We start from the raw sequence: 71,105 nt of genomic DNA on the forward strand, positions 1-71,105 counted from the left end.
CATGGTGCATGTAATATTGCCTCGTTATGATCAGCTTTACAACATTTAAAATGGTCAAAATGAGTGAGTTTGTTGGCCGTTTTTACACTATTATTTGCTATATGGAGTCTGGCAGAACAGATAGTTGTTACCTTGCAGTTTTGGTGGCTCACAGTGAAGTAAATGAATAATTATATTTTTATATACTGAATTTGAACTTTAGGTAAAAGGTTTATGAGAAAGATAAAAAGTTTTTCATCAACAGGTAATTCTGCTATAAAGTAAAACAGAACTGACTTCTGTCTCTGTTCTCCACAGTTGTGCTCAGTTCTCCTGTAGCTTCAAAACATAACATCTTTATTTGGATAATCCGACCAAGATTTACTTCATAGTGACTCAGATGTGTACAGTGTCAGTTTAATCGTTTCATTTTCATTACTTGAGAAGTGGAAGCTCTGCTTTACATTCCGCTGACCCCCCCCCCCCCCCCCCCCCCCCCCCCCCCCCCCCCCGCCCCGCCTCCTAGAAGGCTGAGAGTGGAGTCGACTTCCTGTCGGCATGCAGTGAAATTAAAACTTAGATGTCAGTAATAATCTAATAATGTGAATCAGCTGTTTGATACAGAGCAGACCGACACAAACGTCTTTATAACACATTTTATTTGGAGCATATAGAACATCTGGACATAGATAATTTTAAATAATGTTTGTGTGGACTTATCAAAGATAGTTAATACATTCTATGACAGTGATAGAGGAATGGGGGTTAAGTGTGTATGTGCCATCGGCGGCCGGCGATGCTGAGCGTCGCTACGCGCGGGCGGAGATCGGGTGGCTCAGGCCGCTGAAGTAAGACTTTTCCCGCTCGCTCATCACCTCGAAGTGCAGCGGCTGCTGGCAGAAGGTGCACTCTGCGGACGAGTGGGGCTTCAGAGGGAGGCCCACCTCCTTCCAGGTGTGCACCAGCCTCTCTGGGGAGGGCGAACGGAGAGAAGGAGGGTCACTTTCATACCGGCGCAAGAACAACGTCAAGACTGTTCCAACACGATGCCCATTAAGCACTATCATCATCATCATCATCATCATCAACGCTCGCTTACCAACAAAGTATTTCATCATCTCGGGGGTGTGGTGAGGGGTGGGAGCGATCCGCAGCAGCTCCTCTCCTCTCGCTACAGTGGGGTAGTTGATGGCCTGCACGTAGATGTTGTGGCGGCTCATCATGAGGTCGCACACCTCCGTGTTTTTCTCGGCGTTCGACACCTAAAAATAACCAAACACAGACGTGATGAGAGCTGGAGGAAGAGGAAGAAGCGCCGGTTTGAATGAAACCATGCGACCGAGACGTGCTCTCACCCGGACGGGGATGATGTGGCTGGGGCAGTGAACGACCGGCAGGCCCGAGTCCATCAGCATCTGCCGCAGCAGCTTGACGTTGCGCTGGTGTTTCCGCCTCAGCGCCCGGCCCTCCTCGTCCTTCAGGACCTGGATGGACTGCCGGGCTCCGGCCAGCAGCATCGGAGGCAGCGAGGTGGTGAAGATGAAGCCGGCGGCGTAGGAGCGCACCGTGTCCACCAGGTATGAGGTACTGGCGATGTAGCCGCCGACACACCCAAAGGCCTTGCCTGGGGGGGAAAAAACAAACAAACAAAAAAACCTGTTATCTACTGGGAAACATCCGAACACTGTCAACAGAAGACCAAACAGGTCTGACTGAAATGGCCGCTGTACGGGAGCTGCAGAGCTGCGAGTCAGAAATAATTGTTCGCTCAGCTTGACAGCGACAAGAGTAATTCAATAAGAGCGCTGCGAGAGCCTACGGTCGCCTAGCAACAGCAGAGCTGCTCCAGCTTCTTTCAGCCCTCCGGCGTATTGGGTGACACAGCTGAGGCCTGATCCTCAGCGCAACAGCAAAACATGGTCTAAAAGAGTCACGACACCTGGAAGGATTTGTCTGAAATGGAAAATACGGCAATGTGGCGCGTCTCGCCGCAGCCGGCCGCCCGTCTTCACGTTTTCACATGAGCCAACAGTCCCAGCATGCCGCCAGAGATTCGTTTCTTACCTAGAGTCCCTGAGATGATGTCCATCTTGTGCATGATGCCGTCCCGGTCTCCGATGCCCCCGCCTCTGGCGCCGTACAGACCCACGGCGTGCACCTCGTCCACGAAGGTGATGGCACCGAACTCGTGGGCCACGTCGCACATCTCCTCCAGTGGACACACGGCACCTGTTTCAGCACAGCTGCTGTTTAATTCACTGCAAACTGGAAGAAGACGAGTCCAAATCTGCATTAAAGACAGAGTTCAAACCGACCGTCCATGGAGTGAACCGTCTCGAAGGCCACGATCTTAGGCTTTGTGGGGTCTCCCTTTCCCAGCAGCTCTCGGAGGTGAGCCACGTCATTGTGACGGAAAATAAACTTCTTGGCGCCGCTGTTCCTGATCCCCTGGATCATTGAGGCGTGGTTGCCAGCGTCGGAGTAGATCTCACAACCTGGAATCAGTCAGCGGAGAAAGGAGGCAGGTGAGATCGAGGAAACTTCTGCAGTGGAGCCGCTTGTCTTGCTTAGTTCGGTACGTTTTGTTTACCTGGCAGCATCTTGGCCAGAGTGAAGAGGGTGGAGTCATTAGCGACGAAGCAGGAGCTGAACAGCAGCGCCGCGTCCTTCTTGTGCAGGTCGGCCAGTTCGTGCTCCAGCTCCACGTGGAACTTGCTGGTTCCAGAGATGTTCCTGGTGCCTCCGGCTCCTGAACCGTGCTTTTTAATGTTGTCTCTGGAAACACAAGGGCAGATCGAGTTAATAATATTGAACAATATGATGAGAGTATGAAAAAGAGGCGATACCACAAAATAAAAGAATAAAATCAGGAATGTTTGAGGAAGCTGAGGGCGGTGTTACAGCTGAGGGACGAGTGTGGGCAAGCTCAAACAGGCTGAGTAAAAAAATACATAAAGGAAACACACCTTCCAGAGACAAATGAGCTTAGGTGTTAACTAGGGCTTGGTAACCCTGCACTCCCACACAAACAATCACCTGGATCACCCATGGGTGTCAGGTTATGCTCAGCTCTTGCTGAGTTAAAGGTCAAAAACAATCAGTGAAGTGAGCAGATGGGGAAAAGAATATACTGAACCCAGAATGCCCCGACAGAGAATGAATGTAGTAAACACCTCCTGTCACTCACATTATGGACTGCACGACCCGAGGGTGTCGGCTCATGCCCAGGTAGTCGTTGCTGCACCAAACGGAGACCTCCCTCTTCTCATCCAGAGAGCCGGTGAAGTCGTCGGCCATCGGAAAGTCGCTGGCGAGCCGATTCACCGTTTTAAACACGCGGTATGTGTGGTCGCTCTTCTTCTCTTCGATCTTCTTCTCGAAAAACTTATCGTACTGGAAGTGGGACACTGTTGCAGAACAGGAAGACGACACTTGCTTAACGCGACTCACCGTTGTGGCAGTTATGTAATGAATGGAGCAACTTTTCAACGGAACAGACTCAGTCCATTTCTGAGGTCTAAACTAACTCAGATACCTAGTTTACATTTAAAAAACAAACACACACACACACACACACACACGACACTGCTAATGAAGACCTACTTCTTCCGTGCAGGTTGTCCTGCAGCAAGTGAGTGACTCTCTTCGGCTGCTGCTTCAGGAGCGTCTTGATCAAACTAGGTTTCTCCTCTGCTTTGGGGGCGCTGGCCATGGGTGGCTGTTTCAGCACTTCTGTAAACGGTCAGGCAAAAACACATTAGTATGAAAATATAAAAACAATGTGGAAAACTGTGGCAGATATTTAATGAATCCCACCTTTCTGGACAGTGCGGACCTCCTGCACGTCCTCCTGGAACTCCATGCCAACCTGACGGACCACGCCGCTGTTCTTCTGGCCCATTTCTGCAGCCAGGAAGGGGCATTTGGAGGCCACTGCTTGGCCCTGAGGAGGCAGAGGGTGCCCAACTGGCAGCTTGGACTCCACCTTCTGGTTAGGAGCTACAGGAGGACAAAAACAATATTATCAGTTGTTTCAACATGTCAAATGCACTGGAATTCATTTATAGGATTTATTCCAACTTTTATGTTAAAAAAAAAATTTACAAACGTGTTGAGTCTCACCTTCAGTGGGGGACATGATGTCCTCGGTTGTCTGGTGAGAGGACGAAGAGGAGGAGGAGGAGGAGCAGAGTGCCCGTGCCATTGATGGGGCCATGGGCTTGGCTGCCAGCTCCATCATGATGGGGCATCGCTGCGCGTACGCCACCAGAGACTTTTTGGGCTGCTGCAAGAAGGCCTGAGGCACACGGGCCAGGAAAGGACAGCGACGCACTATCACATCCATAGTCAGCAGTGGTAATGATGATTGTCCAAACTTCTGTTGGAAAAAAAAAATAAAAAATTTCAGTTAAACACACAGTGGTCAGATAAGGCTTTTTCTGTGTTACCAAAAACCTACAGTGCCGACTGGACAACTAGAGAGTAATAAAAAGACATTTGCTGATTAAGTTGTACCTTTAATGTTGTTGCAAACAAAAAAAATCTTAATATTAATCTATTACAAATATTTAATGGATTTAAAGAAGAGGAACAGTGAGTGACAATAGAAGACATGTGGCAGTAATAGTGGCTTGAGGTGATGTTTTAAAGACATTATCGTCTAAAAAAACCTCTTCATATCTTTCAATTTGATTTTTTTTTATTCAATTGAACTGTTCTGGGCACATTTAAACAATCCACATGTGGGCATGAAAGCATATTATTGGGAATTTTACTTAAAATAAAATGTAACACCTATTATAAAATGGTTTCAAAAGTTGGTTACTCGGATATTTTCATCAATCTACAAGGCAATCACGTCTCTGATTAAACTTTTATTTTGTAGGTGTGGTCAACCACATTCACCAAATTTCCGTGACATGATCTGCCCACGCTTGTATCACGTTCATGAATTCCTCGATAAAGTAAATACTCTCAACCTCTCACCTAATTAAAAAAAAAGCCATGTTGCACATGACCAAGTCCATATTTACTAATGTTATATAAGGATTATGGTCGCGTGGTGATCAAGGCGCGTTACTTAATAGTAAATGTTATCAAAATCAGAATTTACTCCACTAAAATATCTAGAGGAAGCAGAATTAACGTAAACAAAACCATGTGTAGAATAAATATAGAAGCACGTTGACTTGAGCCTTTTTGACAGCTTGCGGTTAAAAGCTCAACATTTTAAGCTGCTTTCAGCCGCTTCATCTCCGAGCTGTTAGCTCAGTTTGACAAGAGGTCACGACTTGACTGCATTCACTGTTAATTATAACGTTACTATTACAAAATAATAACCTATTCCAATAAATCTAAATATTTATCTTTTTTTTTTACCTTCCCAGGCCACTTTTTTGCCGGCCCTAGCATTAGCATCCGTGCTAACAGGAGTGGAAGATGCTCGGTGAAGATGACACTCACCGATTTGAAAATAATGTCTTTCCGAAGGCGAAAGGGTCTGGATGAGTCGCGGAGACGAAAACCTGAGATGAGTTTTGATGGTGAAATCCCTCTTTTCGGGTGTTGTGTGCGGAGACGAGCAGCGCGTCGCGTCGTTATCCTGCACTGAGGACGAACGGAGAGGACGAGGACGAGCCCGGCGCTTATATGACACACGGCACGCTGAACTCTCGCGAGACTTCACGAGATGACGTCAAGGGTCAGCTCAGTCCGCGCGAGTCCGCGTCTTCATGAGCTGTCACGCGATGTGAAGTCAGTCCGCGGCACATGCGATATCCGGTCAGTGCGATAACGACTAATAGACACGAAATAAGATGTGCCCCCACCTTGGCCAAAAGGCAAAGGCAAATTCATAGCATGGCTCAGAAGCAAAAGGTGATAAAGACATAAAAGGAAAGTAAATACAGTGAAAAGTTAGACAAACCTTCAAGACACATTTCACTGATATTTCCACTTATCACCAGATATTCATTCCTACCCAATCCTAAAGACTTTCATTTACCACTTTTCCCACCTCCAAAGCAGCAAGCATAAACTTTTCATCAACTCTGGGATTCTATGGGCAAGTTATTTAAATTAATTTCCTTATGCACAGCTCCATTACTTCCTGAAGTTCAGACAACACATTTATTTCCTGTGTTTCATGATAGGATGAACTGATTAATCCAGGTGTGTCTGGCCATTTAATGAGGTCAGAAACACCTGGATTAATCAGTTCATCCTATCATGAAACACAGGAAATAAAGGTGCTGTGTGAACTTCAGGAAGTAATGGAGCTGTACATGTGTAGCACATTGACCTTTTGGACAAAATGATTGAGTTATCTTTAGTCAACAAATCCACTCTAAGCTGCCGTGTTGTGATTGCTTTTTTTTTTTTATTAACTCCTTCTCCTCTTGTTATTGCTTGATCCTTTTTTATCTTCATATTCATTTTAGTAATGTGTCTTGATGAGTAACCTCCCTTGGGTTTCTTTTCTGTCCCTCACATTTAGGCTTAATTTCTTTCAATTCTGTATAATATTCTCATTTTTTACATATAAAATAATAATTATAATAATATATAATATAATATAATATAATAATTAGTCTGAATCTGAGTGTTATCATTTTTAACTGATGTATACTCTTAAATTTGTTGGTTTTCAAATAAAACCAGCTGGTGGAAGTTGGTGTTATGAACCTCTTGGCCAGGTTACCCTTGTAAAAGAGCTCTCGATCTCAGTCAGTTTTCTTTTTCTGGTTAAATGAAGGATAAATAAATACAATTAAATTATTATTGCAGTGTTATCTTTGCCATTGTTATTATGATGATAAATGTTTTTGTTTTCATTTTCTGACCTTTTTTATTGTTGGTCCTGTTTGGTTTCCTACTTCCTGAATCTTTGTATGTTCTTCAGTTGTTGACAATGCTTGTTTAAACTATGAATCATCAAACACTCATCCTCCTCCAGTAACCTGTTTCTCTAGTGTACATTCCCAAAGGTTATTCATATATTATTACGCACCCACTAATGTTCCTTATACCTCAACTACTGTGTTGAAATATGGGAAAATACAAATTCTCCATTCTCCAAAAGCATGCCATGAGAAACAAAACTGAATATACAGTCACAGAGCCAAGATATTCACTGATCATCCAATTAAATGCTTGAAATTTAACTCACAAAACTATAATATCCTATATGGTGATACTGAAAGATTCTACTGGCTGTTCCTGCATTGATTGAAAAAAAAAACAATACAAAACAATTAATTAAATATTAAAAACTTTAAGCAAATTAAGACACAGTTATAAGCTCATCAACACATTTGGAGATTTAAAGCAATCACAGGATCAGGGAAGCACTGATTCAGATATGTGGAATATATTTTCTGTATACTTCCCAAGAAGGTTGAGAAATCCTGTAATTCCTTTTAATATCTTTATGTAATTCACACATCATTCTGACGACGAGAAACAGTAATCCTGCTCAGTCTGAGATGAACGAGGAAAGAAAAGAGGATTGTTTGTAAGCTTCAAACTTCTGATGAGAAGCGCTTTGTAACGTGATCCAAAACTTGTGAAAAGAAAACTCTCTGTTTATGCACTTTCTTTGAGAATATGGGTGTTGAACTGGACCAGGATGGATGAGTTTAAACAGAGCAGAGGAGCTGATGAGGGTCCATCCTCAGGTCTGGTGTGCTGAGGAAAAGAGAAAAGAGGTGAGGAAGACATCAGAGAAGAGCAATGGAAGTAGTGAAGGAGGCAGAGAAAAGAGTGAGAGGAGGCCAGAGGAGCCCTGGAGGTGGAACCAGTACTGAGGCTGTGCAGTGAAGCCTTACTGCTGCTGTAAAATGTAATACTGGTAAATCATAAACAGTTGATTCTTCCTGCTGCGATTTAGACATTTTGAATTAAAGTTTTTCTAGATGAGTGGGTGTAAACTTGGAAGGAGATTATTTTGTGTATATGTATTTCACCTGGCTTATACATGTGTGTATGTGTGTACAAATAGATAGATTGTTAGATAGACAGAAACAGAAAACTACTTCAACTATTACTGACCTCTAAGCCACATTATTCAATAGTAGACATAAGACTGATTTAACATTAGTAAAATGTCTGTTTCTGAAACACATTTTGAAGACAAAGAAGAAATTGTAATTGGTTAAACTACAGTAATCTGTTTAATGAATAGCTATAGATTTGCATTGTTAGGAATAAACAAAATGACAAAATGATCACACAAATCAGAATGATTAATATTGTGGGCATAGTCACATTTGTAAATTATATTACACTGTGTAGATACGAGTACAATTACATACTTAAATAAAAATTCATAAAGTTTACCTACAGTGGTGTGTTTGGTATTCCTTACTTTATTAACTATCATTTTTAACTTTGTATGGTGTTGAAATAAAGGCCTTCACTGGCTATTTATACTTTACAAAACGTAGCTGACATTGTTCTGATTACGGAACCTTTCTAACTCAAGGAGACGATCAAGGGCATGAAACCAGAGACCTGACCTGACATGACTGAAAACATGACACAGAGCGATTAACCATTTCTGTAAGAACACAACTCTCCCAGTTCTTTTCAATCAATCCTGCCCCATTATTAACTTATTACTTTTCTTTTGTGTTGTGATTACAAACTCTTCAGGTCTTATTACTGTCTGGCCAAGAAACAAGTCTTTCCTCGGGAATATTACTTGTAACCTCGACTGACACTCTTGAGCAGAAAGACATAGAAGGTCCCACCATCTCTTCTGCAGCATGTCTCTGTCAGGGTTATGCTTTAAGATGATATTTATGGATGAAAGTACTGACATAAAGAACTCTTCAGCTTGTTTGGACTTCAAGCTTTGATGAAATTTTGTGTGTTCAAGTGACCCCTGGTGTTAAAAAAGAGGCACATACAGAAAATCTGTCCATGAAGAAGTCAACTTTGTACACATATTTGTACTGTAGAGAAGTCCAAAAATAGGCATTTATATAACTTAACTGGGTCTGAAGGTGAACATGATTACGAAGGATTAAAACCCATAACACACACTAATCCCAATCAATGATACTCCTTATTTGAAGAAAATTAATTTTCTGTATAACTTCCAAAATAAATTTGTTGATTTTACCAGCCAAGAAACAACAGCTCTAGTTTGTCACATTAAAAGTGTACTAAATTAGCTCCTGGATGAAGGACTTGTCCTCAGTGAGGACACCTTATGTCATGTCTATCATGATTTGCAGGTCACTCATGCTTCTGTAGGGCAAATGTTTTGCAGTGTGTTTATGTGAGAGGTTAAAAAATCTCATTCATTATCAAAATGAAATAACTTCTCTTCAACCCAGGCTGCCCCAAAGAGGCCCGTAATGTGTGAATGATGAAATAATGTGCTGCAGATATTCACGGTTGATCTTTTTCTAACTGAAAGCATTGAATCTGATGCATTAATTGTTAGTAGGATAAACAGGCTGGGAGAGGGGTGGTGGTGGGGAAATGGCTTTCACAGCTTGGGGGTAGAAGCTGTTTCTGAGTCTGTTTGTGTGGCACTTAATAGTCTGGTATCTTTTTCTTGAGGGGAGAGGGGAGAACAGGAGGTGGCCTGGGTGTGTGGGTTCCCCTGCAATGTTGGAGGCATTGGGGGAGGGGGGTAGTGCGGTCCCGATGGTCTTCTCGGCTGCCCTGACTGAAGGTTCCTTCTGCTTCTGTCCACCGCTGTACAGATGCTGTGCAGCAGTACGACAGGAGGCTCTCGATGGTGGCTCTGTAGAAGTGGATGAGCAGTTGTTGGTCAGGCGAGCCTGCTTCAGCTTCTTGAGGAAGTCAAGTCTCTGTTGTGCCTTCCCCACCTGGCAGGAAGTGTTAACAGCCCAGGTGAGGTCAGCCGTGATGTGCTAACCAGGGAATCTGAAGCTCTGCACCGTCTCTACTTCCTCTCCATTGATGCAGAGGGCTGAGTGCTCCATAGTTCTCCTAAAATCCACAATCAGTTCCTTGGTTCTGCTGGTGTTCAGGTCTAGATTGTTATTGTGACACCACAGTACCAGAAGCTGGATCTCCTCCCTGGAGGCCGTCTCGTCGCTGTCTGCAATGAGTCCCACAACAATGGTGTCATCGGCGAACTTGACGATGGTGTTGGTGGAGAGGATGGGAATGCAGTCGTGGGTGAAGAGGGAGTACAGGAGGGGGCTGAGGACACATCCCTGTGGTATCCCTTTGTTCAGGATGAAGGTGGAGGATGTGCGGCCTCCCATCCTGACAAGCTGCAGTCTGTTACTGAGAAAGTCCCTATCCATGCACACAGTGAGCTGAGATGTCAGTGATGCTGCTGGAGAAGAATAGCTTCCTTACTGCTGGAACAACCAGCCTCAAAGACACACTGCCAGGGCGAGTTTCAAAAAACATGCACAATTCAACAGCCGCAGAAGAAGATTTTTGGACATTTCACTGTATATTGCAATTTGTATTTTGGTTTTCAGGAAAAATTGACACTTTAATTAGTCTTTCTTTAGTTATTATTTATTTATTATTATTATGTATTTATTTAGTCATTAGTCTCACTTTCATTATTTTCTGCAAAGTTTAAGTTTAAAGGTTATGACCCCTAAGCTAAAATGTGCTTGTTTGCTTTTCTTGTGTTCTGCTGCCCTCTGCTGACTTCTTGAACAAAGTCTGCTGGAAGTCAGACATTAATCGTTGATTTTCATTGTGTTACCATGAATATTTAAACCTTATAAGATTAAAATTATGCCCACTGTAAGAAAGCTGATCGTTCTTTTTGGTGATTATCCAGGTGGGGAGACTGGGTTGTGTGAGGATCATCGGGTATCATGTGAACACTTCTGCTCTCCACACCAGCAACACCCACTACCATCTCAACAAACAACGCTTTTCTTTGACCGCCATCACTACCAAGGCAAAATGAAAAGTAAACTCTTCAGACAGATAGACGCCTGGCTGCTGTGACATTAACACAGCTGTGTGAGATCGGATGCCCTGGATGATGTGGACCCAGTGAAACTCGTCCATTTCTCCTCAGAGCCCCCCGGCAGTGGATTAGGGCCTCTGCATGTACCTATAAAGTCAGAATTCTGAGAAAAAAAAGTCAGAACTGAGTTTGTATGTGTGTGTGTGTGTGTGTGTGTGTGTGTGTGTGTGTGTGTTCTTGTATTTCTATCCTTGTCGGGGCCAAATGTCCCCACAAGGATAGCAAAACGTGGAACGACGTGCCTTGTGGGGACCTTTTTCCGGTCCTAAGTAGGAGAAACAGTGTTTTCTTGACCATGTTGTTGTTACTGAAAAAAGTAAAAGTGCAAAAACATTTCTTTAGGGTTAGGCTTTGTTGTGGTGTGGGTTAGGGTTAGGGTAAGGGTCAGGGTTAGGGGCTAGACATGAATGGGAGTCAATGGACGGTCCCCACAAGGATAGAAATACAAGACTGTGTGTGTGTGTGTGTGTGTGTGTGTGTGTGTGTGTGTGTGTGTGTGTGTGTGTGTGTGTGTGTGTGTGTGTGTGTGGTCTTTTTGTACCTACAACAGTCCAAACCACAGCTGAAACAACCTCCCCCTTTAAAACATGAGACTTAAGACAAAATGAGGAAAGAAAACTATTTAAAGTACAACGAAAATGAAATGAAAAACAGAGAAAAGCAGAAAAACAGTGAAATGAATTAAAATCAGATCAATGTGTCCTGCTAGGTTGAAAGATAGTTAAAAGTAGCTTTTAAGATGAGTTTTAAAAGCTGTATGAGTAGGTCAGGGTTTAGCATTTTGGATGCATATATAACTCATCAGAAAACATTTAGAATGTGGTTTTGGTCAGGCTTTGAATTTTTAAACATGTCATTGAATATTTGCATGTATGTCTGTCCTTGCTTTTAAAAACAGGTTACAAAATAGTTTTGAAGTAGATGTCAATGGCATCATTTTATGTTCTGTACTGCTTTTCCTCTGCAGGGTTGCAGGATGCTGGAACAAATCCCAGTTTACTATGGGCGAGGGCAGGATACATCCTGGACAGGTCTCCACTGCATGACAGTGCAAACAGGCAAAGACTCACAACTGACACTCACAACTGGGTGCAATTTAGACTGATACATTAACCTCACATGTATGTTTTGAGACTGGAGGAGGAAGCCGGGGTGGTATTTGAACCCATGACAACCCACAATCACTCGTTCAGCCTGGCAACCCCTGTGGCAACCCTCTTTTCAAACCTGGCAATCCGTGTGGCAATCCTCTCTTCAGACCTGGCAAACCCTGTGGCAACCTTCTCTTCCGACCTGGCAATCCTTGTGGCACCATTCTTTTAAAACCTGGCAACCCCTGACGCAAACCCTGTCTCCAGGCCCGGCAACCCCGGTCGTCATCACCCGGAGCAGAACTGACGCTCCTCACTCCGCCCCTGATTCCTGGACTGGAAGAAGCCATGTCGTCGGGCCTCTCCGGTGTTGTCGTCTTGGCTTTATGTCTAATTTTCTGCTCGTACGCGTCAGGTAAGTCACGATTAATTTATTTTACCTGTCTCTTTCTCGTGTCCTCGATTTTCTTTTAAATTAAATAGTTTTTAGTTATAGCTCGGCGGCTGGCGTTAGCCTGAAAAAAGGGCGAAAGCAGTGACGTCAAGCGACCAACAACAAGCTACACACAGTCAGAAAACACATTTAAATAGCTCCAAATAAACAAATTAACCGAACATAACTAGTTTTTCAACACTTTAAAGATATCTCCATTTCAAATTGGGTTGATTTCAGGCTTCGCTTGCTTCTAACAGCCTGGTTTAGAATGAAACGTTTCGGTTTTTATGAGTCATTTATGTCAATCTAATGACTTTCAGCAGAAATAATGTGGGAAAGCAAGACAGCATTGTATTGTTTAGACATTAGATGCTGTAAGGTGGAACAAGTATTGACAAAACCTCTGAGGTTATTTCTGTTTGGGGGAACTGTGGTGGGTCCAAACTGGTGATTCATTGTTGCACGATTTGAGATGGCCCGTTTGTTTCTACTCACATGTCCCAAACTTTCCCAAATTCACTTTAATCCGTGTACTTACTATCATCAGTTCATTCCCATTTTATTGCAGGCTAAAGGGAAAAGAAATTAATATGTAAAATAGTATAGTAATGAGTACTTCGATAATCCCGGAGAGAAATGCTTGTAAATGGAATTGAAATTGAGGCGTTGAATTTCTCTGAATGTGTTTACAAAGATGCAAGATAAGAGAGATTATTATTGCAAAAACTGTAAAAATAACTAATAATAATTAAGAAATACAACACTGGTGAGATTAGCAGTTAAAAACGTATACTCTCTGCTGTAATTATTGTTATTATTAATATTACCAATGTACGATCGGTTTTTAGGTTAATGTTTCATTTTTTGTGAAGCACTAGACTTTGATTCTTTAACTTCTCAGACATTGAAACCACAGCCGCGGTCTGGTATTATATTCACTCAATACAGCAAAATGACAATGTGGGAAAAGTATTGGAATTTAATGAGAACCTACAAATCACATGTACATAACTATTCACAACTAATTTGAGCTCAGGTTCTTCATGCTTCCGCTGATGGTCTTCAAGCCGTTTCTACAGCTTCTTTGGAGGCCAGCTGTGATATTTCTAAATGTTTTGGACAGACACACACCTGTGTTGGATCTCACAGTGGATCACAGTACATGTCATGAAGTCAGGGACTGTCTGTAGACCTACAAGACAGGATTGTCCTCAGCCACAAATCTGGAGGAGGATTCAGAAAAGTTTGTGCTCTTTTTAAGTTCTGACTGAGCCTAGTAGGCTGAGCCTCCATCATGTGGAAGTAGAGGAAATTCAGAACCAGCAGGACTCCTCTTAGAGGTGGTTGGGATAGGTGCTGGTCAGGATAGTGGCATCATATTCAAAAAGACAAAACAAAATGTGGAAAAATTGAGGCCTTGTGAATTCTTTCCGGGTGCCCTGTATTGTCTTTGTCTCCTGAAGAGTCAGACTGATGTTTTCCTGTGCTGTCTCTGTTCTTTCCCAGCCGATGACAAGGACTGCCAGGCATACAGAGACCTCTCCAGCACCTACCATTACTCCAGACGATGCTACATAGGCTTCTGCTGTGGCACCTGCAATAATCGATACTGCTGCACCGACTCAGCCTGGCGACTTTCAGAGGATCGGCAAGACGAATGGTATGGTTTTTTCTTTTCTTTTTCTTAAATCTGATAATGGAACACTTTCAGTCACCCCTGCGGATTATTTCCATATCGAGAGCAACAGAGTCTCATTACAACAGAACCATGTGGTTTCGGCAGTCTGCACAGTGATTATGCAGTCAGACAGGAAGCAGTGTCTTCCTGTGCACGACCATCAGCGTCAAACTATCGCATGAGAAACCATGATCCCCAGGTTTTTGTTTTCATAGATTTATTCCTAAAAATCCTTTTCATCAACCTTGATCAGACGTTTTTGCATTTTTACAAACCACCCAGACAATATCGGTATAAATGAAGTTCCTTTTTGTTTCTCGTTCTCTCTTTCAGCGAATCCCTGTCAGACATGGGTGAAACGTTGCCTATGATCTTTGGAGTGGCGTTTGTTATTGTGCTTTTGCTCATCTTCATCTGCTGCTGCGTCTGTCCCTGCTGCTGCCTCTACAAGATTTGCCACAAGCCACGACGTGAGTACAATAACACTTCAGGCTCCATGTGGATGAGAGGAAGAGATTAACGTCTGTGAAAACTGTCATGAAGCAGCTTATCAGCCAATAATAGAATCGTCTAGTGAAGTTTTTTAACATGAAAATGCAGACGTCACTGAAGCTGCCTGATATGGATTAAGACATCGTGCATTCTGCGGACTTCCCCGCGACTAATGAGTTCCTCATAATTGTTTGACATTTCAGCTTATTGTTTCATGTTCTTTCCCCTCAATATTGTATCAGGAAGGATTTTCCGTCCTCACCATCATATCTGCAATGTTTTATTTTCATGTCTTCTCTTTGAAAAATACAGAAAATAACACATTCTTTCATTCAAAGATGCAACACTTAGTTCAGTTGTTTATAGGAAATAATTTCTCTGGTTTGTGAGAGTGGGTGCCTTCTCATGAGTTTTTGAGAAGAAATCATGAAAAAAGATGCAAGTAAAGGGTAAATCAATTTATCATTGAACTATTTATTAAAATTGAACTGGTTTGAAGTGAAATGGAGACATTTACTATAACATTTTTTAAAATTAGATTAGAGCAAATTGAGACAAATTCAGACGAAGTGTCAAGCTAACACAGATATGAACAGTAGTTCTGTTTTAGTCACATTTGGATGAATGATTTATTTCTGGTCAGAGTTCAAAAAATACAAAATAATAAAACATCAAAACACTGTTTACTTTAACTGACCAAGAGAAAGAATAGACTGAAGCCAGTGGATTATTCATGCCTGTCCAATAAATTCTATGGAATTATCTAGAATAGGGGTGTCAAACATAAAGACCGTGGGTCCAAAACTGACCCACCAAAGACTCCAGAATGGCCCGTCAAACCACCAAGCAAGCAGTGAAAATTTCAATGAAAACACTTGATTTTTTTTTTTTGTTTGGACTTTGGATTTAAGTTCATCCCTGAGAGTTGAACTGGCAGAAGAGAAACATCTGGATTATAGATTAGTTTTAACTTTATGCAACTCAAAAAGCAGCAGCCCTCCTAAATCATGAATCTGGATTCTCTTGGCTTATAATACTCGAATACATAAGTCTGAATGTAGAAGCCCCGTCTCCATACACGTAGATGGATATTCCATCTGATTGTTGACGGCGTTGTGGATTTCTTTGAAACATTTGTGAACTGAGCAGCGTTCTCCCAGCACGGACAGCCAGTCTGATTTTTGACGGACTCCTCCGAGGAGTGTCGGCCCACCCACCACATGACTTTCATTACTGAAGTGGTTTTGCTAATAACACAGACAAAGCTCCGGCTGATGTAATGTTCCCTGATCGCTGTAACGTTTCACCAGCGCTCTCCAGACCTGAGCAGTTCTTCTCATGACTTTGGTGTTTGTGCAGAGTTTCCTCTCTTCACTGATCCTCTGTGGCGAGCCGTGCCGCCCGCAGCCTGATGACTCCCTCAAATCAGCACACATAATTGGCCGTTTGGCGTTTTTGTCAAACCTAAATGCTATTGTGCGTCCTTTATTGAGAAGAACATGCTCTAACTTGTTTCCTGTTTTCACGACACAATTCTGCCATTTTTAGGATTGCAAACCTGATCGAAAGATAGAGACTTTATTATTCTAAGTATTCAGCAGCCTCACACATAACGGTGAAGGAACAAAAAGACAGAGACCAGCAGGCGCAGTACGCTATAAACACACAATGGGAGTGCACGGACATTCGTATGGACGGAGGACCGAGATGGTTTACTGTTCCAGGTGCCTGTCAACCCTAAAACTACCAAGTCCAGGAAGTTATGGACTGGGAGAAGTTAATTTTCCATGTAATGAGCATGTGCGGAAGAAAGATTTATGTCGATGATGCAGCATTTTTGCTTTCGACACGCAGTCGGAGCTGGAGCGTTTTCAGAAAATCGACTTTTTTGCTACATTTTAATGAACATTTTAAACTATTTGAAACAAAGTAAACCCGTTGAGAACCATTTCCCATTTGCGAATCAGAGCTGAGATCCAGCTGTAACAATGCAAATCTTCATTTAAGTGAACATTATGTGTTGCAGAGGTTCTCTGTGAATACGTCATATGTCGGAACCAAATCAGTCCCACAAGAGAAAAACCACCTCTGCTTCCCTTTTGTTTCGCTGCTTCCTCTTTTGAAATGCTGTTTCTGCCAAGCTGCGGACGACATGCATCTGCAGATGTGCGTCTGAGCAGCAGAGTTGATGGAGCGGTGGGGGTTGTTACCCTGCCTGTCATCCGTCACACCTCGCAACATTTCCTGTGAGGGTCTCACATTAAATCTCCGACCTCTGACCGAGACATTTTATTCAGTACTGGGAGTGACAACTGGGTTCTGATTATCCGGGGGGGGGAGCGAGAGAGAGAGAGAGATGCAGGCAGTGTTTACACAACAAGTGAGAACGGTAAACTGCCGTTAGTTGTGTTTCCACACATTAGTGGTGTAACAGAATCAAATGATTACTTTGGGAAATGACAGATTTAACCATTCAATCTGGTGCAAAATACAGTGAAATGTCCATAAAGCTTTAACTATAGCTGTTGTTTTATGCATGTTTTTATAAACTCACCCTGGCAGCCTGACTTTGAGGCTAATGTGAGCATCTTTGTGGCTCTGTTGTTTCCGCTACGCTTAAGAAATGTATTGTTGGTTTCGCCAACATTTTTTTTTTTTTTTTTTAGAATGTGGCTTGGTGACTGAATTGATACCTTTTGCGGACCAGTTTTGGCCCACAGGCCTCACGTTTGACACCCAGCTGGCCCTTCTGGTTTATATTAGAAAACCACCAGTAGCTGGTGGCCTCCTGGCCTCGATGCCAGTCTGCCGGTTCACCGTGAGGCTGAGACGCCGGCGCGTTGCGTAATGCGACTTCTCCAGTTGGGCCGCCGCTCGCTAGGATCACATCCAGGAATGTGGGAGCTCCACCTCGCATGACTCACTGTTTCAACCACGCAGGGGGAAAACCAGAGGCGCTCCCACATGACTGACAGGAAGTGGTGGGCCGCCATCACGTCCAGTCAGATAATGACTGACACACATCTGAGGGCTTTTAAAACTGTCGCCTCCACATCCTGTCATTCAGTTTGGCTAATTTCCATAAGAGACAGTGTTATTGTGGTAAAATGTGAAGATTTTTGTGTTGTTGCTACACTAAATGAAGTTGATCCAAACAGTTGAACACACACGCACGCACGCAGAGTCACCACTTGACCCTGAAATGTTTCAGACTGAAGGAGGAAACTGGAAAGTTCCTGTTCCCATCACAGTTACTTTAAATAAACTTTATTGGAGCATTTCTCTGCTGCGTCTCACATTCAAATCCTCCTGCTGGATAAATTCAGGTTTGTTGCTGGTGGTGAAAACTCTGTGTCTGTGTGATGTTCCATTTCCTTTCACACGTTGTGGTTGTGGTCATGCTGGTGAAATTGTTGACGTGCTGCTCTCATTATTTGGTACAGATTTATTCTCCTGCCTCCCTCAAGGAAGTCTTTTAACACATTAACCTTTCTCACTTCAAACAACACAAACACGTTAGTTGTCAAACACATTTGAATTCAGGAGCCCCATACAGCTTGATTTCATGCGAATTGGACCAGAGCAGTTCGATGGTGCCAAAATAACTTTTAAATTTGAACATTTTCTTTGTTGTGGTGCAGAGCACTCATGAGGAAAATGTTGAACTTTTCACATACCCAAACAGTTACAGTAGAAAATGACGAGAATCTCAAGATGAGGCAAATTTTAATGAAACCTTGTGATGCTGGAGGTCTTGGTGTTGTGTCCACTATTGTTAAGAAACTTGTTCAAAAATCAAAATTTCCTGTGAAAGTTCGATAATTGGCTCGGTGGTGAGGCCACACTGGAGCCCCCTGCTGGAACTCCCTGTCGAGTTGTTGTGTTGAAACTTTTCCTGCTCTCAGCTTGTCAAAATTAAAACTGAGTCATTTCGTGAGAACAGATATTTCCTCTTCCTCAAAAATGAAAGTGAACACCTTCTTTTCATCTCGTTCTTCCTTCCAGCTGTGATTGCCACCACCACCCACACCACAGTGGTGACCTCCACCCCTCAGCAGTACCCCCAGCAGCCTGTGGCGGTGCACGCGCCCCCCCAGCAGTACCCGGGGGGGCAGTACCAGCCTCCCTACCAGTCCATCCCGGTGCAGCCTGGCTACCCAGCCCAGCCTTCAGCCTACCACGGCCAGCCGTACGGAGCAGGACCTCCACCAACGTACCAGGAAGCCAGTGAGTGTGGAGCTTCACTGCTCCGTTCTCCACAATTAGTTGTGTTGTGTTTCCTTCATGTCCCAGTGAAACCCTCTGAGACCTTTGACCCCGGATGTTGTCTGTCTCTTGGCAGTCGGTCCTATGTACCCCTCCCATCCGGCGCCTTACAGCCAGGCGGCGTTCGGCCCCGGGCAGCCTCCCTACCCCTTACAGCCCGCCGCCAAGCCGCAGGCCAACGCTCCCCCCGCCGGCCCAGACTTCCTGGCTCAGCCCGCCTACAACCCGGACTACGTGGCTCCGCCACACCAGACCGGATAGAGGACGGAGGAGCTGCTCTCCGCTTCAGACGTGCTGCCGCATTTTTCAACTTGGCAAAACTGGAAATCTGCTTTTGGACTCAAGATGAGAAATTCCAGATTGTCTCGATCAATAGTTTGTTTTTGCTTTTGAGGTAAAACATGATGTTCCTGCAGCAGCAGCACACCTGAAGCTGAGTGGAAACATGTCGACACCTTCCAGCCTGTATTGCATGGACAGATCATTTCCACAGACCAGCTGATGTGGTCTTCTTTCTGTCATCTGGAGCTTCTTATTGACTTTATTTCAGTCATGAAAAGTGCTCTGTCATTTCTCAGCCTTCTAAACGCGCCATGAAGCCAACTTGTATGCCTTTAATATCCTCCTCTCAACCTTCCAGACCTCTTTATTCCCATAAAGTGACTGAAACTGGCCTCAGTGGTCCAGCTGCCTTTCCAGTCCACCAAGTGCTTCTTTTTATTATCTTCTAATGTTTGATTGTTTAGTCCCTCTATGCCACTTTGTAAAACGTAGACGTGTTTTCAGGAGGATTCATGCTGGAAAGGAGTTGAGTTAGTGTCTTCGAGTCAGCAGCCAACAAAAGGGAAAACCAACATGTCAAAGGTCACGAAACTTCATGTAGATCAGGTTTACATTTCTGTGTTCATCAGGTAATTTTAAACCAAAGGAAATACTTTGTTTTTCTCCAAGAACCAAACTTTCAAAGACAAACGTACAACATATGAAATGCAAGATTCAGTTGTGCCTTTTTCGTCTTTTACTCCGTGTGCTCATGTGTAGAGTACAAGAGCCTCTTCAGTGTTTTCAGCAGAAATAGTTTTCTTTTCAGATCTCAGTCTTCATCAAGTCATCGCAGCCTTTTCTCCTGTCAAATCAGAAACTGCATGTTGTGAATGGTTGAAGTAGCTTTTTTCATCCTCACTGAAATGTTGTTTTTCTTGTGCCACTCGAGGATTCCTTCACATAGCTCTAAAAGAAACCAGGAAAAGCCATCACCTCTGTATTTTACTGAAAAACTACTTGAAAGTTTTAACAGTGGGCTCCTTCATGTGAGCCACCTTAACCGTATTACGGATGATTTTCCTGGAATTTGGAGAGAAGCGACTGTTCGTGCCTTTTTGAACGATGCGCTTGCACCAGACCATCTCACTGACTCACCTGAGTGAGCGTGCATGAGCTCATACTGCTTACCTGTGCGTGCATGCCGCTGTCATCATCACAGACTTTACTGCAGATGGGGTGAAATCCGCACAACACTGAGTGGTTGAAAGCGGCATGCGCAGCCAACAGAGCTCGCCAGGTGCAGCAGACTGAACGTCTTTACTTCAGCGCCTTCACCAGGTTGACTGACATGGTGGGGAGCCAACAGTTGGGATGATCCACCCGGAAAGCCACTGAAAGAAAAATCCTACATACCACCTCTAAATTGCAGAAGTAGAGTCACACAATGTGTATTGTTGACCTTTTCTGACTTTTAAGCTTCATTTGTTTCAGAAACGTATAGTAAATATCGAATTGTGGCACTTTGGGGATTTCCGTCTGCTTCCTGTTACTGTAGCGCGTAAAGTGTCTTTTTGTTGGACGTGTCTGTGCAGTGAGACGCTTTGCAGGAGTCCTTTCTGTTCCATGGTGTCCTGTCTGTCACTTCACTGTTCTTATTTATGTGTGGATTCTAGTTCTGGATGTGCTTTGTTGGAAAAACACACTGGCACAGATTTATTCCTCTTTCTGTTTGTCATCTGAGAATAATTGTTATTGTGAAGAAAAAAAGCCACCACTTGTTTTGCAGAGATCAATAAAGTATATATTTTTTGTTTTTCTCAATTGTTTTGGCCTTACAGTTATTAAATGGGATTCCAGCAGTAGCGTAGTAGATTATTTGTATGTGATCATGTTTGGTAACATTTCTTAATGCATTTTCCAGAACATTCATGAATGATCAGATTTCCTGTTTTGAAAAACAGCTTTGTGTTGTTGGACATGTGTGGATGACAGTTGAGGCTTAATGAATCTTTTACATGGAGACATTTGTCTTATTTAGAGAATTATTACTTTCAGTTATGAAATATATCCATTTGTATTTTTCACATTTTTCTGTTCATTTTGTTTTATCTAAATAGCAGATAGTTTTCTTTTTAAATCAAGATTAAGTAAGTCTTTCCATTGGACTCAAAGTATTTTATCATTATGAAGCCTTGAGAAAGGTTGCGTCGTTCGTGATCAGTGACCTTGTCTGTCATAAAGAAAAAGTTTTTAAGTTTGACAGTTTGAACAGTAACAGAAATTTCAAATTCCATCCATCCATTTTCAACTGCTTATCCGGGACCGGGTCGCGGGGGCAGCAGTCTAAGCAGAGACGCCCAAACTTCACTGTCCCCAGACACTTCCTCCAGCTCTTCCGGGAGGATCCCAAGGCGTTCTCAGGCCAGCTGAGAGACATAGGCCCAATCCGATTTGCTCTTTCTTGCCCTACCCCTTAGCCCTACCCCTTGCCCCTACCTCTTTGAAACAGAGTGCTAAGGGATAGGACCGAAAGTAAACCCCTCCGAATTGGAACACCCCTTCGACAATCGCGTACGTCATCAGTAGTCGCCGCTGCCGATGATGACGTAGGCAGATGTGACAATTGTTTGCTGAAGAAGAATGTTTTTCTTATATTGTCAAACTTTATTAATTCACAAAATACTTACATTTATGAACTTCTTTCATTGCGGAAGGGTTAGGGCCGCCATCTTGCTGATCTTGGAAGGCTTTCTGGGAAATCTGTCGTCCAGTGGCGGCGAGGGGCGGTGGCAGGAGTGCTTGTTTTGTCTGCCTACACCGCGACTGGCGGGTGGAGTGAGTTCACTTCCGCATTGGTGGGAGCGCTCGTTTCCCACCCGTGCAATCCAGGTGGGCAGTGTTGAAGAAACCAGTTTATTGAAAATAATCGTCTGTTTTGTTTGGTATGTGCCTGGAATGCGCGGGTGTGGAAACGATCGCTCCCGCCAATGCGGAAGTGAACTAACCCCGCCCGCAAGTCATGGTGTTCTGGGCCGTGGTACCATGACCGTACATGAAGGCGCCCTGACGCTCCGTATGCCGTGTGAGCAGCGCAGTGCACCGTGCCGCACAACCGCCCCCTGCTCCAACGCTCCGTGTGAGCACCGCACCAACCACCTAACCCCCCGCTCCAACGGTTGAATGGGGGCGCTCGTCTCGGGATCGTCTGGGGCGCCTAACAAGCTTGGGCCGGCTCTGGCAGCTGCTGCACCGGTCCATCTGTCAATCTCACGCTCCATCCTTCCCCCACTCATGAAGAAGACCCCTAGATACTTAAACTCCTCCACTTGGGCCAGAATCTCTTCACCGACCTGGAGAGGGCAAGCCCCCTTCTTCCGGTCGAGGACCATGGCCTCGGATTTGGAGGTGCTGATCCTCATCCAGAGTTGGGGTCCGTTACTCAAAAAAGTAAAGAGTTACCCGTTACTCGTTACTTTTGAAATAAGTAGTGCCTTACACTACTTGATTACTCCGTGGAAATAGTAACGAAGTAACACTACTCGTTATTGCATAGTGCTCCGTGGAGCTGTGCTCTGGTATATCCTTCCACGGAGCACTGCGCATGTGTTACAGGCACAACCTTGGAATTGCACACCTGTGACAGATTTATCTGTATAAACAGGAGAAATAATCAGGCAGAAAGCAGTCAGTCTCCATTCCGCAACCTAACGGTCCAACTGAAAAAAAAACCGACGGTCTGCTGGGGGGAGCGGGTAGCGCGTCACACTGCCTCCTGCTGGCGTAAATACGTCATTGCGCTCAAGCTCAGAGAGTTGTTCTAACAAAAATTACATTTCTTCAATGAAAATGAACCCAAAACATAAATCCCCTTCAGAAAAAAACACAACTTGTGACAATATATTTCAAGTGTCACACATGCGCAGGTCTGTGTGTATCAAAACGTTAGTTTAACTGATTGAAAAGAAAACACGTCTTTTAAAAGGTTTTATAACCATTCGGATTTACTTCACGTGCTGGAAGGAGTACTTTTGTCCACTTTCGTAGTCCGGCTCTGATTGACTTCCATCTAAGCTTCGAGCTAAGCTACTACGATGCTAAAAGCTGGGAACCAGCCACTGGACCAGAGACAAAAAAGGTATTTATGAGCTTGTCTAACTTTGTCAATGATAGAGAAAGGGCGTGGGTCCCTAATCTTTGGAGTATTCCTTTAAAAGGGGCATTTACAGTAGGAGGGAGTGCAGTGTTGTCAGTGGGGCACAAATTTATATAAGGCAACCAATTTTACTTTGACGGTTCCATCAGCCCTGACCCGGAAGAGATAGCGAGTAGTTGCTCGTAGGCCACCGTTCCATCTACTGGTGGTAATAAAAAAAAACTCAGCTTAAATAATAATATTTTGGTTTCTCTATTTGCAGTCATTGTAAAAGTAACGATTGTAGCGTTTCATTTGTAACGCTAGTTTAACTACCAATCTAGAAGGAGTAGTGCCATTACACTACTCGTTCCCATCAAAAGTAATTTAACCTCTTGTCACGTTTGTTACTTGTCATTACATACCCAACTCTGTCCTCATCCCTATCGCTTCACACTCGGCTGCGAACTGCCCCAGTGCATGCTGCAAATCCAGGTTCGATGAAGCCAACAGGACAACACCATCTGCAAAAAGCAAAGATGAAATCCTGAGGTCCCCGAACCGGACCCCCTCCTCTGGCCCCTGGCTGCACCTAGAAATTCTGACCAAAAAGATTATGAACAGAACCGGTGATAAAGGACAGCCCTGCCGGAGTCTAACATGCACTGGGAATAGGTCCGACTTACTACCGGCAATGCGGACCAGACTCCTACGCCAGTCATACAGAGACCGGACGGCCCTTAACAAGGGGCCCCGGACTCCGGATTGCTGAAGCACCCCCTCCACAAGACACCACGAGGGATGTGGTCGAACACCTTCTCCAAGTCCACAAAACACACGTGAACTGGTCGGGTGAACTCCCACGAACCCTCGAGCACCCTATGGAGGGTATAGATTTGGTCCAGTGTTCCACGACCAGGACGAAAACCGCATTGTTCTTCCTGGATCCGAGGTTCGACTATCGGTCGAATCCTCCTCTCCGGTACCCTGGAATAGACTTTCCCAGGGAGGCTGAGGAGTGTGATCCCCCTATAGTTGGAGCACACCCTCCGGTCCCCCTTTTTAAAAAGGGGAACCACCTCCACAGTCTGTCAGTCCAGAGGCACTGTCCCCGACGTGTCAACCAAGACAGTCCCTGCACATCCAGAGACTTAGGTGCTCAGGGCGGATCTCATCCACACCCAATGCCTTGTCAATGAGGAGCTTACCAACCACCTCGGTGACTTCAGCTTGGGTGATGGATGAGTCCACCTCTGAAACCTCAGCCTCTGCTTCCTCCAAGGAAGACATGGCAACGGGATTGAGGAGGTCCTCGAAATATTCCTTCCACCATCCTACAATATCCCCAGTTGAGGTCAGCAGCTCCCCTCCTCCACTGTAAACATTGTTAGTAGAGACCTGCTTTCCCCTCCTGAGGCGCCAGACGGTTTGCCAGAATTTCTTCGAGGCCGACCGATAGTCCTCCTCCATGACCTCCCCGAACTCCTCCCAGACCCGAGTTATTGCCTCCCAACCATTCGGGTTGCAGTTTGCTTGGCCTGCCGGTACCTGTCAGCTGCTTCTGGAGTCCCATGAGCCAACAAGGCTCGATAGGACTCCTTCTTCAGCTTGACGGCAGCCCTTACTTCTGGTGTCCACCACCGGGTTCGGGGGTTGCCGCCACGACAGGCACCAGAGACCTTACGACCACAGCTCCGAGCTGCTGCTTCGACAGTGGAGGTGAAGAACATGGTCCACTCGGACTCAATGTCTCTAGCCTCCCTCAGGACATGAGAAAAGCTCTCCCGGAGGTGGGAGTTGAAAACCATGCTGACAGAGGGTTCCACCAGACGTTCCCAGCAGACCCTCACAACACGTTTGGGTCTGCCAAGTCTGTCTAGTTTTCTCCTCCGCCAGCGAATCCAACTCACCGCAGCCAGCTGAGCACGCCAGGTGCAGCAGGCTGAACTGAGGGGACTGTGAAGTACCATTCAGACAGAGTGTGTTTGGTGAGATAGTCTTCTCGGTTAGAGGCTCACAGCACCGGAATAGTCTCCCTTTTGAAATTGCTTTCAGCAATCCACAGCATCACATGAAATAACAGCAGAGTGATGGAGTTGTAAAATCTCCTCACTCAAGAGAAGAAGCTGAAAGTGCACCGAGGACGACACCAGTGAGTTTCCTTTTTTCTGTGAGATCTTCAGTGTTAAATGATTAATCTAATTGTAGCCAAAAATTATTGTGCATTCTTTTGCCTTCACCTTCTTTTTTCTCTGAGACCAAGGCTTTCAAAGTTGCTCATAACCTGCAAAGTGTAAAAATGGACAAAGATTATCAAGTCATCTCATTTCGTCTGTTTGCTATTGGAGACTTGAACATTTCAGTGATTGTTCTACATTAAACATCTCACTTTTTAAATCACAGCCCCATATCTGTAAACTTTTGACTGTCAGATCAAATCAGAAAAAATCCTCTGTGCCGCCCACCATCTACTGAGAAGATTCCTTAAAAGAATTTAGAACAAGAAATTAATTTTGTCATTTGATTCACAAAACCAGCCTACAATTGACCAGAACACATTGAACTGATCACAGTGTGGTTTTACTCCACAAATATATGAACACATGCTCAGAGTTCTTGTGTTGATTCTCAATCATTAACACCACATTTAGTTCAAACCCTAAATTGTCCTAAAACCTAACCCCTGGGTTTAGGCTTTAGGGTTCACGGTTAACTTCTGTACATGAAAATGAATCAGTTTAATTCCATTGAGTGTACTTCTCCTGTTGTCCACAAGGTGGCAGCCACAGCTTTCCAATCTTCCTACAGCAATCTAATAGGTTAAAGGTGTAATACAACATTTTGATTTCCGGGTGGATCACCTAAATAATTGGTGGGTCTGTTTGTCAATCATTCTGACGAGCTGCTTTCGTAAGGCGGTTCTCCATGCTTGCGCCCAATCAGCCTCTCCCTTTTGCGCATGCGCATTCAGAGTGTTTATGTAACCGGTGAGCTTCTGAGCTCGTACTTACCGATAGCGAGTCTAACATAATGAAACTGTATCTGTTTCGGAAAAAAAAAGCTTTATTTATGAGCGAGGCGGATCGCAGAAACTGTACAGAGCCGTGCACGCCGGAGAAGAGGAGATCGCGCTCGTACACTTCCGCGTTTTCGGGGAGAAGCAGGAGAGCCGGGCGGATGGTCTGGCGCATGCGCGTTGTTCAAAAAGTGAGTAACAGACGTGGGGCTTCGTCTTTTCGAGAAAATGTTGTATTCCACCTTTAATGTGTTGTATTTTTACACTAAAAGAGAATCATCTAATGGATTTGATGAGCATTTCTGGAAACAATCTAGGTTTTATTTGACAATTAAATAGAAGTGAACGTTGTGATGTGGCTCTTCACTCATCTCAGTGATGCTGTTGGGTGAAAATGGAAATGAGAGGATTATCAAACATTATATCATTGACGTGTTTCTTAACCCCAATCCTCTCACTCTCACTACTTATTATTTTATGAGTAGTATTTGTTGTGACTACAGCTGCCCCTTTTGTCACTTCCATGACTGGGTATAATACAGGTGACGCGTACAGCGTTCGATTTACAAACTTAATTCGTTTATTCCAACAATGTTTAAGAACGATGCGTGGCACAAGGCGGTCAAAAACTGTGTGCTCGCCCAGTCACTCACACACCTACACTAATAACCCTCTCATACACCTTCACAGACAACGCAGCAGTCATTCACAACTCCAAACTCACGCCCACCAACAGCACGCGCTGATAAATGGCTGGCTGGAACTGTTGTCATTGCTCTGCCCTCGAGCCTTCTGGGAACCCAGACAGCGGATGATTTGCATACCATGTCTGTGATTGGCCGTTCGGTTGGGGGGGCGGGGTCTCAGCTGAGTGCACGCACTCATACAGCGCTATGTGCGCAGAGCGCGCCGAGGTCAGGAGCGATCAAGACCGAAAATGAAACCCGTGACAGCGTCCGTGCCTTCTCCAGCGGATTTCCAGCTACTGTAGTGAATCTTGTCTATATTTAGTTCAGGGGTGACCCCCCCCCTCTGCTTCTGAAAACTGAGAAGACAGCCGCCAGGATGAGCTACAGGTTCTCATACTTATATCAAAATCCATTTCATCAACTTTGATGGGACTTTTTTGTAATTTTTTACAAACAAGCAGGACGACATCAATATATTTACCTCGCTTTTGTCCTTCTTTCTTCAAGCTTTCATTCAGATCCACACGTTGACCAGGACCAGAGCAATACAGATGATTCATCGTATTTGCTTTATGGACTTATATCGGCTGTGGTTGTTTTTCAAGTCGTCATCTGCGGCTGGTTCTGTATCAGACGCTGCCTCTGCCAGATGTGCTGCAAGCCGCGACGTGAGTACAAAACCCTCCACTCCAGGCTCCATGTGAGCGAAAGGGGTTAATGTCAACAAGAAGTGAGGAAGAGAGCACGAATTTTAAGTCTTTCCCACAATAAACAAGTGTTGAACATAACTGTGTAACATTTCCACTTATGTTCCTTGTTCTCTGGACGAGGAAGAATTTTCCATCCTCACCATTAAGTTTAACGTTTAATGTTTGATTTTTATATCTAAATTTATCATAATTGAATAGAATTGAACTGGTTTGAAATTTGGAGTAAACTGGAGGCATCTTCAGATTTTGAATTAAGGGTTAATGCAAATTTAAGCAAATATGGCAGCTGGAAACAACTCAATTAAAGTTATGAACATCAGTGTTTAATGAGTGCAAGAATTAAGGTGGACAAAACAAACAGATAATAAAATATTTGACACTCCTGCTGGGACTCCCTGTCAGGTTGTTGTGTTCAGACTTTTCCTGCTCTCAGATAGTTCAAATTTCATTTTCACATGTGAAGTTAAAGCAGAATAAAGATAAACTGTGAGTCGTTTTGTGTCAAAGCCTTTTCCACCGCTGCTTTGTGAGAATAGCTTTTTCCTCTTCCTCTTCCGTGTTGTCAGAAATGAAAGTGACCGCTGTCTTTTCTCATTCTTGATTCCAGCTTTGATTGGCACTGTCACTTACACCGCAGTGGTGACCTCCACCCCTCAGCAGTACCCCCAGCAGCCTTTGCCGATGTACGCGTCCCCCCAGCAGTACCCAAGGGAGCAGTACCAGTCCATCCCGGTGCAGCCGGGCCACCCAGCCCAGCCTTCAGCCTACCACGACCAGCCGTACGGAGCAGGACCTCCACCAACGTACCAGGAAGCCGGTGAGTGTGGAGCTTCACTGCTCCGTTCACCACAGTTAGTTGTGTTGTGTTTCCTTCATGTCCCAGTGAAACCCTTTGAGACCTTTGACCCCGGATGTTGTCTGTCTCTTGGCAGTCGGTCCTCTGTACCCCTCCCAGCCGCCCCCTTACAGCCAGGTGGCGTTCGGCCCCGGGCACCCGCCCTACCCCATATAGCCCGCCACCAAGCCGCAGGCCAACGCTCCCCCCGCCGGCCCGGACTTCCTGGCTCAGCCCGCCTACAACCCGGACTACATCGCTCCACTACACCAGACCGGATAGAGGACGGCAGAGCCGAGTTGTTTTTCCTGTGCCACTCCAGGATTCCTTCACATAGCTCTGAGAGAAACCAGGAAAAGCCATCACCTCTGTATTTTGCTGAAAATCTACTTGAAAGTTTTAACAGTGGACTCCTTCATGTGAGCCACCTTAACGGTGTTATGGATGATTTTCCCTGAATTTAGAGACCAGCGACTGTTCGTGCCTTTTTGAACGAAGCGCATGTGCCAGACCATCTCACCTGCCAATGCAGGGAGCGAGCGTGCACGAGCTCATACTGCTTACCTGTGTGTGTACGCCGCTGTCATCGTCGCACTTTCCTGCAGATGCAGTGAAATCATGGATAAGTATAAGCTAAATTTGTCACTGGTGTCTCGCATATGTCTCTAAAGACATCCTGTAGCCTCATATCTATTTTTTTTTGTATTGTATTGTATTGTATTGTCCTGCATAATAGATGTTTTTGTATGAATTGCTTTTACCGTATTGGCCCGAATATAAGACGATGTTTTTTTTCTAGAAATTGCATCCTCAAAAGTGGGGTCGTGTTATAATCGCGGACTTACGGTAGATGGTCAATACGCATCCGCGCCGCTAGATGGAGCCAAAGTATCACTGACCAGAGAGCGAGTGGAGCGATGAAATGAGATCAAATGATCTGACGAAAAATGGCGGATCATCTGGAACAAAGGGGCTGAACGCTGGACAACTGAGCAAACAACAGAGGCGAAGTTATGATACCAACTTTAAACTGATGGTGATCAACGCAGAAGAGTCATCAAACTACTGCCAAGCCGCCAGGAGACATGGTGTAGCAGAGTGCCTCGTTCTTATTGGAGAGCACAGAAAAAACGCCTACAGATGCTAACGCTATGAGAAAAGCTTTCCGTGGTCCCGAGAGCGACGCTTCAGAGAGACTGATGCTGCATTCACACCGGACGCGTCGCAAGCGTCGTGAGCGGCGCTTTTCTATGCAAAGTCTATGGTGGACGAGCGTCGTGGAGCAGCGGGCGGCGGGGCGGCGCATCAGGAGCGTCATGAGCGTCGCTTTTCCAGCGTTTCGAGCGTCGACGCCCACGACGCTCGTCCCCGGCGTCAGGAGCGTCGTGAGCGTCGCTTTTTGAGAGTTGGGAAAACTGAACTTTCGACGCGCTGCCGCTGAGCGTCAACCAATCAGAGACGATCCCTCCGGTGCTACGTCACTACGAGTGATCTGAGCACCGATGCGGGCCAACCAGCCAGTGTTGCTAACTTGACGACTTTCTCGCTAAATCTGGCGACTTTCCAAAGCCTCTTGGCGACGTTTTTTTGTCAAAAGCAACTAGCGACAAATCTAGCAACCTTCTCTGGTGCTCTGGAGACGTGACAGGACGTCTCGTTGCTGTCGTCAATGAGCAGCGGGTGCTGCGTGAGCCCCTCCCCCGTCCCAAAGCGCTCACAAGCGGTCAGTCTCAGCAGCGCTCCCCGCTGCAGGCAGAGCAGAGAGGAGCAGAGCAGACAATAGCGACTTTTCCGACGACGACGCGGTCTAGCTTTATTTAACAAATAAAGCCAAGCCGCTCTCCTGATGCGATCCGCCATAGCTGGAAACAGAAATCAGCCTCCAGCGCGCCAATTAACTGACGTGCATCAAGAGCGTCGCGAGCGTCGCGAGCTTTGTGACCACCCGGTGTCAAGCGTCGTGTTTAAAGCGTCACAAGCGTCAGCTTCGAGGCGTCCCGAGCGTCGACGACGCCCGCGACGCGTCCGGTGTGAATGCCCCATGATAGAAGGGTGAGTGAATACGTGACTGAAAAACGGAAAGATGGAATGCCCAGCACCAGAGCCTGATTCAGCTGAAGGCACTGGAAAGTTATTTACATCATTTATGCAGTTTGGACCCCTTGAGGCTTCTTGTTTGTTGCTTATTGTTTCTCACTGTAGTAATATTTTTTCATTTTATATCACGTGAAATGTTATCTCAGTTGTGAGTTTTTGAGTTTATAATAATTGTTTAATAAAAAGTTGTTTTATGACTGACCTTGGTCCTTATTGTCTTCAGCATTTTTTTTTTCACAAAATGATCTTTGAAAAATAGGGGTCGTGTTATAATCGGAGTCGCCTTATATTCGGGCCAATACGGTATTTTCCACGTTTAAACAACCTTCTCAGGGACTATAGATTTTAATTGGCCCATGGGTAACTCTGGCATATTTACACGATTCCTGTAAAAAGAAGTGTTGATTAATATGTGTTATCCCTGATTTAAAAAAAAAAAAAAAGTCCTTATTTCAGCGCCTTCACCAGGTTGACTGACATGGTGGGGCACCAATAGGGCTTACAGTCAAATCAGTCCCAAGCTAAGTCGGTAGTGATGTTAACCGTGACACCGAAGCTTCGAAGCATGTGTTGAAAAAATGGACCTCTTCTCAGTGGAGCTTTGTATCGAAGCTTGATTCGTTTCCTGATAATCACGTGATCCGTGACGTCTGACGTTTCGTTCGCGCACACCCACAAGACGCTTCAGCGCTGCTTCACAGGTTTAAAAGGCGCTGCAGCTGTTTGTGGGTTGTGGAGGCGGTTTGTGAGTGGAGAGAGAGTGAGAGACAGCAAATATAGATTTGATATGGAGCCTGTGGCAAAAAGAGGACGTTCTGAAGTTTGGGAACACTTTGATTTCATTTCACCCAACAAGGGTGTTACGAGCAAGCGTGATATGCCTACATTTTGTTCATTCTTAATGTTAGACTTTGAAATACATTTAGGGTGGTTGGTTGCAAGTTGCAACAATATGTCATATGTAAAGTAGCCTATTGTTTTGTCAGACCAAATCCCTTCTTTAAAAAACATCGCTCATTAGTAATTTATTTTTCTAGGTCCAGTGTTTAGTCTGTGGCCAGCATCTGCCAACGTCAATTCACTTCCACTGTCTCTCATGATACCTAAATAATTACTGTGTCTCAAATTATAAGTAAGCTTGCTGCTGACTTGTTATGTGAGACACAGCAAATGTACTGGTCACGTCAAACACATTCAGTCATGCACGTGAACACTCTGCTTTTTCATCCCCATCTTTATTCAAGTTGGCCTATGAACAATAGAAATGCTGACATCAAAATATTAGCTATACTAGGTTTTAGTGATGTGGACAAATCATTCAATAATTTGAAAAATGTAATTACTCATACATCACATTCAGGGCAGTTTCTAGCTTCATGGGGGCCCGAGGCCAGATGTTGTCTGGGGGCCCCTATTTTGTCAGACTGTGAAGAAGAGATTCCTAACCCTTTAGATGGTCTACTAAGCCTAGGCTAAAGTTAAAATCAAACGTCTTAAGAGTTGAGCCACTCAGGCAAGTGAAACCGATAAAACTATAATATGAGAAAAACCATCCTCTATATGTCAATAAATAAAACAGATTGAGTGTTTATAAAAAGAAACACGTTTATTTTAAATCAGAAAACATAACAAATCAACATGTATTTTAAAGTGCAACAATCAAAACAAACCACCGCTTAAAATTGTGAGGTGGGGTTATGGAAAGGTGAGTAAAGGAAAAATTTGACCTGGTTGAAGTTTACTATCAATGAAAGGGGTCTGACCGGGTGTGAGCACGCTTGCCAAGGAAGACACAACACAGGGAGTTGCTCTAAGAGTTTGTATTTGTATCTTCCTCTGCTCCGATGCTTCCTGGGCAGAAAGAGGTTCTGATGTTAGTGATTGTCCTGGAGCTTCCTGGACAGAAGGAGATACCTGATGGGGCTTCCTGGTCAGGATGTTCAGACAATGCAGGCGCGATGTCTGGAGCTCCGAAATATTTTAGAATTGCTCTTGCAAAGACAAAACTCATTAGGTTATCAAGCAAAAAATAGGTCCTGAGTACATATTCTGTTTTATTATTAGTGTTGTTGCAGTAATACAGAAAATCAAAATTACTGATAATCTGTTTTTATATTAAACATTGTGATGTACAGTGTCCCTTTAAAGTTTGTATCCAGTTACAAAGTTGCCACTTTTAAGGGTTTTCTGCAATAGTTTACAAATTGTACTAAAGTAATAAAACTGAGACAAATAAACCACTGCCACAACAGTCTGAAATAAGAATAAAACACCATGCCTAATATTTATACATCAATTAAAACACAATAATCAAATACATTTCTTGTATTTGTTTTTATTGGTTTAATCTTGTTTTATTATTTGCTTTATTGGCTTTAAATGATGTAGTTATTTTTATTTATATGCTTTAATTTTATTGGAATACACTTTGGTCACTGTATGCATCGTAAAGGGCTCTATTAAATAAATGTTGATTGATCAATAGATTAAAAACAAACCTTTAAAACAGTTCTTTAAATTAAAAACTAAACAAAACAGTAGCAGTTTTAAGAACAATGTAGATACCTTGCCCTCCAGGCTCGGTCCCGAATTAGAGCCCTATACAATACACACTAAACTTAGTAAATTAATTCTAACTAATCATAAAATAAAGTGTAAAATATGTGAGACAACTTCCACTGAACAATGACAGAGCAGACTACTACAACAACATGTCCTCCCTCCTTATAATCTGAATAAACGGGTCTACGGTCTGGAGTCAGCCACTCATTCCCGGCAAGACAGGCCAACTTTCACGAGACAAACCTTAAAGCTGAGTTTGTGACGAACAGATAATATCCGGCAGCAGGCTAACATTTATCCGACGCGAGCTAGCTGGCAAGTGGGACAAATAAACAAACTTGCAAAAAAACAAAACAAACAAACAAAAAACTTCGTGTCACCTCCATCTCTCCAGCCCACATCACCAACAAATGACTTACCTTGATCCTTTGAACGTTTTTCTTCCTCAGTCTTCTTTTTCTTCCGGTTTTCCGCGCCGCGGGTATAATTCCTTTTTGATGCCATTATGGTTTGTTTGTTAATCCTCTTGCTAATGACGGGGAGCTGTCAATCATTCCCATCGTACCTGTCGGCGGCCGCTACGTGACGTCACTTGCTGTGTGACAGTGCGGTCCAAGTCCAACAGACTAATAATGCCACAAAGCACCAGCCACAGCTTATCACTGCAGTTCATTATATCCAACGTTTATTTTTAAAGATATAAGAGGTGTAATAAACACAAGAGCTAGCTACAGATAAAAACAGGACATTTTAATTATCTTCAGAAGAGGTTCAACATGCAGCTTTGGGGCCCCCTGGTGGCTTGGGGGCCCTAGGCATTCGCCTAGTTCGCCTATAGAGTATTTGCAGTCACGTGACCCGGAAGTTGGCAACCGGGGGACCGCCGCCATGTTGGAAGGAAAACAAACAGCGATTCGCGCTGTCCTCCATAGAGAGTAGTGCACACTCGGTGTTCTTTAACGTTGAAAATGTCGACTGATAAGGAGTGTCGGGATATTGTTGTGTTGTCAGATCAAATGGACAATCTTGACGTAACACACAAAGACCGGTACCGGGAGAAACTACGGATTTCAGGCTGCAGCAGGACCCGTATGCACGGCTGAGACTCCAGAACTCCCCGTCTGCAGGACGCGGATATTTACTGTTTTCTAATCGACAGTTCTTCTGCGTACAAGAGCCTGGATTCCTACAAGTATTTTTTTCTGGCTTTGTGGAGCGCCGGGACAGCATCGAATCGGCAACACGGACAACGTTCCTGTAAAGTCTAAGGTGCGTATCTGCTAACTTACATGTCAGAGTTAAACTCCAGGCCGAAATGGACTTGTTCATTATGTAAATACTCACAATCGGCGCTTAAATATGTTTGTTTCTAAGGAAAAGCGATCATCAACAACACTGAAATGATCTTCAAGTTGTTGGCAATACAGAAGTGTTGTCTGAAAGCCTATGCGATGAACACTGCTCTTTACGGAGCTCCCTTGAACACCTCAGCACGCAGAGAGTGCATGAACAGCCAAGCACTGCGCTGGACATAATAACGCAGGGCCCTGACCGGGCACAGCAACCGCAGCCGTGGGTCGTCCCCAGAAGAGCCAGGCAGGGAGCTGAGCGTTCTGATCACTCGCAACCGGAAATCCGAAGTGATCACCTTGGGATGAAACGCCGGATTAGGCAAGAGGTGCACGAGTCCCTCATCCTGACTGTTGTAGCCATTTTTCTGCTTTAATATAATTTGTAGTTATTGTAGTTTTGTGAAGTGATTAATGTATTTTTTGATATGTTAATATAGTTATGTGTTGCAGTACAGAGAGTATTTTGAACAGTGACTAATTACGTTTATTGTGCTTGTTTTCTGATTGGCTGTTAAATTGAGATTATTGAAGTACTGTGAAGATTTCAGCAGAAGCCACTGGACCTTGGAGCAACACAGTCTTTTGACCTACATTGCATTTTTTTAGTTAGCCTTCAGAAAAGTCTAGAGACAAGTTTCTTTTTTGTATGTTAATTTTTGTTATTAAAAGATAAAAAGACAACTTCAGTTTCAAGACTTTTGCTTTCTGAGTGCATGTGACTGCGGTCAAGTGAGCCTACACTTCTTAGCCCGCAGTCAAATGAGCCGCACGTTCACTAGCTGTGCGCAAATACACCGAGCATTACGGTAACACCGTTCCAAAACCCATTTAAAAAAAAGTGGAGCAGTACGGAACACAGCTCACTGCATGTAATACATTATATATTGATGATTATATATTACTGCACTTCATAAATTATATATTACTTTCATAAACACTATGAAGTATGAGTACTGTGTACTTTTACTCTCATTTGTTGCCAAAGTTCATTAGACATAGTAACACAAGCCATTGTTATCTGACTTTGAAGTGCATTAAAATCCTGTTTTTCAATAAGTAGTCCACGACATCAGTAGTGCTGGACTTAATACATTACAAAGTACTTGCACAAGTACTATGAAGTACTATTACTGTGTACTTTTCCTGTAATTTGTCGCCAAAGTTCCCTGTTGTTGTAAATAAAAGCCAATTTCGCCCAACTTTGAAGTGCAATAAAATCCTTTTTTTTAATAAGTAGTCAAAGAAATCAGTACTGCTGGACTTAGTACATTACATATTACTTGTGCAATGACTATGAAGCACTATTACTGTGAAGTTTTCCTGGAATTCATTGCCAAAGTTCCCTGTTGTTGTAAATAAAAGCCAATTTCGCCTGACTTTGAAGTGCATTAAAATCCTTTTTTTCAATAAGTAGTCCACGACATCAGTACTGCTGGACTTAATACATTACAAATTACTTGCACAAGTACTATGAAGTACTATTACTGTGTACTTTTCCTGTAATTTGTCGCCAAAGTTCCCTGTTGTTGTAAATGAAAGCCATTGTCGCCTGACTTTGAAGTGCAATAAAATCCTTTTTTTCGATAAGTAGTCTACAAAATCAGTACTGCTGGACTTAGTACATTACATATTACTTGTGCAATGACTATGAAGTACTTTTACTGTGTACTTTTCCTGTAATTCATTGCCAAAGTTCCCTGTTGATGTGAATAAAAGCCATTTTCACCTAACTTTGAAGTGCAATAAAATCCTTCTTTTCAATAAGTAGTCCATGAAATCAGTACTGCTGGACTTAGTACATTATATATTACTTGTACAATGACTATGAAGTACTATGACTGTGTAGTTTTCCTGGAATTCAATGCCAAAGTTCCCCGTTGTTGTAAATAAAAGCCAATTTCGCCCGACTTTGAAGTACATTAAAATCCTTTTTTCAATAAGTAGTACACGAAATCAGTACTGCTGGACTTAGTGCATTACACATTACTTGTGCAATGACTATGAAGTACTATTACTGTGTACTTTTCCTGTAATTTGTCGCCAAAGTTCCCTTTTGTTGTAAATAAAAGCCAATTTCGCCCGACTTTGAAGTGCAATAAAATCCTTTTTTTCAATAAGTAGTTCACAAAATCAGTACTGCTGGACTTAACACATTACATATTACTTGTACAAGGACTTTGAAGTATTTTTACTGTGTACTTTTCCTGTAATGTGTCACCAAAGCTCCCTGTAGGTGTGAATAAAAGCTAATTTTGGCCCAAATTTGTAGTGCATTAAAATCCTTTTTTTCAATAAGTAGTCCATGACATCAGTACTGCTGGACTTAACACATTACAAATTACTTGCACAAGTACTATGAAGTATTATTACTGTGTAGTTTTCCTGGAATTCATTGCCAAAGTTCCCTGTTGTAAATAAAAGCCAATTTTGCCTGACTTTGGTGACAAATGACAGGAAAAGTCCACAGTAAAAGTACTTCACAGTACTTGTACAAGTAATATGTAATGTACTAAGTCCAGCAGTACTGATTTTGTGGACTACTTATTAAAAAAAAGGATTTTATTGCACTTCAAAGTCGGGCGAAATTGGCTTTTATTTACAACAACGGGTAACTTTGGTGACACATTACAGGAAAAGTACACAGTAAAAATACTTCAAAGTCCTTGTACAAGTAATATGTAATGTGTTAAGTCCAGCAGTACTGATTTTGTGAACTACTTATTGAAAAAAAGGATTTTATTGCACTTCAAAGTCGGGCGAAATTGGCTTTTATTTACAACAGCGGGGAACTTTGGCGACAAATTACAGGAAAAGTACACAGTAATAGTACTTCATAGTCATTGCACAAGTAATGTGTAATGCACTAAGTCTAGCAGTACTGATTTCGTGCACTACTTATTGAAAAAAGGATTTTAATGTACTTCAAAGTCGGGCGAAATTGGCTTTCATTTACAACAACGGGGAACTTTGGCAATGAATTCCAGGAAAACTACACAGTAATAGTACTTCATAGTCATTGCACAAGTAATATGTAATGTACTAAGTCCAGCAGTACTGATTTCATGGACTACTTATTGAAAAGAAGGATTTTATTGCACTTCAAAGTTAGGTGAAAATGGCTTTTATTCACATCAACAGGGAACTTTGGCGACAAATTACAGGAAAAGTACACAGTAATAGTACTTCATAGTACTTGTGCAAGTAATTTGTAATGCATTAAGTCCAGCAGTACTGATTTCGTGGACTACTTATTGAAAAAAAGGATTTTATTGCACTTCAAAGTTTGGTGAAAATGGCTTTTATTCACATCAACAGGGAACTTTGGCAATGAATTACAGGAAAAGTACACAGTAAAAGTACTTCATAGTCATTGCACAAGTAATATGTAATGTACTAAGTCCAGCAGTACTGATTTTGTGGACTACTTATCGAAAAAAAGGATTTTATTGCACTTCAAAGTCAGGCGACAATGGCTTTCATTTACAACAACAGGGAACTTTGGCGACAAATTACAGGAAAAGTACAGTCGTACAGTAATAGTACAGTAATAGTACTTCATAATACTTGTGCAAGTACTTTGTAATGTATTAAGTCCAGCACTACTGATGTCGTGGACTACTTATTGAAAAACAGGATTTTAATGCACTTCAAAGTCAGATAACAATGGCTTGTGTTACTATGTCTAATGAACTTTGGCAACAAATGAGAGTAAAAGTACACAGTACTCATACTTCATAGTGTTTATGAAAGTAATATATAATTTATGAAGTGCAGTAATATATAATAATCATCAATATATAATGTATTACATGCAGTGAGCTGTGTTCCGTACTGCTCCACTTTTTTTTAAATGGGTTTTGGAACGGTGTTACCGTAATGCTCGGTGTATTTGCGCACAGCTACTGAACGTGCGGCTCATTTGACTGCGGGCTAAGAAGTGTAGGCTCACTTGACCGCAGTTGCATGTGTGGAGTGCAAAGAACTTTGAGGTCCAAAGCTAGTGAGTCAGGCCTGCTGCACTCACATCTTAGTCAAAAGACTGCTCATTGGAGAAGAACTGTGCAGATAAGTGGATTTTTCCTCCAATTCATCAAAGAAAGACCTGCAGAAAGACTCGTGGGGACTGCACGGATGTTTCCATGGAGTTAACAAGCCAACTCGGAGCTACGATTCAGATTGTGGACAAGCTAGCTGCAAGGAGAGCAAGCCTGGCTGAAGTTTGATGGAGATAAGTGTTCTCAAAAGGAAGACCCTGGTGCCGTGAGTAACAGTGACTGCTCTGTGGAGTGGAAATTGTCCGTAGAAGAGCTCTGCTATTCATTTATAGCTCTTGATAGCCGCTTTTGGTTATGCTAACGTACCCGCGATGCTAACGTTAGCCGCGATGCTAATGCATGCTACTGCTTGAAAGAAGTCAAGTTTTGATTCAAAAATCCTACACATCTAGGAACTCTTTTCACGAGTGCCTGTGAATGCTTAAGAAGAGTAAGAAGCTGTGGATAATTCGAGGAATTATGACGGTTTATGTGTAGAGATTAATGAATAAAAAGAGATGTCGGACAGCGGTGCAGTTACGCATGTTGACCAGAAGAGGGCGCCAAAGCCCACAGAAAAGGCTAAAGAGGAGAAAGTTAAGAGGCTTAAAGGAGAGAGAAAAGGAAAACTGGTGCAGTTAACTAAACAGAGAAATGGCTTGGAGGAATTAAAACAAGATGAAGACAACGTTCACTCAATCAAAGATGAAACATTGTTGGTGTTTGAGAGATGCTTAGAAGAGTATGAGCGTTTGAATGAAGAACTGTGTGAGTTGCTACATGAAGATGAAAAGCAAGCAGATCAAGAAGCTTTTAAGGGCAGGTATTCTGAATTCAAGCAATTCTTACAAGAAATAAATGTGTGGATTGCAGATGTCATTAAAGATCCTCAGGAAGAGGATGTGCAAGATTGTGACAGTGCATCTAAGGCCAGTTCAGTTTCAAGTCGCTCTTCCAACACCAGTTCTGCTAAGCTGAAAATTAAAGCAGAACGTGAAGCATTGTTAGCAAGAGCTGCAGCAATGAAAAAGAAACAAGAAATAGAACAGGAGGAACTACGCTTGAAACTAAAGAAAGAGCAGCTGGAAATGGAAACAGAGCTTGCAGCTTCAAATGCCAAATTAAAGGTGTATGAAGAATATGAGGATGCACATGAAACTTTGGATGACTTGCTTGAGACCTTTCCAGAACCCAAAGCAGAATCTTCATTTGGTGGACAAAGAAATGCTGTCACTGCACATGATAATGCACACTCTAGAGTTAGCAGGTCTTCGCATTCTCAAAATCCAAAGTCACATGTTCAGACTGAGGCTTCAGTCAAGAGAAAATCTTCAGCAAGACTTGATGCTGCTGCCAGCAGTACTCCACGTGCAGATCATCGCAACCGCACTGATTCTTCACCTGATGGTCTGTGTAGAGTGCTACAGCGTCAAAATGAAGTCACTGAGATGCTCATCAAGCAACAGAGTTTGTCTCAACTGCCTCACAGAGACATACCAATATTCAAAGGAGATCCACTCACATACAGGTCGTTCATAAGAGCTTTCGAGCATGCCATTGACAGTAATACTGACAACCATCAAGATCGACTGTATTACCTCGAACAGTTCACGAGTGGAGAGCCGCTGGATCTCATTCGCAGCTGTGAGCACATGAGCCCATCCAGAGCTTACAGAGAAGCAAGAGCATTGCTTGATCGTCACTATGGAGACGAGCTGACCATCGCTACAGCTTACATCAAGAAGGCAATGGAGTGGCCTGAGATAAAATCTGAAGACAGAAAGGGACTGAATGCCTTTGCGTTGTTTCTGGTTGGGTGTTGCAACACAGTGAACGATGTAGACTACATGGACGAAATGAACAACCCGACCAACATGAAATGCATTCTATCCAAACTCCCTTACAAGCTGAAAGAAAGATGGAGAAGTTATGCTTTTGACATCCAGGAGAGAACCAGAAAAAGAGCCAGATTTTCAGACTTAGTGGACTTTATTTATCACCAAGCAAGAGTTGCAAATGATCCACTGTTTGGAGATATCCTGGATCCCACTTCAGGTGGTCCTAAAGTTTTGAAGAAGAAAAACAGTACTGTCAAAGTGGAGCCTAAAAGGAGCAGTTTTGCTGTGAATGTTTCAACAGAGAAAGATGCCAGTAAAGGTCAGTCCATAAAGAAAACCATTACAGTTAAGTCTGCAAGCGTTTTCCAGAGCCCCTGTCTTTACTGCCAGAAGAATCATGCTCTGAGCGCATGTACCAAGATCAGAGACAAGCCCTTGAAAGAAAGAATTCAGTTTCTGAAAAGCAATGGTCTCTGTTTCGGGTGCTTGACAGCAGGTCACCTGTCCAAAGATTGCAAGAAAAAAGCTTCATGCCCAGACTGTTCTCTCAAGCATCCAGCTATCTTGCATGTAGTGAAAGAAGAAGCTGCATCAGAACAACACAGTACAGATGAAAGCGCTCAAGACACAGGTGAAGTCACAAGTGCTCTGGTGTCTGCAGGATGTAAAACAGGTGAACACACTGGGGCCGGGAACAGTGAATGCATACTTCCCATTGTGCCTGTAATGATAAAACACAAGAAGAGCTCAAAGACGGTTAAGACCTATGCATTCCTGGATCAAGGAAGTACTGCGACTTTCTGCACCGAAGATTTAGCAAACAAGCTGAACATCAGAGGCAGAAAAACAGAGTTCATTCTTCGTACCATGGCACAAGAACAGAAAGTAAGTAGCTGTGTACTTACAGATCTGGAGGTGTGTGGCTTAGAAGAGCAACAATACATTCATTTGCCAAACGTGTACACTCAACCAGACATACCTGCAAAGAAAGCCAACATTCCACAGAAGAAAGATTTGGAGAAGTGGTCCTACCTGAGTCCCGTTTGTCTCCCAAAGTTAGAAGCAGACATTGGCCTTCTTATTGGTGCCAATGCGTACAAAGCAATGGAGCCATGGGAGATTATCAGTAGCCAGAATGACGGACCATATGCTGTGAAGACAGCGCTCGGCTGGGTTGTCAATGGTCCGATTACCAGAGTGAGAGACACTGATGTGAGCGAAAATCAAAGTTTCCTTGTCAACCGCATTTCTGTGATGAACATTGAAGACATGTTGATGAGACATTACAATGCAGATTTCCCGGAAAGACGGTGTGATGACCGGCCAGAAAACTCTCAACATGACAAACAGTTCATGCACACTGTGACTACATCAGCGCAGCTCATTGATGGTCACTTTTGCATCAAGCTTCCTTTAAAAGATGACAAGGTGAAGATGCCCCACAACCGTGGTATTGCTGAACAAAGACTGAACTCCTTGAAGAGGAAGTTTAGTAAAAATGCAAACTTCTATCAGGAGTACAAAGCATTTATGAGCAACATACTAGAAAAAGGATACGCAGCAAGAGTTCCAGACAAGCAGTTGGGTCGTTGTGATGGTCGAGTGTGGTTCATCCCTCACCATGGGGTGTACCATCCTAAAAAGCTGAAACTGCGAGTTGTCTTCGACTGTGCAGCAACTTATCAAGGAGTGTCGCTGAACGACCAGTTGCTGCAAGGGCCTGACCTTACTAACACCCTCATCGGAGTATTGCTGAGATTCAGGCAGGAGCCCATTGCCATGATGGCCGACATAGAATCCATGTTCTACCAGGTGCGAGTTCCGGACACAGATGCTGATCTGCTACGCTTTCTGTGGTGGCCAGAAGGTGATTTCAACACAGAACCAACTGAGTACAGAATGTGTGTGCACTTGTTCGGCGCTACATCATCCCCAAGTTGCGCTTCATATGCACTGAGAAGAACAGCGGAAGATGCAGCAGCAAAGACCACTCCAGAGGCCACACAAACAGTTCTCAGAAATTTCTATGTTGACGATTGTTTGAAGTCAGTTGCCACAGAAAGCCAAGCTGTTTCTCTTGCAAAAGAGCTGATGATGCTGTGTGCGGAAGGTGGTTTCCACTTGACTAAATGGACCAGCAACAGTAGAGCTCTGCTACGTTCCATTCCTGAACAAGAACGAGCAACTGAAGTCAAGGATCTAGACTTGGAGAATGATGAACTTCCAGCAGAACGGGCACTTGGTGTGCAGTGGTGCACGAGTTCAGATGAGTTCAAATTCAAGGTACAGCTGACAGATAAGCCCTGCACAAGACGAGGAATCTTATCCGTTGTCAGTTCAGTATATGACCCGATGGGCTTTCTCGCACCACTCCTCCTACCTGTTAAGCTCATCTTGAGAAACCTCTGCAAAGAGAAAAGAAGCTGGGATGAAGAAATTCAAGACAAACCACGCAAAGCATGGCTGCAGTGGCTAAAGCACCTTGACAAGCTGTCCGAGCTTAAAGTCAGCAGATGTTTGAAACCAGCCATGTTTGGTCCCCCTAAGACTGCTCAGATCCATCATTTCTCAGACGCCAGCCAAGATGGATATGGCATTGTGTCGTATCTCGTGTTGACAAATGAACGGGGCGAGAAACATGTATCCTTCTTGATGGGAAAAGCCAGAGTCGCTCCACTCAAACAGGTCACGATTCCCCGGATGGAGTTGACAGCAGCAATGGTGGCTGTCAAGATCAATCGGATGCTGAAAGAAGAACTTGAAGTTCCGCTGATGGATTCCATTTTTTGGACGGACAGCACGACCGTACTGAGGTACATCGAAAATGATGCCCTTCGCTTCAAAACGTTCGTGGCAAACCGAGTTTCTTTCATTTGAGAGGCAACAACACCTTCCCAGTGGAAATATGTTCAGACCTCACAAAACCCAGCGGATCAGGCCTCAAGAGGTTTGAAGATGGACAGCTTTATGGAAAGCCAGACCTGGTTTCAAGGGCCTGGTTTCCTGCTGAATGAAAATGAGTGGCCAGACCAACCTGAACGGTGTACTTACCTGATGGAAGATGATGTTGAAGTGAAGACATCTGCTGCTTTGGTGTGCACAAATCCAGACAAGTCTGCAGATCCATTGAACCAGCTTGTTGAGTATTACTCCAGCTGGCACAAGCTTAAAAAAGCCACTGCCTGGATCTTGCGCTTAAAGGAGATGCTGCAGCACCTCAGTGACAAAAGGAAAGAGTTTGAACAGCTTGTGCTGCAGACTGAAAAGGATCCTGAAAAACGCAGCTCTATGGTTGAACAGCAGATTGTGATGTGCAAGAGGAACCTGGAAAAGAAACATCTTACAAGTGAGGATCTTTCCAAAGCTGAGACAGAGCTCATCAAATACAGCCAGAGCCAGACTTATGCTGAAGAGATTAAAACTTTGAAGCAAGGTTCAACTCAAGTGAAAAGAAACAGTTCAACATTCCAACTCGATCCATACTTGCATGATGGTGTGTTGAGAGTTGGAGGACGTTTGAGCAAATCAGCTATGCCTGAAGAATCCAAGCATCCTGCTATTCTGCATAAACATCACAGAATATCCCGCCTCATTCTCCACCACATTCACCAAGAAACCGGACACGGAGGCCGAAATCATGTCTTAGCCAGACTACGACAACGCTATTGGATACCAAGTGCTAATGCAGCTGTGAGAAAGGTGATCTCAGACTGCATCTGCTGCCGGCGACTGCATGCAAAAGCAGGAGAACAGAAAATGGCAGATTTGCCAGAAGACCGTCTGCTCCCCGACAAACCACCCTTTACCAACACGGGTGTGGATTATTTTGGCCCATTCGAGGTCAGAAGAGGGTGTGTCAAGGTCAAGCGCTACGGAGTGCTCTTTACATGTTTAACCACCAGAGCAGTGCATCTCGAGGTTGCCCATTCCCTTGACACAGATTCATGTATTAATGCCATACGGCGTTTTCAAGCCAGAAGAGGTCAAGTGTCAGTCATGCGGTCTGATAATGGCACGAACTTTGTCGGCGCTGAACGAGAGCTACGAGAGGCTTTAGCAGAGATGGACCAGTCTCGCATTAATGAAGCAATGATGAGGAAGGGAGTACAGTGGATTTTCAACCCCCCAGCTGCTTCCCATCACGGCGGCATTTGGGAACGTCAAATCCGCACAGTGAGAAAAGTGCTGAACTCCGTTCTGAGACAACAGCAGTTGGATGATGAAGGGCTTCAGACTCTCCTTTGTGAAGTTGAGAGCATCATCAATGGAAGACCCTTAACTGTAAACACAGACCACCCAAGTGACTTGGAGCCACTAACTCCAAACCATCTGCTCTTATTGAAAGCACAGACCAGCATTCCACCTGGTGTGTTTGTCAAAGATGATGTCTACGCCCGCCGTCGCTGGCGACAGATCCAATATCTGGCAGATTTGTTCTGGCGTAGGTGGACTCAACAATACCTACCACTCTTACAAGGGCGTCAAAAGTGGCTCAGCCTGAAGAGAAGTTTCAGGGTTGGAGATGTTGTTCTCGTCGCTGATTCATCCCTGCCAAGAAACAACTGGATGTTGGGCAGGATCATCAAAGTAATGCCAGACTCAAAAGGAGTTGTCAGGAGCGCTGAAGTCCAGACGAAGACCAGCGTTATTCATAGACCCATAACAAAGCTGTGTTTGCTTTTGGAAGAAGAATGAAGACTGAAGAAGAGACCTGGACTAGTAACTGTTTGTTGAAGAGACTGTTAACTTATCTGTAAATTCCTGTAAAGAAAAAGAGAGACCTAGTTTAAAACTGAGAAGTTAAGTAGAAATGTTTTGATGAGAATGGCTCCAATTTAAAGTAAGTTAGTAATTGATATGCTATCGCCTACTCAATTAGGGGCCGGGATATGTTGTAGCCATTTTTCTGCTTTAATATAATTTGTAGTTATTGTAGTTTTGTGAAGTGATTAATGTATTTTTTGATATGTTAATATAGTTATGTGTTGCAGTACAGAGAGTATTTTGAACAGTGACTAATTACGTTTATTGTGCTTGTTTTCTGATTGGCTGTTAAATTGAGATTATTGAAGTACTGTGAAGATTTCAGCAGAAGCCACTGGACCTTGGAGCAACACAGTCTTTTGACCTACACTGCATTTTTTTAGTTAGCCTTCAGAAAAGTCTAGAGACAAGTTTCTTTTTTGTATGTTAATTTTTGTTATTAAAAGATAAAAAGACAACTTCAGTTTCAAGACTTTTGCTTTCTGAGTGCACGTGTGGAGTGCAAAGAACTTTGAGGTCCAAAGCTAGTGAGTCAGGCCTGCTGCACTCACACTGACTGAACACCATGCAGGATGGGTGGACTGACAAGACGCAGAGATCCCCAACTCTCTTGACAGATGCTAGCGCTAACAAGATGGCAGTCTTGAAGGAGAGAAAGCGGTCTTCCGCCAGCTCCAAAGGCTAGAAGGGAGGTCCCTTAAGACCCTCCAACACAGTGTGGAGGTCCCACAGGGAGCCCACATAGCTGGGGGGTGGCCGTAGCCGACACATCCCGCGCAGAAACCACCTCACCAGTGGGTGACTGCGTGCAGAGAAGCGGCCGAAGCCGCCGTGACCCGCTGTAATGGCCGATACAAACACCGCCAGAGAGGATGCAGCGCGGCCGCTGTCCAGCAGGGCCTGAAGGAACTCCAAAATTCCACCGATAGTGCAGGAGACCGGGTCCAAGCCCCTCTCCGAGCACCACGTCATGAAGAGCTGCCACTGAAACCTGTAGGCCTCGACAGTAGAGGGGGCCCTGGCACTCTGGATGGTGGAAACCACGGGGGGAGATCTAATTCCACTAGTCTCACCCGCTCAGCCTCCAAGTTAGAAGCCTCCTGCCCAGGACGGTGCGGGATCAGAGGGCGCCCCCTGCCTGCAGCAGCATGTCGGGCCCGTCAGGAACCGGCCACGGGTCTCCAACCTCCAGCTGAATCAGGTCCGGGAACCACTGGGCGCTCGGGGTGTCCGGGGCTACCATGATCACGTGGAGACCCTGCACCCTCACCCTGCGCAGCAACGGGGTCAAAAGGTGAGCTGGAAGGAACACGTACAGGAGGCCCGGAGGCCAGCTCCTGTGTGCGAAGGCATCTACCCCTAGAGGGGGTCTGTCTGACGACCTGAGCGAGAACCACTATGCGTTCTCTGCACTGGCGAAAAGGTCTGCCACTGGAGGTCCGAACCTGCGCCAGAGTCGGGCTGCCACCCACGGGGACACGCCCCACTCATCTCGGAGTGGGCCTCCTGTCCACACTGACGGTGAGAACCTTGGGCATGAGACGCAAGGTGCCGGTCCACCCACAGGAGGATCTCCGCCGCTATGCGATGAAGAGGGGGAGACCGAGTCCCCCACTGCCTGTTCAGGTACGTGAGCACTGTGGTGTTGTCCGTCCTGACAAGCACGTGGCTGTCCTTAAAGTTAGGGTAGACGATGTTGTCCAAAAGCATTTTTAGTCATACTGAGTGAAATGCTCATTGCCCCCTGGGAGAAGTCAATACATTATGTGGACAGAAAAAGGTGCGGAAAAAATCTGACCACTGTAGCGGCCACAGGAGTGTAAAAACTCCGACCAATCGTATCGCGCGGACCGCTCTTAAGGAACCAGTCAAATCCCTTCGCCGTTCCACCAGCGCCCTGCGCGTTCATTTCAATGGCGTGCACTGGCCCTGGTTCAGAGCGCACGCGTGTTGCCAAGGGGCTCTCAGCGCTCGCGGCTCGCGTGAAAAATAGAAGGAAGCGGAGTGGGCGCGCTGCGCTCCTATGCGCGTTGTGTGCGGGCAGTTAATAACATTGGAGGCGATCACAAACTCCGTGCGTGTGGCGCTTCCACGCGCGCGCACGGCACTTCCGCATCCAGTGCGTTCGCTGCCAACGGCAGCTCCTCCAATGGGGTGGGAGCTGGGCGGAGCCTTGGGGAGATGCTACATTCGTGCTACATGCTAGTTTTCCAAGATCGTCGACCCCAGCTTTAAGCCTGGCTTGGAAATGGAGCAGGACCTGCTGCGCCGCCGTCATTTCCAGCACATTGATGTGAATGGAAGTAGAATCCCAGGCACCGCCCACCGCGTTGTGGTCTAGGGTGCCTCCCCTCCTGCGAGAGACACATCCGTGAACACCTCGATGTGATGCGACACGCAGCCCAGGGGGACTCCTCGCATAAGAAGAGCAGGATCCATCCAGTAGAGGAGATCCTGGCGTGCTTGGGCAGATAAATGCAGCTGGAAGTGTTGCGGGGACCCGGGCCGGTGACGCTCCGCTGCTCTGACGCTTAGTGTTACGGGTACTGCCGGGGCCGGGATACCCTACGGCGCGGGATGGCGACTGGTCACGGGCCGGAGAATCCATTTGTCTTGATCCGCAGAATCTTGATCCAAAGAATATCTTATGGCTTCTTATGTCTCAAGAGATGCTGAGGAAGAAGAAGGGTTTGCGGCCGCGTCTGCCTTGGAGATATACCCTCGGCGAGGGGCGTGGTGCTGTGCCATCACGTGGCGGGGATTGGTGCGACAGGCTTTTTGTTGTCTCAGTTGATTGGCTGCACCAAGGGGAGTGCCACTAGCGAAGCCCATAGGCGGGCTAAGCACTTACGAAATAGAACTATTATTATCTCCATTATTATGGTACAAGTTTTATAACAGGGCTGTTAAACTCAGCAGAGATCATGTCAGTTCAACTGTACCAGGACAGACCAGAGTCCACAGCCTAACATGAAATAACAGGAGAGTCATGGAGTTGTAAAATCTCCTCCTCACTCAAGAGAAGAAGCTGAAAGTGCACAGAGGACGACACCAGTGACTTTCCTTCTCTCTGTGAGATCTTCAGTGTTCAGTCAGTAATCGTATTGTTGACCGGAACACGCTGAACCGATCACAGTGTGGGTTGACTCTTTTCAGTGAATGCACAAATATATATAAACATATACTTTCATGAAAATGAAGCCATGCTCAGAATTCTTGTGTCGATTCTCAACCATTAACACAGAATTTGGTTTAAACCCTAAATTGTCGCAGAACAACCTTTAAAAACCCTAAACCAAACCCCAGGGATAGACTTTATGGTTCAGGGTTAAGGTTTAACTTCTGTGCAGCATGAACGATCAACAGTCAAATTCCACTGAGTGTAGTCCTCCTGTTGTCCACAAGGTGGCAGCCAAAGCACAGCTTTCCAATTTTCCAACAGCAACATTGCAGCATTGAAGTTTTTGTAATTGGTTAATGTACAATTTTCACACTAAAAGAGAACCATCTCATGGATTTCATGAGCATCTTTGATTTTCTGGAAAAAAAACAAACAGGTTTTATTTGACATACAAATAGAAGTGAACGTTGTGATGTGGCTCGTCGCCAATTTGTATACCATGTCTGTGCTTGGCTGTTCGGCTGGGGGGCGGGGTCTCAGCCGAGTGCTGCTTGAGCATGCGCACAAACGGCGTTGCTCAGAGCTCACCCAGGTAAAGAGCAAGGAAGACGTGAAATGAAACCTACCGTATGTCTTTTCCAGCAGACTGTAAGCTACTGGAGTGAATCTTGTCTGTATTTGGTTCAGGGGTGATTTTTTTTTCTACTTCTGAAAACTGAGAAGACAACAGCCAGGATGAGCTACAGGTTTACAATTTCATATTTAGATTCAAATCCTTTTCATCAACCTTGATGATACTTTTTTGCATTTTGTTTTACAAACCAGTCAGACAACATTAATTTAATTAACCTCGTTTTTTCCTTTCTTTCTTTAAGGGATTATAATTTAGATTCATACATTATCCGGTACGAGGACACTTCAGTGTTTTCATCGTGGTATGTGATCTTTGGAATTGTATTGGCTGTGGTTGTCTTGCTCCTCCTCATCATCTGCTGCTGCTGCTGTCCCTGCTGCTGCCTCTACCACATGTGCTGCAAGCCGCGACGTGAGTACGAAACCCTCCACTCCAGGCTCCATGTGGGAGAGAGGAAGGGGTTAATGTCACCAAGAAACGAGGAAGAGAGCATGAATTTTAACTGCTCCAGGAAGTCTTCCCCACAATAAACAAGTGTTCGACATAACTGTTTCACATTTCCACTTATGTTTCATGTTCTCTGGTTGAGGAAGGATTTTCCATCACCACCATCATACATTTAATGTTTAATTTTTATATCTAAATGTATCATTAATTAACTATTTTTAGAATTGAATTTTTTTAAAATTTGTAGTGAAATGGAAACCTTTGAGGTTTTTGAGTTAAGCCTTAATGCAAATTTAAACAAATTTGGCAGCTGCAAACAACTCAAGTAAAGTGTCATCGTAACACATTTGTCAACATCAGTGTTTAGTAGTGTGCAAGAACATTCAGGTGGACAAAACAAACAGATAATAAAATGTTTGACACCCCTGTTGAGTTGTTGTGTTGGAACTTTTCCTGCTCTCAGGTTGTCTAAATAAAATTTTCACATGTGAAGTTAAAGCAGAATAAAGACAAACTGTGAGTCGTTCTGTGTCAAAGCCTTTTCCACCGCTGCTTTGTGAGAATAGCTTTTTCCTCTTCCTCTTCCGTGTTGTCAGAAATGAAGGTGAACGCTGTCTTTTCTCATTCTTCCTTCCAGCTGTGGTTGGCACCACCACCCACACCACAGTGGTGACCTCCACCCCTCAGCAGTACCCCCAGCAGACTGTGTCGATGCACACGCCCCCCCAGCAGTACCCGGGGGGACAGTTCCAGCCTCCCCACCAGCCCATCCCGATGCAGCCCGGCTACCCAGCCCAGCCTTCAGCTGGTCAGCCGTACGGAGCAGGACCTCCACCAACGTACCAGGAAGCCAGTGAGTGTGGAGCTTCACTGCTCCGTTCACCACAGTTAGTTTAGAGCTCAATCAGTCATGACAGTAGAGGTTGATAGAAGTAATCTCCACAGCTTATCCCGTCCCAGATGTTTCTCTCTGAATGTTATTGTGGTTGAATCGAGTTAATGGAACATGCATGGAACATTAACTTCACTCCCAGCTTGTTTTCATTCATCAAGTAGGAATGAGTGACGGTTCTATCGCAGCATTTTACCTTTGAAATATTCCTCAAATCATCTCCTAACTAATGTCTGCTGACAGACCAGTGTCTCAGCTCTTTAATATGACGTTATGCTTTCTGCTGTTCAGTCCCACTTAAACACAAATAATGGCTAATAATTGACGACTTGACAGAGTCTGACAGAGAGGAGGAGCCACGAGGCTGTTTGATTGTTATAAAGTACGAATATGCTGTTTCTCACAATCCTTTGTTTATTGATACTTCAAAATGTGCTGTGAATCAGGATTTAATGCAGTTTCTCTCTTTGTAAAAGAGAAAACATTTGTGTTTCCTTCATGTCCCAGTGAAACCCTCTGAGACCTTTGACCCCGGTTGTTGTCTGTCTCTTGGCAGTCGGTCCTATGTACCCCTCCCAGCCTCCCTACCCCTTACAGCCCGCCGCCAAGCCGCAGGCCAACGCTCCCCCCGCCGGCCCGGACTTCCTGGCTCAGCCCGCCTACAACCCGGACTACGTAGCTCTGCCTCACCAGACCGGATAGAGGACGGAGGAGCTGCTCTCTGCTTCAGACGTGCTGCCGCATTTTTCAACTTGGCAAAACTGGAAATCTGCTTTTGGACTCAAGATGAGAAATTCCAGATTGTCTCGATCAATAGTTTGTTTTTGCTTTTGTGGTAAAAAATGATGTTCCTGCAGCAGCAGCACACCTGAAGCTGCGTGGAAACATGTCGACACCTTCCAGACTGTATTGCATGGACTGATCATTTCCACAGACCAGCTGATGTGGTCTTCTTTCTGTCCTCTGGAGCTTCTTAGTGACTTTATTTCAGTCATGAAAAGTGCTCTGTCATTTCTCAGCCTTCTAAACGCGCCATGAAGCCAACTTGTATGCATGTATTTTAATGTATTTTAATCTCCTCTCAACCTTCCAGACCTCTTTATTCACGTAAAGTGACTGAAACTGGCCTCAGTGGTCCAGCCGCCTTTCCAGTGCCACCTTGAAAAAAACCTAAACCTTACCCCAGGGTTGGGATTTCGGATTTAGGGTTCAGGTTAAAGTCCTGTGCAACATTCACCTTCATCAACAGTCTAATTCCACTGAGTGCAATTCTCCTTTTGTCCACAAGGTGGCAGCCAAAGCCTTATCAAACATCATATCACGATGATATGACATACATGGTATGTTTCCTAACCCTAATCCTCTCTCTCAAACCCTTTTTAAAGCATATTTTTAATGACACTCTGATTGCACGTTGGCTTCAGATGATACACTCTTTCCACATTTGAGCGTCGCACAGAGATCCTGTGCGGTTTATTTACTGAAAAGTACAAACTCCTTTGTTGTTTTTAGTTGGATGAACCAATTCTCAAATGTGCAATATACTGTAAGAATGAATTCAGACAATTCATACTATAGCGTCGTTGAGTGTCCAGAAAAGCGCTGTATGAAACCAATGCATTATTATTATTATTCAATATATTCAACGTCTACAAAATTAAAATAAGGCATCATATTTAAAACAAACAAAAAAAAAATTATTATGTGTTTTATGATAATTTTTTTAAATCATTTTATGAGGAGTATTCTGCTCTGCCCTCGTGCTTTCTGGGAAACCTGCGGCTCATTTGCATACCGTGTATGTGATTGGCTGGGGGGCGGGGTCTCAGCTGAGCGCTGTGTGAGCAGAGCACCCAGGTAAAGAGTATAAAAGACATGAAATGAAGCCTGTTATCTCATTCGTGCCTTTTCCAGCGGATTTTCAGCTACTGTAGTGAATCTTATCTATATTCAGTTCAGGGGTGATTTTTTTTTTCTCTACTTCTGAAAACTGAGAATTCAGCCGCCAGGATGAGCTACAGGTTTACAATTTCATATTTACATTAAAATTCATTTCATCAACATTGAAGAGGCTTTTTAGTATTTTTTATTATTTTTTTTAGCAAACCATGGAGACAACATCAATATAATTAACCTTGTGTTTTCCTTTCTTTCTTTAAGCGATCATTCAGATTCATACGCTTTCCCAGGCCACGAACCGGAACCATTTTTTTCAACGGGGATTGGGATCTTTGTAATTATATTTATTGTGGTTGTGATCTTGGTCTTCTGCGGCACATGCTGCTATTCCCAGAGACGCCGCAAGCCGCCACGTGAGTAATTACAAAACCTTGGGCTTCAGTCCGCGTCAGTGCACGAAGTGTGTGAGCAAAACAAAAAAAAAAGGGGGGGGGGGGGGGGGGGGGGGGTAATTTATTCAAAATAAAAATGCATAAATAGGATTTTAAGCTACAGTCTGATCAGATTATACTGACGAATCGTTCTTTTATTCACAACCTGAATTGATGCTTTTGGCCTACTTCTGCTCAAATACCTAAAACATCTGGTTTGTTTCCGAACATTTTGATCCAAATATGTGTGTTAAAAGTCAAACGTGAAGTAGACATCAGATCATCAGATTTGCTGTCCTACAATAGATGATTAGACTAGCCTAATCATTTGCAGTAACACACAGGATTCATCTCGTCATCAAGCTTCAGAGGCAAAAAAAGTTTCAAGCCAATTGAGAGAAGGAGTTATTCTACCAGTCTGCAGCCCCCCCCCCCCCCCCCCCCCCCCCCCCAAAAAAAAGTGTGTGTGTGTGTGTGTGTGTGTGTGTGGGGGGGGCTTTTTCCTCCTCCTGTTCTTCGTCTTCCACGTTCCCAGAAATGAAAGTGAAGGCTGTCTGTTCATCTCTTTCTTACTTCCAGCTGTGATTGCCACTGCCACCCACACCACAGTGGCGGCCCCCAACCCCTGGCAGTACCCAGGGCACCCCTCCCAGCCCCTCCCACTGCAGCCCTACCCCCCCCAGTCTTCAGCCTCCCTCAACTGGCCACACGGATCAGGATCTCCACCAACGTATCTGGAAGCCGGTGAGTGTGGAGCATCACTGCTCCGTTCAAGCCTTCAGAGTGTGTGTTCACCAACATTACTCCAAAACTCAATAAATCAGGAAAGTGGAGTCAGATATTCAGGGGATCTTCACAACATATCCTGTCCCAGATGTTTCTGTCTGAATGTTACTGCGATTGATTTGAATTTCAACTAGAATTTGGCACTCAGAGAGCGCAGACCTCCGCCACAGGTGAAATCAGTCACCAAGCCGCGCCGCACGCCCCCTGTCGGCGGGCCTGCCCAACTATGTGAAAGACTGCCCTATCTCTCACTGATAAAGATATCCTTTAAAAAATTCCTGGATCCAGACAGTGATCCGGATCATCACCAAAATTTAATGGATTCTAAGTTAGCCCAAGACCCACCTTTCCACCAAGTTTCATTGCAATCCGTCCATTACTTTTTCCGTAATGTTGCTAACAAACCAACCAACCAACAAACCAACAAACCGACGTGATTACATAACCTCCTGGCGAAGGTAATAAAACTGAGAAGGAAAATGAGGAAAAGACACTAACATGACAGGAATAATAACATCACTCTCAGCTTGTTTTTTTTCATCATGAAGCAAATACATTAAAGATGGAGTCCATCTAGAGCAGGGAGACCTTCCTCATCAGTGCGACGATGTTAAAAGATTAAAAACAGAATATTTCTGCCTTGTTTGTTTCCACAACGTGAAAAGTGAAAATGCATTGTTTTTGTGTTTTCATTTAAGAAGCGTTTTGCATTGACTGAAATGATTCGTAGAATCAATCAGTCTGTCTGTCCTCTCCTTTTCTCTCCGTCTCTCTCCTCACCCCAACTGGAGTAGCAGGAAGCCGCCACCTCTGAGCCTGGCTCTGCAGGTTTCTACCCTGTAAATTCAGAGGTGTTAATTCAACACTGAATCAGGTTTCATATTGCCCCTGACCACACACTGTTAGAGTAACACTGAGTATAGTGTTGAATTTTCAGAGTTAATATGTTACACTGCACTGTGTCACTTCAACAGCAAAACATGTTGATTTATTTTTACACTGAGACTGAAATAATCCTCACATTGTTCTCAACAATCGACAGATTTTAGTGTTAAACAGGATTAACTCTTCTTCTCTGCTGCTCTCAAGTGTCAAACCTTCTTCACCATTAATTATTCCCCATAATCTCAATTTAACAAACAAACATCATTATCTTAACACTTATTTATGACAATTAAAACATCAAGTTAACATATTTCTGCTTTTTAGAAGCAGAAATATTTGATTTTGCTTCTCACAGCAAAATCAGATTACTCAGATGAACACTGTCAGATTTGATTGAACTTTTAAAGCGTGGATGTTGGCCCACACCCATCGAGTTACTTAACACTAATTTAGTGTAATCACTGACCCTGTGGAGTTAAAATTTAACTCTTGTTAAAACTGTTACAGTTAGTTTATCTCTCTCTTTTAGATAGTGTTTGACATGTCAGGTGTTCCCCTTGTTTTATGTAGGATGTAAATATACGTACTTCTTCAGGACTACTGAAAAAATACTTGAAAAATAAGATTGTTAAATTAACAAGGCGATGTTTATTTAACAGATGCATCACAGAAAACATTAAAAACATGTTTTAAACCATCACAATGTGGGACAATGTTTCCTTCGTTTGCTGTGTATTACCCAGCAGCAATAAATATTCCTTCAGCTGTGAACTTGTGAACTTTCCGCTGGAGTGTTTGATATGAGGTCAGGATGAGAAACTTACTCTTGTTAACAGAAGACGGCGTCTGGAGAAATGGTGGAAAGGTCGACTGGCCTCTCCAGTCATGACTTTTACTCTTACTGCTGTTGCAATAACTGTCAGTAGCCGCATGACTTACTATACTTTTTACTGGTGCGTCACAGAAAACATTAAAAACATGTTTTAAACCATCACAATATGGAACAATGTTTCCTCTCTCATTGTCATTACTTCTTTAACTGTGTTCATTGTATGAGATAAAGTCGATCATGTTGTCTGACCCACCAAACACACAACGCGCCATGTCGGAGTGGTTAGCATCACGCCTGCGATCATGTCGATGTCACAGTGAGCAGAAGCACAGGATCTGCAGGTTTCTGTGTGGCAGGCGCAGGTTTGGAGTTTGGAATTAAATAGTTTCTGACAGAAAAGTTAAATCTCCTTCGTTTGCTGTGTATTACCCAGCAGCAATAAACATTCCTTCAGCTGTAAACTTGTGAACTTTCAGCTGAGTGTTTGATATGAGTTCAGGATGAGAAACTTGTGAGGTGGGGCTCTGGACTGGTTGAATAATGGAAAAGTTTGACCTGGTTGAAGTTTACTGCCAATGAAAGGGATCTGACCAGGTGTGAGCACACTTGCCAAGAAAGACACAACACAGGAAGTTACTGCCATAGTTTGAATTAAAACCAGTTCGGCCCACAAAATAAAATTAGTAATTAAAAGTTCAATAAAACAATTGGGCTATATGAAAAACAAGAAAAGAATAAAACAAACGCCTGTCTCAAAGCTCCAAGGTGCTCTATGCTGCTCCTGGGATCCGGTCCAGGGATCTCTCGGTCACGCATGCCAGGTCCCACTGAAGGCGGCGTCTTCCTCTGCTCCGGCGCATGTGTGTGTATGTGTGGCATCACACATACAGTTTCACACACAGTTGGCGTGAAACTGGCACTGTTTCAAAGAGTTCCTGTGCAAAGTCTGCTCACGTCCACCCTGCTCCGCCCGCACCCTGTACACTAGTCCCGTATCTCCTACCTGCTCAATGACAACAAATGTCTCTGGAGACCACCAAGATTCCAATTTCCCTGTACCGCACTTATCCCTCAATTGCACCAGTACTCTCTCAGATAGAACTTTTGAGAAAGATAGAACTTTTGCGCGTTTGTCGAATTGTTTCTTTTGTTCCAGTGCAGCATTACCCATTTTCTCACAAGCAATATGATAGGCAACAGACATCCGATGCTGGTGGTCCTGAACCCACTCATTAACATGGTGAATGGGTTGTTGGGGGCGAACAGCCTAGTCCACATCAACAGGGAGTCGTAAATGACGACCAAACATTAAAAAGGATGGAGCATAACCAGTAGCAGAATGTACAGTGTTATAAGCATGCAATGAGCTCTGGCAAGTATTGTGGCCAACGATTCTGTTTTTCTTCTTCTAGAGCATGCAACATTTTTAGCAAGGTCTGGTTAAAGCGTTCAGCACTGCCATTACCAGCTGGCAGATGTGGCGTAGTTCAACTTTTAGCAACACCATATGTTTCGCACAGTTCCTTCATTAGCGAAGACTCAAAATTGGCTCCATGGTCTGAGTGAAAACGGGCTGGGCAACCAAAACTTTGACTCATGTTCGCCCAGATCACTGTAACAGTGGTCAGGGCCGTCCAGTCACGTGTAGGTATGGCCGAAGCGAAATGCGTGAACTGGTCCGTGGCTACCAATATATTTTGATATGTATCAGTGGGACGGCCAAGAGATAAATAGTCTAAAGCTATGACTTCAAGTGGGTAGGAAACTGGGATGGGATTAAGGGGGGCCTTTGGCTCTACCCTACTTTTCTGCAGGGTACAGGCAATACAACCCTGAAAACAAAACCTGGAAATGACATACATCCCCCTCCATTTCAGTCCAGTACAAGTGTTGCCTTAGGCTGGCTAGGGTTTTCTCAACACCAGCATGGGCTCCTGCCTCATGGACCTTCCTCCAAAGTTCCTCCCCAGATGCAGCTGGATCACTCTGCTGGGCTGTGGGAACCTGAAATCTTGAGAGGATGTCAGCATTAACATTACTTTTACCTGTTCGATACTTGATCTTGTAATTGAAGGACGCAGGTTGGGCAACCCTACGTTGTTCTACAGTGCCCAGTCTTGCAGTCTGTAGGTGAGCTAACGGGTTATTGTCAGTGTACACCATGAATTGCCCTCCTGTTAAATAGTCCTTAAGCTTTTCTGTTATAGTCCACTTTAATGCCAACAGTTCTAATTTGAAGGAGCTGTAAGTAGCATCATTTCACTCTGCGGGATGCAAGCTTCTGCTCGCATAGGCTATTACACACTCTCGCCCTCCTTGTACCTGAGCAAGAACAGCCCCAAGTCCATTGAAACCCGCATCAGTGTACACAACAAATGGTTCATCAAAATTGGCATAAGCCAGAATAGGCGCCTGCGTCAGGGCCACTTTAAGTGCATCAAATGAGGGCTGACATTCAGCAGTCCATTGCACCCCTTTCATCTGTGATTTCTGATCTGTTGGAATGCCAGCCAACAGAGAATTCAGGGGGCGCGCAAATTTTAGCTAAGCCTGACACGAACCTTCTGTAGTTGCCTGCCATTCCCAGAAATGCTCTGACTTGCAGGCCAATCTAACACAGCCTTCATTTTCTCAGGATCAGGTCTTACTCCTCAGCAGTCAACAACATGCCCTAAAAACCTGACCTTAGACTGCAGAAGTTTGCACTTGTCAGGCTGCAGCTTTAGTCCATGTTGCCATAAATGGCTAAAGACTTTGTCCAGTTGCTGTAAGTGAGAATGAATGTCAGGTGAGTCGATGATTATGTCATCCAAATAAAAAAGCAATGATTCTGCGATCTGACTGCTTAAACACTGTTGCATAAGTCACTGAAATGTTGCAGGAGCGTTACAAAGCCCAAAAGGCATGTGCTCAAACTCAAATAATCCAACTGGAGGGATAAAAGCAGATTTCTCCTTATCTCGTGGGTGCATCTCAACCTGCCAGTAGCCACTGGCGAGGTCAAGTGTTGAGAACCACTCAGCTCAGCTCAGGCTTGTAAGAGTCTCTCCTATTCCTGGCAATGGGAACGCATCTTTATGCGTCACAGCGTTTAGCTTTCTGTAGTCCACACAGAAAGGCAGACTGCCGTCCTTTTTCTTTACAAGGATTGTGGGTGCTGCCCATGGACTTTTACTTTCTTGGATCACTCTTTTCTCCAGCATTCCAGGCTAGGGTTTTCTCAACACCAGCATGGGCTCCTGCCTCATGGACGTTCCTCCAAAGTTCCTCCCCAGGTGCAGCTGGATCACTCTGCTGGGCTGTGGGAACCGGAAATCTTGAGAGGGCGTCAGCATTAACATTACTTTTACCTGTTCGATACTTGATCTTGTAATTGAAGGACGCAGGTTGGGCAACCCAACGTTGTTCTACAGTGCCCAGTCTTGCAGTCTGTAGGTGAGCTAACGGGTTATTGTCAGTGTACACCATGAATTGCCCTCCTGTTAAATAGTCCTTAAGCTTTTCTGTTATAGTCCACTTTAATGCCAACAGTTCTAATTTGAAGGAGCTGTAAGTAGCATCATTTCACTCTGCGGGATGCAAGCTTCTGCTCGCATAGGCTATTACACACTCTCGCCCTCCTTGTACCTGAGCAAGAACAGCCCCAAGTCCATTAAAACTCGCATCAGTGTACACAACAAATGGTTCATCAAAATTGGCATAAGCCAGAATAGGCGCCTGCGTCAGGGCCGCTTTAAGGGCATCAAATGAGGCCCGGCATTCAGAAGTCCATTGTACCCCTTTTGTCTGTGATTTCTGATCTGTTGCCAGCCAGCAATAGAATTCAGGGGGCGTGCAATTTTAGCAAAACCTGACACTGATTAGTGTAGTTGCTCACCTCATCTGAGAGGCCACCAAGTTCTAGATCAGGAGCAGTGTGAACCAGGGCCACTTCAACCATTCCATCTTCCTCAAGGGACAAGGTCACATTCTCGGGGCCTCGCACGTCAGTATGGATGTGGGTTACAGACACAGACAGGGATTCGACCATTACTCACCATTCCAATGGTCCTTGCTACCCCCACTTCACCGGCGCTTGGTAGTGCCTCAACCAAAGTGCAGTAGTCAAGGCCAATCTGGGCACTCCCCCACACTAGCAGCTCACTGTTAAGAGGAACCATTATGACCTGCCTACCAGACAGCCGCACGTGCCCCAGGAACCCATCTTCAGCAACTGTGGCTTCGATGTGGCGACAGGTGGAAAAGAAGGGCTTCTGGAAATTCTGTGGAGGGGGGTCAGACTCTCCAGGCCATTTAAACAGGGCATTCCAGCAGGCAGTTACAACATTCATCCTAACAATAAACGGATGTGTACAATCCTCATCTTTCACAATCACTACTCCCTGTTCAGGAATTTGTATCTCTTCAACAACAAAGTCGAGCATGGCATAGCCAAAATGTGGGATTACAAGACCATTGGCTGCTCTCAATTTAAACAGTACAGGCGTCCTTCCAAGCTTAGCTTGGGTAAAATGTTCTTTGAACATGCCCTCTGCCATTACTTGTGACCCTGTATCTAGCAGCTCTTCTAACTGAATTCCTTCAGCGGTGATTTTTATTGTTGGACACTGGCCGATGAACGCTTCTGTGGCCCTTACTGGAGCTGGTGGCTCGGTCGTCCCTGTCGAATGGGCCTCTGCAACAGGGACGGCTAGTTTAAAGCCGGCCCTGGGGCAGGTGATGCACAGCAATACCTGTCTATATGCCCTACTCCGTCGCACAATCAGCAGATGGGCCTACCTTGCTCGTCACGTCAGTTGTAATTGACAAGTCGGCGGTAACTTCTGGGCATCACTGATAGGTCTGCAGGGGATGCAGCTGGTGACAGGTGAGGTTTGAGCTCCTTGATCAGTTCCTGCTGGTGCGTGGCGTCGGAAGGCGGCGTCTTCCTCTGCTCCGGCATGTGTGTGTGTATGTGCAGCATCACACACCCGTTCGCTCGCCTCACTCCCTCCAGGTGGAAGGAACCCCTTCTGCACGCTGGAACCCTACGCAGAACAGAGCTGCAGCAGTTACTTGATCTAAAACGCCCGCGCTCTTAGCGTAGCTCGTCCGACCAGTGCTACTAAACCCAAAAGGTACTCACAGACCAGAAAGAGTTTCCCCTGTCTCTGCGTGTATGTCGCGTTGTAACATTCGCGGTCCCACCATGTTGCTGATCTCCAATGTGTTTGCATGCCGTCCTCCCTTGGAGCTTCCACCTGCCGTGTCTGCTGGCATCTCCTCCTTATCCCTTCCTTGCCAGCGCACACAGGTGCACTGATTACGCAGGGCGCTCAGGGATTGGAGAAATTGTGGGGATGTGTCAGGTGAAGTGGCCAATCCATTCAAAAACACAAATAAATGAAAATGCACTGCAAATTAAATTCTAAATAAAAACACAGCAAAATCACAACACTCATTAAAAAAAAAAAAAAAAAAAAACTATCTAAAAGGCCACATCATGGATCCTGGACACAGTAACCGAAGACGGCATCTGGACAGTTGGTGAAAAGGTCGACTGGCCTCTCTAGTCATGACTTTTACTCTTGCTGCTGTTGCAATAGCTGTCAGAGTAGCCGCTTGACTGTCTTTGTCATTGTAACAAGTACAACGAAATTGCACGTTAAGTCTCCAATGAAACTATCAAAAAGAACAAGATAAAAAATGAGTACAAACAAGAATGTGTATGTATATCCCTATGTACATACATACCCCCATTCACATACACGTATACATATACATATACATATATATATATATATATATATATATATATATATATATATATATATATATATATATATATATATATATATATATACACACATACACACACCCAAACTCAACCATGTAGCATGCCTGTGCGCACACACACACACACACACACACACACACACACACACACACACACACACACACACACACACACACACACACTGTGCTGATGATCCTCTGAAGCACCTTACTGTTTACTGACTTACTTTACTTTATACTGTCTGAATAATCTTAAAAGTGATTGAAGGTTAAGTAGTATGAATATGCTGTTTCTCACAAACCTTTGTTTATTGATACTTCAAAATGTGCTGTAAATCAGGATGAGTCACATGTTTTGGTCATGCGGTGATCTGAACAAATATTGGGATTCAATTTTCAAAGTCTTTTCCCACATCCGTAATAGACCAATAGATCCTAATCCAATAACAGCAGTCTTTGGTGTCATACCACACCAACATGATCTAACCACTTACCAGACAAATGCAGTAGCTTTTTCATCTCTTATAGCAAGAAGGTTAATTCTACTCAAATGGAAAGCTGCACAACCACCCTCTTTTATTCAGTGGGTAAGAGAGACTATGATGTGCTTGCAATTCGAAAACCTAAGATACTGTTTGAAGGGTTCTCAAGTCAAATACTATAAAACATGGACACCATTCATTAATTACGTGGAGAAACTGCCATTCGTCAATCTGTAAACTTTTTCTTCTGGCGAACAATGTACTCTATAATGCATAATTTTTGCAATTTTTCTTTTTTTTTTTTTGCTTTTTGTGCTGTTTTTTGTTCTTGCTGTTGTTGTATTGTCTATGTATGTTGTGTGTTTTGGGGGTTCAACTATATCAAATACAGAGATGGTGAGATTATGTGTCAGCTACTATGTGGCGTAATTGTAATTTTCTTTCTGATTTCCCACCGTTATAGAAATGTTTATGTTGTATGTTACCTATATTATGAAAATATAAATAAAGTTTAAAAAAAAATTTATTGAAGGTTAAGTAGTATGAATATGCTGTTTCTCACAAGCCTTTGTTTATTGATTCTTCAAAATGTGCTGTGAATCAGGATTTAATGCAGTTTCTCTCTTTGTAAAAGAGGAAATATTCATGTTTCTTTCATGTTCCAGTGAAACCCTTTGAGACCTTTGACCCCAGATGTTGTCTGTCTCTTGGCAGTCGGTCCTATGTACACCTCCCAGCCGATGCCTTACGGCCAGGTGGCTTTCGTCCCCGGACAGCCGCCCTACCCCTCACAGCCAGCCACCCAGCCGCAGGCCGACGCCCCCCCCACCAGCCCAGACTTCCTGGCTCAGCCTACGTCTAGCCCGGACTACGTCGCTCCGCCACAGACCAACTGATATTGTCTTCTTTCTGTCATCTGGAGCTTCTTAGTGACTCTATTTCAGTCATCTGGTATCATGAAAAGCACTCTGTCATTTCTCCAACTTCTAAACGCACCTTTAAAGGGGCTGTATCATGCAAAATTCACTTTTTGTAAGTTTTAACCTTGTTATATAGCTATGTACTCACAATTTTTTTCCTTCGCGCCTGTGTGTTTGAGCTTTCCTCGTTTTTCTGCTGATCAGAGAGGCAGCCCCTCCCATACCGTGAAAACGCTCTGTTTTCCCATGTTGACGTCACTAGGAGAAGATGGCTCCCTTGAGCCCCCCTCCTGCAGGCCCTCGGCAATCAGCCTTGCCGCTTTTTGTATCTCTGATTAAGGAGATAAACTTTAGCCATCGTCTGAACGTAAAAATCAAGCAAGAATCTGAAGAGTCTGCGCTTGGTGAGTTTCTAACAGGAAAAGACATTTTCGCGTGTCTTTGCGTGTAGACAAGCTAAAGCTAAAGAGCTAAAGCTAACCCTTAGAGAAGCTAATGCATGACGTATTTGTTTTGAAGCGCTGATTGGTTGAAGTACGCTGTCAGTCAAAGTCCACAGGGGGAGAGATTTCAGTGAAGCAGAGCGTTTTCTCTTCCGGGTTTCAGAATTAGCCCCAGAAAATCTTTTATTTCACACAAAATGACTTTTCCTTAGTGCCAAAAATAAACTATTACCATGTTAATGCCGAAGCTAGGGTTTGGACTAGCTAAAAAAGCATGATACAGCCCCTTTAATATCCACCTCTCAACCTTTCAGACCTCTTTATTCACGTAAAGTGACTGAATCTGGCCTCAGCGGTCCAGCTCTCTCTGTTCCATGGTGTCCTGTCTGTCTCTGCACTGTTTTTATTTATGTGTGGAATCTAGCTCTGGATGTGCTTTGTTGGAAAAAAACACACACTGACACAGATTTATTCCTCTTTCTGTTTGTCTGAGAATAATAATGTCCTGTATTTTTTAGAGAATTTATGAATGAATATATTTCCTGTTTTGTGTTGTTGGACGTCTGTGGATGAGTGTTGAGGCTTCATCGAGACATTTGTCTTATTTATATAATTGGTGTTTCTCGGGAAGAAATATGTCTGATGTTTGTATTTATCATTATATTTTATTTAATTTTTCTACTCAACATAAGGAATGTTGATTATGCAAACAAAGTTTCTTTTTAAATGTTCTGAACTTTAAGGTCAGTTTTGATGTTCTATTCTCACCAGACGTTATTACAATAGGAAGAAAGACTGCCATCTGTTGACAACAACAGAACCACAAATAATCAAATAAAAAATACAACTTGACAGCAGTCATTTATTGGGTGCCAGCTTCACAGAAGTTCAGTTTTTTTCATATTTTTCTAAATGAGTTATACTATTTTATATCTATTTAATATCAGAGAATGCTCCAAATTTGAAGCTTTTTGTTTTTATGAAGTAGAACTAATCGAGAAAAAAAAATCTATTAATAGGAATTACCAGAATTTGTATTATTTTCCTGTGCAAGATAAAAGTTTTCTAACAGTTCTGTTAAAGTCAGCAGATATCATGTTCAAGGTGTTCAACTGTGCCAGGAGACAGATCAGAATCCACAGCATCACATGAAATAACAGGAGAGTCATGGAGTTGTAAAATCTCCTCCTCACTCAAGAGAAGATGCTGAAAGTGCACAGAGGACGACACCAGTAACTTTCCTTTTCTATGTGAGATCTTCAGTGTTTAGTCAAGCAGTCAGCAGAAAATATAATGAAACAATCTTAATAAAACAATGACAGCACATTCTAATAGACCTTCTTAAACAAAAAAGTCTTAAGGCCTTTTTTAAAGACCTCCACACTTTGTGGGGCCCGCAGGGTCTCTGGAAGGGCATTCCAGAGCCTGAAAGGCCCTGTCACCCATTGTGATGAGTTTGGTCCTGGGTTGATGGAGGCAGTATGAGGAGGTGGCAGACCGGAGACTTCGTGTGGCGGTGTGGAGGGAGAGTAGTTCACTGAGGTAGCAGGGGCGGTTCCATGAATGCACTGGAGTTTGTAGTGTATACGGTATTGAATGGGCAGCCAGTGGAGGGACTTTAGTAGTGATATGACCGTATTTGCGCCTCCTCGTCAGGGCAGGGCAGTTTTGAATGTGCTGGAGCTTTTGGAGGCTCCTGCAGGGGATCCCGACGAGGAGCGCATGACAGTAATCCAGTCTGGAGGAGATCAAGGCATGGATCAACCTCTCAGCGTCCGGTTGGGAGAGGTAGGGGCGGAGTCTGGCAATGTTTTTTAGATGGAGGAAAGAGACTTTGCAGAGATGGCGAATGTGGGTTTCAAAGTTAAGGTGAGAGTCCAGTATGACTCCAAGATTTTTAACTGAGGATGACACGGTGATGTTATGTCTAGAAACGGGGAGGCTGCTGAGGGAGAGGGACTGGGTTTGGTGTGGTGTACCTATCAGGATGGCTTCCGTTTTGCTACTGTTTAGTTGTAAAAAGTTGTCAATCAATCAATCAATCAATTTATTTTTGTATAGCCCAGTATCACAACAACAGTTGCCTCAGAGGGCTTCAAGATGTTACATTGGTCGGTAAAAGTAAAAACAGTGAATAAGCATAATGGTAATATGTCAATATTTACAGTAACGAGACAGAACGAAGCAACCACCGCCTTCGACCCTCACATCCGGCAAGAAAAAACTCCAAAAACCCAGTGGGAAAAGAAGAAATCTTGGGGAGAACCACAGTATGGAGGGATCCCTCTCCCAGGGACGGACAGCTTTGGCAACAGCTAGCATGAGACAATAAGAAATAAAGCCTAGGACTATGTTGAGTACAGTCCGTTGGACGGTCCAGCACAAGAACCACGGATCCCAGCAGTAGAACCGAAGCCAGTCCACGGGCTGGACCGACAGGGGTGTCCTCCCGGTCCGGACGGAGCTTGTTCATAGGCCTTCGATATAGTGGAGTCAGCAACTGAAACTGGAGAAGACTCCCCCTCGAAGGGGGGGACAACAGGTGAAAAGCAATGAACGGACTAAAGGGAATAACATTCAGACATTAGAGGACAGGGCTCAGTGCACCGTACTTCCCACAGCATTCTAGCTCCTGGGGCAGCTTTGTGGATACTTAACTATTTAAACTAGTATTTAGTTAGTATAGTTTAGTTTAATTTAGTTTGGTTTAGTTTAATTTTGTTTAGTGTAATTTGGTTTGGTTTAGTTTAATTTAGTTTAGTTTAGTTTAGTTTAGTTTGGTTTAGTTTGGTTTAGTTTAGTTTGGTTTACTGTAGTTTGGTTTGGTTTACTTTAGTTTGGTTTGGTTTGTTTTAGTTTAGTTTAGTTTAGTTTAGTTTAGTTTAGTTTAGTTTGGTTTACTGTAGTTTGGTTTGGTTTGGTTTGTTTGTTTAGTTTAGTTTAATTTAGTTTAGTTTAGTTTAGTTTAGTTTAGTTTAGTCTAGTTTAGTTTAGTTTAGTTTAGTTTAGAATCCCTAGCTGACCTGATCATAGGCTGCATCGAAGAGAAACGTCTTGAGCCTAACCTTAAATGTGGAGACTGTGTCTGCCTCTTTGACACCACTTGGAAGCTGGTTCCATAAAAATGGTGCCTGATAGCTAAAGGCTCTTCCACCTAGTGTCCATTTAGAGACTCTAGGAGTCACCAGTAACCCTGCATTTTGAGAGCGAAGTGCTCTGATTGGTTGATAAGGCGTTAAAGCATCTTGGAGATAGGTTGGAGCCATCCCATTTAGGATTTTGTAAGTGAGGAGAAGGATTTTAAATCTAACTCTAAACTCAACTGGAAGCCAGTGAAGAGATTTTAGAACGGGAGTAATGTGTTCACGTCTTCTAGTTCCAGTTAATAATCTGGCGGCCGCATTTTGAACCAACTGAAAGTTTTTTAATACACTTTTTGGGCAGGCTGCGAGAAGGGAGTTGCAGTAGTCCAATCTCGCAGAAACAAATGCATGGATGAGTTTTTCTGCATCGCTTCTAGGTAGAATGTTTCTTATTTTAGCTATGTTGCGCAAGTGGAAATATGCTGTTTTACAAGCCAGGTTGATGTGTGCTTTAAATGAGATATCCTGATCAAATAAGACCCCGAGGTTCCTCACAGTAGAGGAGGAGGATACACTGACGTTATCTAAGGTAATAATCTGTTTGGATAGACACTCTCTCAGTTTATGGGGGCCTAGTATAGTGACCTCTGTTTTGCCAGGATTCAGACGGAGATAGTTCTTAGTCATCCAGGTTTTAATTTCTCTGATACAGTCACTGAGTCTGTCTATTTGATTAGTTTGATCAGGTTTCATAGATAAATACAGTTGTGTGTCATCTGCATAGCAATGAAAATTGATATCGTGACTTCTAATTATATTCCCTAAAGGAAGCATATATAACAGAAATAAAATTGGCCCGAGCACGGACCCTTGAGGAACCCCATAACTGACCTGGGAGCACGGTGAGGACTGTTGGTTAACGTGAACAAATTGGTACCTATTAGATAAATAGGATTTGAACCAGTAGAGGGCTTTTCCTCTGATGCCAACCTCACATTCTAACCTCTGCAGGAGAATATTGTGGTCGATTGTATCAAAAGCTGCACTGAGGTCTAAGAGAACCAGGATTGAGACTAGACCTGCGTCAGCCGCCAATAGCAAGTCATTAGTGACTTTAACTAACGCAGTCTCAGTGCTGTGATAAGCTCTATATCCTGACTGAAATTTCTCAAATAAACTATTGTCCTGTAGGTGGCGGTAAAGCTGTTTAACCACAACTTTTTCCAGGACTTTTGAAATAAAAGGCAGATTTGATATGGGTCTGTAGTTAGCTAGAATATCAGGATCGAGATTAGGTTTTTTCAGCAGTGGTTTGATTACTGCGAATTTAAATGACTGTGGCACATAGCCATTTTCTAGAGAGGTGTTTATTATAGTTATGATCGTATTTAAGATAACTGGAAGAATATCTTTGAAAAGCTTAGTTGGAATTGGATCTAGGAGACAGGTTGAGGTTTTAGAAGACATTACAATTGAAGTAATCTCAGCCCCATTTACTAATGAGAAACTATCTAGTATTTCAGGTATTTCAGGTGGAGGCAGTGGCTGGATTCCCTGAGCTTGATCTGATGAAAGCGCTTCACTGATTTTACCTCGAATGGTTATGATTTTATCATTAAAGAATTTAAGAAAGTCATGGCAGTTTAAAGATTCTGGGATTACTGGTTCCACTACAGTATGACTGTTTGTCAGTCTGGCTACAGTGTTGAATAGAAACCGAGGGTTATTTTTGTTTATTTCTATTAAACGAGAGTAATATAATGTCTTGGCTTTAAAAAGAATTTGTTTATAGCTTAGCAAGCTACATTTCCAGGCCTTCAGAGATTGTTCTGATTTAGATTTACGCCACAGTCTTTCTAATTGCCAAGTTTTTTGTTTGAGAACACGGGTTTCAGAATTAAACCATGGAGCAACGCGCCTGGGTCGATTGGTTTTCAGCTGCAACGGGGCCACTACGTCAAGGGCAGATTTTAGTGAGTGCATAGCACTGTCAACAAACTGATCACTATTATCACCACTGGTCAATAAGCTCATTTCTGTGAGTTCACAAGGTAATGCAGCAAATGCAGGCTGGATCAATTCTTTGTACCGAGCCACAGATTTTTCAGATAATGTCCGTATCAGCTGAATTTTATCTTTTTGAGCTCAGTAGTCTTCAATCAAAACCTGAAAAGTAATTAAAAAATGGTCTGAGAGTATGGGGTTCTGAGGGAGAACATTTAGGTCACTGACTTCTATCCCATATGTTAAGACCAGATCCAGGGTGTGCTTGTGACTATGAGTGGATTCATCAACATTTTGAGTGAAACCGATACTATCTAATACTGCAATAAACGAATTACTCAAACTATCACCAGAATCATCCACATGGATGTTAAAGTCACCTATTATAAGGATCTTGTTATGAGTCAATACTATATTGCTTAAAAACTCTGAGAACTCAGTTAAAAAGTCAGAGTAAGGACCAGGAGGTCGATACACAATAATTAATAGCACAGCTTTTTGATTCTTCCAATTTGGACAAGTAAGCGTTAGTATTAAGCTTTCAAAAGAGTTGAATTTAACATTAGTTTTGGGTTTAAGAAGAAGACTGGAGTGGGAAATCACTGCCACACCTCCACCTCGACCTGTTGATCTAGCTGTTTGGAAATTAACATAGGTTGGAGGGGTACATTCATTGAGCCTCACATAATCATCTTGCTGGAGCCAAGTTTCTGTTAGAGCAAGGAGATCAATGTTATTGTCACCGATAAGGTCATTAACTAACAGAGATTTAGTGGAGATTGCTCTAATGTTTAGTAGACCACATTTTATGTATTTCCTACTGGAAAAGTTATTCTGTCTTGTACAGATGTTACGCTTTTTACCCATTGACTTTTTTTTAATGCTTTGAGCACTTTGGACAGACTCAGTCTCTGTTAGCCTAGGTAAACCTCCATGCTTGACTTGTAAAAATCCGGGAGCAGGATGAGTGACGGGATCAACAAGATCAACAGAGGAGTGTTCTACACGACTGCTCTGCGCCCGGGGCTCATAGCTGGATTGTCAATTTAGAGTACGAAGCCGATCAGTTGTGAGTCATCCATGCCTTTATCTCATCCAAGCAAACCTAAAGTGCTGATGGCAGAGTGGAGGAGGGTGTGGAGTCCATTTTTACGTACAGCTGTGTATCGTCGGCATAGCAGCGGAAGGAGATTTTGTGCTTGTGGATGATGTGACCAAGGGGGAGCATGTAGATGGAAAAAAGGGTTGGACCGAGGACCGAACCTTGTGGAACTCCACAGCTGACTGTGTGGGGGAGCAATTTGGAGTTACCCAGAAAGACATATTCTGTCCTGCCTGTAAGGTATGACTGGAACCAGTTGATGGTGGTTCCTGTAAGCCCAATAACAGTCTGAAGCCGATGAAGAAGGATGTTGTGGTCTATGGTATCAAAAGCAGCTGACAGGTCAAGCAGGAGGAGGCGAGATGGTGAGCCCTGGTCTGCAGTCATAAGCAGGTCGTTCATGACGCGGACCAGGGCTGTCTCTGTACTATGTGCAAATCGAAAACCGGATTGAAATTTCTCATATAGGTTATGGATGTGAAAATGATTGTGAAGTTTGGATGAAACAACCTGTTCTAAAACTTTGCTGAGAAATGGTGAGTTTGAAATATAATAGGCCTGTAATGTTCCAGAATGTCAGGGTTAACGACAGACCTGCAAAACACTATCAGGATTTGTAAAACAAAACAAGGTAAACAATGTCTTGACAAACAGAACTTTTAGCCTAACATCATTGGGAATATCGACATAACCCACTCCCATTGGCTCTTCTGATGCCCCTATAATCCATGCAATTAGATTATATAGTTCTTCTGGCACAACAGATTGAGCATCAGACACATTTAAATTGTCAGCGGTGGGAGGCCAGGGGCATGTCATACTAGGAGAGTCACTGAGAACCCTAGGTGCGTTCACAATGGCAAAGCCAGAGGTAGACGGAGCTAAACGAAGTAGACGGCACAGCTGTGGGGCGGAGTTATAAGTCTGCCTCCAACTCGGACAACCCTACTGATATTTATGTAATGGTTCTCCATGTTTGTGTTTCTCATGACTCCCACCGTGGGGGGTGTTTATTTATGCAAATGAAGCGTGTTATCATTGATGACGAGTGGGCTCGGGTCCAATCCCCTGCCTGTATGAAACAGAGAGGTGGGCCAGGTAGCCGCGGTGAGTTGCTCTCGAGCACCAGTTTTCGATGCCTTGCGTAGGTCCTAAGTATCAGTGACGCCAGGCCAAATCTGGGCGTGGCGGATCAAAAATTCTTAAAAGTCTGCCTCTGGCTTTCTCACGTCGAACGCATCTCCTCTTTAAGATCAAGCCTGCACTGTACAGCGTCCTTGTGACATCAGTAGTATTCTGTCCAGATGTTGTGCTAGCCATGTGATCACCGTCACTTTCACTTTGGCTTTCAGCTTGGCTTCCCTCAGTGGACTCAGCAGATGTATCTGACTGTGGAGGCATCATTTATAATAGTCTATCAGCTGACAGTGCCTCAACAAAAACAAGTTCACTGACAAGTACACATACACGCATTCCCTTTTTTTGTGAGAATAAGTCAATAACAATTAACCTTGTAGTATTTACTTTTTTTGTTTACATGAACCGTGAGAGAGACACATGATTTTTGGGTTACCTGTATTCTGAAGCATCAAGACCCTCTTGATTCTTTACTATGTCCACAAATATCTGTCGTAGCTTGTCCATTCGCAGCACTTCCTGGTCAACTATAATCCTTTGACGGATGACAGTCTCACAGAAGAAATTGCAGCTGTCAGTGAAGGGTGTTTCAGTGCTTTAAAACACACGCGCACACACACAAACCATGTGTAAACTGTTGCAGCCATGTCATATTCACATAATCATCCAATCAAAATTATCTAAGCTTGTCTATTCCACCAATTTTTCCTGAATAAAATTATCACATAGCTGTTTGGAACTACAGTTAAACAGACTAAAGACGATGTTGTTTGTCAATGCCTCATTTTGAAATGTACAATGTGTTATAAAATGTTAATGCATTGCAATAACTCACGCTCCATCTGGGGTTGCAGTACTTGTTTCCGTAGGCCTTGACAAAAACTTTGTGTACTGTGCGCAGCAGGTCCTGTGGTACCGCACCTCCAGCGCCACACAGTCTTTTTCTTTAATGTGCAAAAGCATGCTGGTGTCCTCCTTCAGCTCAGCAGCTTTCTGCAACCGGCCTCTAATAAAAT

General features: G+C 43.9%; 3 protein-coding genes across 5 annotated transcripts; 2 read left to right on the forward strand and 1 right to left on the reverse strand.

Annotated features, from left to right (window-relative positions):
- Nucleotides 1-620: 620 nt before the first annotated feature.
- Nucleotides 621-5,603, reverse strand: LOC115388594 (5-aminolevulinate synthase, nonspecific, mitochondrial-like). 2 transcript variants are annotated; one of them, XM_030091787.1, is made up of 11 exons: nucleotides 5,443-5,603; nucleotides 4,102-4,354; nucleotides 3,796-3,978; nucleotides 3,583-3,711; nucleotides 3,167-3,386; nucleotides 2,570-2,754; nucleotides 2,295-2,474; nucleotides 2,044-2,208; nucleotides 1,335-1,603; nucleotides 1,079-1,241; nucleotides 621-949 (listed from the first exon to the last, which is right to left on the reverse strand). In XM_030091787.1, the coding sequence occupies exons 2-11, from the start codon at nucleotides 4,322-4,324 to the stop codon at nucleotides 789-791; spliced, it is 1,878 nt and encodes a 625-aa protein (XP_029947647.1). In that variant the 5' UTR covers nucleotides 4,325-4,354; nucleotides 5,443-5,603; the 3' UTR covers nucleotides 621-788. The 2 variants fall into 2 exon arrangements, with proteins under 2 accessions (XP_029947647.1, XP_029947646.1); XM_030091786.1 differs by having other exon boundaries at nucleotides 4,102-4,357.
- A 6,708-nt stretch (nucleotides 5,604-12,311) lies between these two features.
- LOC115388595 (protein shisa-5-like) lies at nucleotides 12,312-29,308 on the forward strand. 2 transcript variants are annotated; one of them, XM_030091790.1, is made up of 6 exons: nucleotides 12,312-12,466; nucleotides 13,994-14,147; nucleotides 14,499-14,635; nucleotides 18,663-18,857; nucleotides 28,525-28,551; nucleotides 28,667-29,308. In XM_030091790.1, the coding sequence occupies exons 1-6, from the start codon at nucleotides 12,400-12,402 to the stop codon at nucleotides 28,744-28,746; spliced, it is 660 nt and encodes a 219-aa protein (XP_029947650.1). In that variant the 5' UTR covers nucleotides 12,312-12,399; the 3' UTR covers nucleotides 28,747-29,308. The 2 variants fall into 2 exon arrangements, with proteins under 2 accessions (XP_029947650.1, XP_029947649.1); XM_030091789.1 differs by lacking the exons at nucleotides 28,525-28,551; nucleotides 28,667-29,308 and adding an exon at nucleotides 19,000-21,008 and having other exon boundaries at nucleotides 12,322-12,466; nucleotides 18,663-18,884.
- Nucleotides 29,309-48,954: 19,646 nt separating this feature from the next.
- LOC115388467 (protein shisa-5-like) lies at nucleotides 48,955-51,012 on the forward strand. Its single transcript, XM_030091631.1, has 4 exons — nucleotides 48,955-49,083; nucleotides 49,213-49,382; nucleotides 50,056-50,271; nucleotides 50,867-51,012. Exons 1-4 carry the CDS (start codon nucleotides 49,073-49,075, stop codon nucleotides 51,010-51,012), a joined length of 543 nt encoding a protein of 180 aa, XP_029947491.1. The 5' UTR covers nucleotides 48,955-49,072.
- The last annotated feature ends 20,093 nt before the right edge of the window (nucleotides 51,013-71,105 follow it).

The sequence above is a fragment of the Salarias fasciatus genome, chromosome 5 (genome assembly GCF_902148845.1).
Source record: "Salarias fasciatus chromosome 5, fSalaFa1.1, whole genome shotgun sequence".
Lineage (NCBI taxonomy): Eukaryota > Metazoa > Chordata > Actinopteri > Blenniiformes > Blenniidae > Salarias > Salarias fasciatus.

What these genes read in the sequence shown, in the direction of transcription:
- LOC115388594 (XM_030091787.1), bottom strand. Translation starts at nt 4,324, where the DNA reads ATGGATGTGATAGTGCGTCGCTGTCCTTTCCTGGCCCGTGTGCCTCAG. An exon ending in CATCATGTCCCCCACTGAAG is followed by an intron (nt 3,979 to 4,101) that starts GTGAGACTCAAC and finishes GTCCTCCTGTAG; the next exon opens with CTCCTAACCAGAAGGTGGAG. An exon ending in GGACAACCTGCACGGAAGAA is followed by an intron (nt 3,387 to 3,582) that starts GTAGGTCTTCAT and finishes GTTCTGCAACAG; the next exon opens with TGTCCCACTTCCAGTACGAT.
- LOC115388467 (XM_030091631.1), top strand. An exon ending in CATGTGCTGCAAGCCGCGAC is followed by an intron (nt 49,383 to 50,055) that starts GTGAGTACGAAA and finishes TCTTCCTTCCAG; the next exon opens with CTGTGGTTGGCACCACCACC. An exon ending in ACCAACGTACCAGGAAGCCA is followed by an intron (nt 50,272 to 50,866) that starts GTGAGTGTGGAG and finishes GTCTCTTGGCAG; the next exon opens with TCGGTCCTATGTACCCCTCC.
- LOC115388595 (XM_030091789.1), top strand. Translation starts at nt 12,400, where the DNA reads ATGTCGTCGGGCCTCTCCGGTGTTGTCGTCTTGGCTTTATGTCTAATT. An exon ending in GAGGATCGGCAAGACGAATG is followed by an intron (nt 14,148 to 14,498) that starts GTATGGTTTTTT and finishes TCTCTCTTTCAG; the next exon opens with CGAATCCCTGTCAGACATGG. An exon ending in ACCAACGTACCAGGAAGCCA is followed by an intron (nt 18,885 to 18,999) that starts GTGAGTGTGGAG and finishes GTCTCTTGGCAG; the next exon opens with TCGGTCCTATGTACCCCTCC.